The following is a 72,089-nucleotide window of genomic DNA, read 5'->3' as shown; positions in this document are numbered from 1 at the left end:
ACTCTCTGCTCCGACCTCTCATTGAAAACCCAGGTCGGAACAGTGATCTCTTCCTGCTTTTTTCAGCTAAGAAAGATAAAAAAAATCGCCCATTTGCTGTCTCATTCTGCACTCATTCAGGTGATAATCGCCTTGGTCCTTTCATGTCTGGACTTTTCCAACTCTATCTACTTGGGCCTTCCTCTCACCCTCGTTAAACGCATGCAGATTGCTCAAAATCAAGCGGCTAGATTAATATTTAAGAGCAACCGCAGGAAGTCGGCCAAACCCCTACTAGCCTCCCTCCACTGGCTCCCCATAGCCCAACGGATCACCTTTAAGGTAGGCTGCATAACCTTCAAAGCCTTTCACGGCAAAAGCCCCAAGTTCGTTAACCATCTCATAAATAAATACGAACCGACCCGGGATCTTCGCTCTGCCCACCTGTCCCTTCTCTCGCTACCCATGTACAAAAAGAAACGCCTAGGTGGATCTCGCTTCGCCTACCTCGCCCCCAAAATCTGGAACTCCTTTCCCCTGTCTATTCGGAACTGCACTAAGCTAGTAGAATTCAGGAGAGCCTTGAAGACCTGGCTATTCAAACAAGCGCACGGTTAGAGCATTGTCACCTCTGCCTCATCAGTTACCTTCTGTCTCTCAGCGCCATGAAACCTCTGGGTGACCGTGCGCTTAACAAATTCCGAATAAGATAAGATAAGATAAGTATTGCTCAGATATGGCCAATGTTTTAAATACTTGTACTGTCTTTGCGAACCATGTCATATTTCTGTTTTTATTGCCATCTTTAAATGTCCTTTCGAAAAATACAAGAAGATTACTTGAGGTCATAGTGAGGTGCTGGAGTTGGGCAATGGGAACACCTTTAATGGAAAGGGGCGACCACTCGGTCCCCCCGAACGTATGGTGGAGTACCCCGATCCCCCGGGAAGCCATTTTGGGCGGGAGGCGAGCCTCGGCTGGTATGCCCGAAGCGGCGTAGCCGGGGCACGCCTTTTCCCGCCCAAGAGGGGGTTGTCCTAGACACCAACACCGCTAGCCACGCCCTGGAGGCGGATTGGAGGTGGGTCCACGCCCGCCCAAAGAATGATAAAAGGAGCGACAAGCCAAAAAGCATCCTCTTGTTCCTGTGCTCTGAAGCTGCACCTCCCCGTTGCACGTGAGCTCGAGACGGAACGAAGAGCCATTTTTGACCCACCCACCAGCCCCTGATGACAGCGATTTGTTGGAATAAAGTCGAGTGTCGTGATATTGTTTTCTTACAGGTTGTTTTGAGTAAAAGTTGGTAATTTGGTGTGTAATAAAGTTGATAAATTTTCCTTTTCAGCATGTTTTATTCAGCAAAGTAGTTGCACCGGATGCTCGGTAGAGATTATACTTTGAATTTCTTAAGTATAAATTGTTTTTTCTCCACTTTAGTCTTAGATTGTCGTATTTATTTTTGGTCGGGCGGTAAGGTCATGATCGGTGAGCAGGAATTAGAAGATCCCTAGAGGTGGGGAGTCACCCATTATGGATGGGAGCGCCCAGGGGGAGGCGGCCATTGGCCCCTCAAACGGGGAGGCGGTCCCCTCTAAGGATGGGGACGCCGAAAGGGAAGGCGGCCATAGGCCCCTCCCTGGGGAGGAGGGGCTAGGGCCCCTCCTGGGAATTTCCCGGGGCCAGGACATCTGCGACGGCAGATGTGGTAAGTTGTGTGGGGTGGGAGGGGGGTCTACGCTACCTTCTAGACACCTCACACGAGTCCTCGGACGACCATTAAGATGGCGTCGAGTTAACAGGGGGCCCCCGCTAAGACAAGGGAAATTGGAAGTTGGCACAGAGGTACAGTCCTCTGTGCGACCGCCCCTCACAAGTGAGGGGGGAGTTCTGGTATTGGGGATCTGACACCGGTTACGACCTTGCCGTTGGCCCGTAATGTTAGGATGTACAATTTCAATGTTGAGTAATGCATTTGCAGGATGTTTAGTATCGGCTAGGAGAACCTCTGTATTAGAGATGTGTTAAGGTCAGCCAAGAACATCGTAATGTGTAAATGAAATTGTACATGATATGAAACTGTTATTTTAACGTTTTAATTTTGTTTCATATTTTAATAAATACGGCCGGGAGGGTAACTCCCTCCCGCCTTCCAAAAGTTAAGAACCGTTTCCGTCTTCCCATCCTTGGGGATTGTGTTGAGAGGGGGTGGCGGGTATCTCAGCCATATTGGCTTTTACATTCTGATTAGAAATGCATGCAGCTTCCAGTTTGAACACTGAAAGTCACCACCATGACATGTACATTATCAGGACATCGCAGATCAAACTCATTCACAATATGATGCTGGATTTTGAATGTTAACTTTATAATCTAAAATAATTTAGTAATGCAGAGCTTCAGCCTTTGTAAAGCCTCCCTGTCGCTCTTTCTCTGTAGACGTAGTCTTCAGCATAGTAAAAATGCTATTCCATGCCACTGAATACATTCTGAAGTATGTAGAAAATAAATGCAGGCTGTGAGCTAATGCAAATCCTTCCTGGCTCTTAGCTGTCATACAATATCATATTGTGACTCTGCCAGTTATTTCTCTGTATTCTGTCCACAATGCCTTGCACACTCATGAAGCCCCTTTTATCAGTGCTGCTCCTACCCTCTTGTCTATATCATTCATGTGATTGTGTAGGGGTGCATTATACTCGTGAATAATCCGCACTCACATGTATCCTGTTGTTTTTCTGTAATCCATGTGATTAGAATGAAGCTTGTATAAGGACAATAGAATGAAATCTCTAATGCAGTACATGAGAATGATTAGGATTTTGCACATGTTAGAGAAACAATGTAGTCATACATGTGTATCACGAATATTTTGCAATATAGAATGCATCCACTTCTCAATAACTGGTTCATATAAAGACTTGTGTAATATGTGTGTATTAATTAATGTTCTTTAGTTAGCCAACCGTGTAGGCCTACCTTTAATTTCTTTAAGTTTCATTTCTCCTTGTCTGTTCTCAAGTTAAAGCTTTAATTAGAATGTATATGTTTGTAGAGAGTTTTCTTTCTTGTTCCCTCTGCAGGTAGAGGAATCTGACCTTGTTATTAAGATTTAAGAAGAGAAATATGGAGGAAAGGAATGTATTTGAAGAGTCTGAATAGATAGAAGGGAGGTTGCCTTTTGTGCCTCGTGAAACCTGTGAATCAAGGTCGTTGGATGAAGACAGAATTAATTGGAGTTTTGTGTAAAGTTACCTAAAGGAGGTGTACACGGAGCAGGTTACCATGTGACCTTTTAGGGGGTCTAACATTGTCTTTTTGTATTATGACAGGGACAGATTCTGGGGTCTTCTGCTTAACACTGAAGAAAGGGAGCATCTTAGAACGAGCTCCATAGCTTTACACTACTTGACCCATTGAACATGAGTGTGCTTCTTAGGAGGTCTTCACATGCTGACACCTTTTGAGGGAATCAACTGGAACATGAAGAAGGGATATCCCTTCAGAAGTAGAGTAGGGACAGGTTACTGTTCTATTTCTGAAATATAAATGAAGAAGGTGGAGTTCTGGACTTTTTGGTTCCGTCCAGAGGTGTCAGGGAACAACACCCAAAGACCCCGGAGTTCCACCTGCCTTGGTGCACAAATGAACAGAAACACGGGCTTCTCGATGGTGGCGTCAAAGACCAAAGGTTTATTACTGCAGGGACACAGAAGTCACAGAAACTACACATGGGCAGTAACTAGGAGCCTGTTCGAATTGTACAAAGAGGGTTGCTCCTTATATACTAAATTTTGGCCTTTAGGCGAATTCTTCACATGTTAGTACATTCCCAAACCTTTGTGTCATGAACAATAAATATTTGGCGTACACAAGAATCATCGATAATATCTGATGACAAAACATTACGAACGAGGGGTTCCCACTTTTCCATCATAATCCCATGTCAACTTTTCATTCAAGAGCCGGACCGCCTCATCGTAAATTTCGTTACCTCCCCCTAATAAAGGCCCAGAAGGAAAGGAGCAGAGCCAGGTGCAGAAGATAGAAAAGCAGGATAAGGGATGTTTGTGGGTTGTAAATGGGCAAGGCTACCGGCTTCGGCTGCCTAATCGTGATCAGGACAATGGACACGAAGACCAGTTTGGCAGGACTGGCCTCGGGCAGAGGAGACAGCCTTTGTCGAGTCATGCAGCTACAGCGTGATCTGGTTTAAGGTGCACGTGTCATGAAAGAGGTGAATCTCCGGCTAAGGCTACGTGTCCTTAATCAAAATGAAGTGATCAGAGGTTATTGCGTATGTGAGGGCAAGAAACACAAAATGGCGGCCATGATCTAAGATGGATGCCGTGGGTAGATCAGAGATGTGTTTATAAAAGGAGTGCTCTTGCTCGTAGCGTAGCGAAAACACCAGGATATACTAAATGGATCATTTGCGGTTCGCTGATACCAATATTATGTATTTCCGACAATATTGAAAACACGGGTTCAAATCGTCACGGAACCTCAGACCCTCCTTTTGCCCTTACATAGGCAATTACTCAGTCTACGTCAGAGTCTAATTCTATGCTCATCAGGTCAGTGACATGCTGTTGTATCATCATCCTTTCTCGTGCCTTTTCTCCAAACGCAGGTGGTTTCCTAAAACAAGTTGCAGCACAAAGACTACACAGAGCAGGACCACACTGGATAATCAGGCAACATGAGAATAGGAATACTAAGATGACACCAATGACCATTAGAACCTTCCATCCCCACGCTGAGATCAGAGTCCAAAACCACTCCATGAAGGACCAGTTTCCCTTGTCTACATGAATAGAGTCGGAAATCTTGTGTAGCTTAGAGATCGCCTCATAGACTGTTGGAGCATTATTAGGAATAAAGACACAGCAGCTCGATTGGATCATTCTGCATACCCCACCTCGATCTGCAAGTATAACGTCTAGAACCATACGGTTCTGCAACGTCATGAGTCTATCCGCCTGAAGCTCAGCTGTCAAATTGCTAAGGGCACCAGCAGTTTCGGTAATAGTAGATTCAACTACCCGTGTTAGCTGACGTATGTTTCTACTATTGGCCATAGGCCCCCAGAACGGAAGGAAGCCTTTGAAAAAGTCTCCAGCTTCCTGACCAGCAGTATCTTCCTTGCTGAAGACACCTCTCGCTACTCTGGTTCTGTGGTAATCAGATGAAGCAGTGTATGTCGGAGGCAACAATCGAGCAATATAGCATGATCCTGAAAAGTCGGCAGGCAACCATGTATAAGCTCTATCTCGACAGATGAAGTAGGTACCCCTAGCAGTAAGAAAGGCAGGGGAAGAGTTAGCCGGAAACACATAAGTCTCTACGCACTCACTCCTCCCTAGCTGAGCTCTCGGATTTCTCCCATTACCTTGCAAACAGACCTGACCTCGGTGAGGTACGACCCAGATTGGAGTTGAGCTTTTACGCTTGCTCTCTTCTAAACTAAGGCGATACTCTGAAGTATTCCAACTTAAATACACTCGCAATTCGTCTCTAGGGTATGATGGAGTATTATTGACGTCCTTGATCATGTCAATAATTCCCTGGACTAAAGCTTTGTTGGCAGAGTTATATTTAGTGGAACGTGGTGGTCGTGGAGGATAGGTCTCAAGGGCATAAGCAAAGATGGTTTGAAGGGCCTGAAATGATCCATTGTAGCTGAAAGGCAAAACCAGATAGGGAATACCTTTATCCATAGTGTGGGGTATCAAGCCACACACCCAGCAGTCTGTAGTGTTAACTACCAGTTGGTGTTGGTGCAAGAGCTGTACAAAAGTGTTGTTAATGAACTCTGAGCGTCGGGCTTGCTCATGTTCGGGAAACGAATGAAAAGAGTGTATAGAAGAAACAGTAGAAGTAGCAGGATCAAGGGGAGGTACTGTAGTAACTGGCACAAAAATCAAATTTATACTGAAGACGATTCCACCCACCAACGTTATCAAAATAATCAAGAATGTAATGGCACATTGCATCAAAAAGCATTTGCTGTGAAGAATTCTATAAAGTCTGTTTCTGCGAACATAAATCACATTTTCTCGTTGCAGCGCAGGAAGCTCCATCTTCTACAATCCGCTCGCGACCACTGATGATGTGTACGTAGATGAAAATGCCTCTATCAGCCCTGGGAGTTCCCAGAACCAACAGAAAGATCGACCTTGTGTCAGACCCCTGCAGATTCAACTAGGCACACAGCCACGACCCTACGGCTACCCAGACGGCAAGGCAATTTAAAAATAATAAAACAAATAGCAAACTTCCTGGCTGAAGGCAAAAGTTAAAAAATCTTAAAATATCATAATAGGCAGTTGCCTGCTTTATTTGTCCATTTTACGGTTTCGTAAGTTATATCTCTGCTTCGCAGGTACTGTCTGATCAGCAAATAGCGTTTCACTAGTGGCTGTTGCAGTGTTCAAGTTCGCAGATGACAGAGTTCTTTCTGATGCAGGGGACAAATGTTCAGTGTTCGAAAGAGTCTTTTCTGGAGGAGAGTCAGAGCTTGGAGTGTCAGTGATCAATTCGGCATCGCTGAAAGGAATGAATTTTGGCGTGCTTTCAAATTCGGAGGAACCAATTCCCTTCTTCACCCAGTCGTCGTAAGGAAGTGGCAAAGGCACACGCTTTACATGGGATGCATGCACCCAGTGCTTGCGTCCAGCCACACGAACCGCTGTCCTCGTTGCCAGTAGGATTTGGAAGGGGCCGACAAATCTCGGCTGAAGGTTCTTCGTCCTCGCAAAGTTCCTGATGACAACAAACTCGCCTGGTTTCAGCTGATGCCCTGGACTCTCCGGAGGCTTTGGCAAAGCATCGAAAACCTGTTGATGAATAAGACTCAATTTAGCAGTCAAGTCGTAAAGGTAGTCTATCAACATAGGATATTCTAGGGAACAAAACTTTTTAGGCCTTGGCACGCCCCAAATATTTGCCGGGCGGCCAAAAACTATTTCGTAGGGGCTAAGCCCCACTCTAGAATGTACAGTTGCTCTCGTTGATAACAAAGCCAAAGGAAGTGCGTCTGGCCAGGCTAAACCTGTGGATGCTTGTATTTTGGCTAATTTTAGCTTAAGGGTGCCATTATAACCCTCCACTAAACCAGCAGACTGGGGATGGTTCGCACTGTGGAATTTTTGTTTCAGCCCTAGACCAGCACACACACTCTGCATAACTTTCCCTATAAACTCACTTCCGTTATCTGACCATACAATCCGTGGCATTCCGTATCTAGGGAAATATTCTTTGAGAAGAATCTTGGCAGTTGATAGGGCAGTATTGTCCTTTAGTGGATATGCTTCGATCCACCTGGAAAAAGCACAAACTACCACCAGGACATACTTCAAATTATTACAGCGCTCCATGTGAATGAAGTCTAACTGAATCACTTCAAAGGGGCAGGAAGGAGGAGCGAAATGACCAGCTGGAGTTGGAGTTCCCTTGCCAGGATTATGCATCAGGCATACCATACAATTTTTCACCACTCTCTCTGCACACTTACTGATCCCATCATTCTTCCAGACTGGAGCCAACATCTTACAAATTCCTTTAGAACTTATGTGCGCTACTCCATGCGCCATTGTCACCACTGCAAGCACATACGCGTCAGGCAGCATCCAACGCTGCTGTTCTGTCAAATCAATCCAACATCCATTCGAATCCAACCTGCCCATACTTTCTCTCCATACACGTTTTTCTTCCTCAGTTGCTTCTTTCTGAATCTCTTTCACACTTTCCATAGTATCCTCACACATTCCAGAGTCAGCAATCCATCTTGCAGACGTAGCAACATACATTCTGCTCATCGTGTCTCTAGCTGTCTGTTTAGCAATTTCATCAGCAAAAGCATTCCCACGACCAACATCATCCGTGATTGCTTTATGAGCACTGCACTTTACAATCGCAACTTCAGTCGGCAAGGTTAGAGATTCCAACAAGTCGTTAACTAGCTGACCATGTTGAATCTTAGTCCCATGGGACGTAATGAAACCTCTTTCTCTCCACAAGCGGCCAAAACTATGGGCCACGCCAAATGCGTACTGACTATCTGTAAAGACATTCACTCTCTTTCCCTTAGCTAAAACACACGCTCTTGTTAGTGCTATTAATTCTGCAGCTTGGGCAGAATTCTGACTCACTCTTGCAGTCTCCACAATCGTCTTCAAAGTCGTTACTGCGTAAGCAGCAGTCACATCACCATTCTCCAATTTAAAACATGACCCGTCCACATACAGCGTACCATCTGGATCGGATAGCGGAGTATCCTTTAAGTCGATGCATCCTTTTGTCTCTTCCTCCGTTTTAAAACAACAATCATGTGGCTCGGAATCACTCGACTCTTGATCAGTCGGCAACAGCGTTGCTGGATTCAATACATTACATCTTTTGATCTGAATATGACTTGCTAGTAATGTCAGCTCGTAACCAGATAGTCTCGCACTGGTAAGGTGTTGTGTCTTCGTTCGATTCATGAGTGTATCCACTGCATGAGGAACCATGACCACTAGCATGTTGTTCATCACCAAACCAGCAGATTGTCGAATGGAAGCCGCAGCTGCCGCTGTAGCTCTCAAACAACTAGGCAACGCTCTAGCTACCGGATCTAATGTTGATGAAAAATACGCACAAGGGCGTTGTTTGTCACCAAACTTCTGTGTCAAAACACTCAACGCGCATCCTTCTCTCTCGTGAACATAGAGCGTGAATGGCTTGCTGTAATCGGGTGTACCCAATACAGGAGCTGAACACAAGGCTTTCCGTAATTCAGTAAAACTTTCTTGACATTCATCAGACCATGGCACCGGACTCGGAACATTTTTCCCAGTCAAAGCTACCAACGGTTTTGCTAAAAGAGAAAAATTTGGGATCCACTGCCTACAGTAAGAGGTAATACCTAGAAAAGCACGTACTTCTCTCTGTGTGCGAGGAACACTCATCTGCGTAATTGCTTTTATTCTCTCTGGGGTCAACTTCCTTCCCTCCTTTGACAAGAGATGACCTAGGTAGGTCACTTCTTGGCAGCAGTATTGCATTTTCGAAGGTGACACCTTGTGATTCAAATTAGACAAATGATGCAATAACAAAATCGTAGCTGCTTTGCAAGTTTCCTTATCATCAGCAGCCACTAGAAGATCGTCTACATACTGTACTAGAGCAGAACCTGGAGGAAGGACAAAGGAATCTAACTGGCTTTTTAATGCTTGACTATAAATAGATGGGCTCTCACAATAGCCTTGTGGAGCGCGTTTAAATCTGAAACTGCGACCTCCTAGACAAAAGCCGAAAATATCTCTGCTTTCTTCGGCTATCGGAATGCTGAAAAAGGCATTCTTCAAGTCGATGACTGAGAACCAAGTAGCTGTAGCAGGAATCAGTGTTAACAAGGCAGTAATGTCTGGCACTACAGGAAACTGCGGGACCACAATTTTATTAACCTCTCTAAGGTCGATAACAAACCTATAAACTGGAGGCTTTGTAGGATCAGTTCGTTTCAAAATCGGTAGTACAGGACTGTTACAGACATTTCCTCTCGTTTCTTCAACCACACCTTTTTTAATCAAATCTTGCACAATCAATAAAAGTGCACGCTCACCTTCACTAGATATTTTGTATTGAGGAATTCTTGGAAATTTTACATTCGCTTTTAAAGTTACTACATATGGTGGTATTTCTAAAAGGCCTACATCGTTAGGACCAGTTGCCCAAAGAGAATCAGGGAGTGAGCGTAGCTCTGGCGGGAGTGCATCCATTGACAAGTACATCGGAGAAGTGATATTTTTACCCAACGTAAGCTGTACTCCCTCCGGAGAACAGTACAATGTCGCATATAGTCGTTTTAACAAATCTAAACCAAGCAGATTTTCATTACAACCTGTCGTCAAAATCAGAGGTGCTTTCAAGTGACATGGCCCAACAGAAATAGACAAAGGACCAGATATCGGGTTGTAAACAGGGGTGCCTGAAAAACCTACAGAAACATTTGTTGAGCCAGACAAAGGTGCGCCAGGGAGTTTCGCATGAATGATAGAACTTTTTGCGGCACCAGTATCCAACAGAAACGGTTCGACTACACCTGATGTTGCTACTGCGACATAAGGCCCACTCTGATCCACTGGAACTGATACTACTCCCTCTCTCTGTCCATGGCTGTCCTAGTACCCATTTTGCTGAAATCCCTCATCCACTTCACAATAGTCTTCAACAAGATACTGTTGAGATCTATTTTGCTGAGTAGGCTGTCCATTTCGTTGATCAAAGTGATTTGAAGGACGATCATTCGTTTGTGGAGGCATAACACCTCGCCCTCGACCTCTAGAATTTTGCACAAAACCACCACGACCTCTCTGAGCTGCTGCTGCATTATTTTGCGCTAAGATCGGACATTCATTTTTATAGTGACCCTCTTTCTTGCAGTAAGCACATTGGTTCCACTGATATTGAGGTCTCGATGTACTATAGTCTGTTCTTTGATATGAATTCTGTTGCATATTAGTCTGATTCGTGCGAGGCGGATACGCCTGCTGCAAAAGAACTTTAGTTTTTAAATCCTTCGTTTTCTTCTCTGATTTCTCCTTTTCCTCTTTATCCCTGTTTTCGTAGTACTGTGCAGTCGCAAGTATTTGCGCTGTTGTGGACACAGCCCACGCACTCTCTGAATCTTTTAATTTATTGCATAATTCAGGTAACAAATTATGCACAAATTTATCGACAAACAGTCTTTGCCCTCCTTCTGTGCTCATGTCCTGACCACTATGATCTACAAAAGTCTCTTCAAACCTCGTGAAGAAGTCGGAGACACTTTCGTCTTTCTTCTGCCTGCATGCTGATAACTTGTCCCAATTAACACGCAATGCGGGCATCAGAGTGTTCATTAGATCAATTATTCTACCTGGAAGATTAGCAATTAGGGTTTTGCACCACCTACTTGCTGACCATCCGCTGCAGTGATAGCTGCCCAGTCACCACCTAAGGCAACTTGATGATCCTCTCTACGAATTTTAGCCCACACTGGTTGCGGAACGACGTTGCCAAATAACATATCGATGTCTGCTAAGTTCATTATACAAGCCTCAACTGTCTGTGTTAATTCCTTATAGTATCCAGCAGGATTTTTACGCGGATCTGGCAAGGCCTGCTTCACTGCTAACACTTCAGCTCGCTTCCACGGAATGTGTATCCATACCCTTTGGAATTGCGCCGGAGCGGCTGCAATACCACGGACTGCATCAGCTTGCACAGCATCGCGCCAAATTGGAGGAACCTCCCTCATTGGATATTGGCGACTTAGCTTCGTCTTGCTTTTCTCTAAATCTCTTGGTGAACGAAGTGATGGATCATTCCTATAACTTAAAATCAGTTCCATCGCTTCTTCTATATTATCACCCACTATCATTCCAGCAGCAAAGTCTTTCTGAACCTTGATTAAATCTTCTAGATTAGATTCAACATCATCTTCTTCTATTTCTTCACGTAACAACGAGCACATCTCGTCAAAGACATACCGTTGCGTTGGCTCTTTCCACTGCATAAACGTATCTAGCACATCTCTTGTACTATATCTCCTACTCTTCGAAATCCATCTGAGAGCCGTGGAATCTAAAATTCCCCGTTCCTCAGTACTCGGAAGCTGACTACGTCTCTGAACAGAGTCAGAAGTAGGAGTCTTGATTAAAGTTTTATAGAAAGGAGACAGCATATTAGACACAGAATCAGTGATTCTCCGACGAACAGAAAGTGGAGTCAACACACTCGCAGATGCAGAAAACACAGTAGAGGTAGGAACAGATAACGGATTAGTAGAAGTATCAAGGAAGATAGTTTGCGGAACAGTAGGTGTAAGCGAGACAGATACAGGTATAGAAGCTGGCAATCCAGGAGGAGGAGGAGGAGCCGTAGGAACATTTACATTGACCACAGGAGGTACAGGAGCTTGATTCTGAGGGACAGGAGCAGGAACACCAGGTTGTCCAGCAACCGGCAATTGAACATTCGGTAAAGGTGGAGCCGTAGCACCTTGTGCATACGGTGGAGGTGACCGTAACAAATAAGATAGCAGAGGATCGTTTTCGGAATCCTCCAGTATCTTAGCTGTTTTCGATGGCAAGGCAGGATAGCACTTGTCAATCGCTAAATTGTGCTCTCTAATGGCCACCTCTATGGCTTTCTCACACTCGTTAGCCTGCAACTGCTTAGTTGCTTGTTCTAGGGTCAACTCTTCTTGCTCTTTTTGTTCTTTCTTTAACCTTTTCATTTCTCTCTGTTTGGATTCTTTTCGCCAGTAACGGAAAGAATCAAACATTGCCGGCCGGGCTTTCTTCCTAAACAATTTCGCTTCTAAATTGTCGAGAATTTCGGGTTCAAAACTACCATGCAGTGGCCAACTAAGGACACCATCCTTTTTACAGTAACGGACCCACACCTCATTATAAGATATAGGACCCACACCAAATTTACAATACAAGTCATATAGGGGAGTCCCAATCGGAGGAACCAGACATGAGTCCTCCAATCGTGAGTCACTGTTGCAACTAAAACAGGACAACATGCTGTTTTTCCGACTTACCATTTTCAGTCTGGAACACAAAACAAACAAAACACGAAACAGATATGTGCACTCGAACCAAGAACTTAGGCCTACCAAAACGAACTGATGTATCGATACCCAAACTAAACCAAATAGATTATCGTAACTAGAACAACCAGTGATAATCTTACGAAACCAAACCAAACCAAGAACCGATCAAGGATTTTAACAACCCTCACAAAGTAACTAGCTAGCTAACACTAAATACTTAACTGAGGCACTGAAGACGTTACCAAGGAGAAACCCGTCATGTTTCGCTGTACTAAGGACTGCACCTCGGGTCCAAGACAGGGCGACGGTCAAGGCAACGGCCCACTGCAGCCGTCCTGAACGGGAACCCTCGTGGAAGAGAACGTCGGGCCACTTTTGCGATATGCCGGGATCGATGAAGTGGGGCGCCTCCCTCAGGAATCTTCACACGAAGCTTCTCGAACTCTTCAGGCTTTTGGACCGGTACCGAATGACGTCGCCCCACATTGGGCGCCAATTGGAGTTCTGGACTTTTTGGTTCCGTCCAGAGGTGTCAGGGAACAACACCCAAAGACCCCGGAGTTCCACCTGCCTTGGTGCACAAATGAACAGAAACACGGGCTTCTCGATGGTGGCGTCAAAGACCAAAGGTTTATTACTGCAGGGACACAGAAGTCACAGAAACTACACATGGGCAGTAACTAGGAGCCTGTTCGAATTGTACAAAGAGGGTTGCTCCTTATATACTAAATGTTGGCCTTTAGGCGAATTCTTCACATGTTAGTACATTCCCAAACCTTTGTGTCATGAACAATAAATATTTGGCGTACACAAGAATCATCGATAATATCTGATGACAAAACATTACGAACGAGGGGTTCCCACTTTTCCATCATAATCCCATGTCAACTTTTCATTCAAGAGCCGGACCGCCTCATCGTAAATTTCGTTACCTCCCCCTAATAAAGGCCCAGAAGGAAAGGAGCAGAGCCAGGTGCAGAAGATAGAAAAGCAGGATAAGGGATGTTTGTGGGTTGTAAATGGGCAAGGCTACCGGCTTCGGCTGCCTAATCGTGATCAGGACAATGGACACGAAGACCAGTTTGGCAGGACTGGCCTCGGGCAGAGGAGACAGCCTTTGTCGAGTCATGCAGCTACAGCGTGATCTGGTTTAAGGTGCACGTGTCATGAAAGAGGTGAATCTACGGCTAAGGCTACGTGTCCTTAATCGAAGTGAAGTGATCAGAGGTTATTGCGTATGTGAGGGCAAGAAACACAAAATGGCGGCCATGATCTAAGATGGATGCCGTGGGTAGATCAGAGATGTGTTTATAAAAGGAGTGCTCTTGCTCGTAGCGTAGCGAAAACACCAGGATATACTAAATGGATCATTTGCGGTTCGCTGATACCAATATTATGTATTTCCGACAATATTGAAAACACGGGTTCAAATCGTCACGGAACCTCAAAGGATTTGGATTAAGCATGGGCGAATTTTGCGGATCTCGCGTTCGCGAATTTTGCGGATTTGCGAACTCGCAATCCGCAAAATCCGCGAATTCCCGCGAATTTGCGGATTTATTTTTTTTGTGTTCGCCCGTGTTTCTGCCAGTTCGCGAGGGTTTTTACAATTTCGCAATTTGCGAACTTACCTGTCGGGTCGCAAGTTTTGCGAACTTGTTGTTTCTACATGTCCAGCCTGTTTGGGACACTCTTCTTCATCACTGCCACTCTCTGTCACCACTGCCACTCTCTGACTACTCATGCCACCCTCTGGCCCACCCATGCCACCCTCTGTTTCATCACCACACCCTCTGGTTGTCCAGTGTACATTATTTTTGGCAAAGCAAAGCACACCTTCCCTGCCTCAAGTGACCTGAATTAATTTGGGGCTGATTAATGTGTCACAGAATATTTTTTTAGCTGGCACCTGCTTCCTTAGTGCGCCCTGATTAGTGATCTTTTGCACTTGCTAAGTGCTTTCATTGTTGCAAAATTAGTTACAACACCTGCCCTGCCCCAACTGACAATAATGAATTAGGGGCTGATTAATGGATTTTAACTTCCAGCCTGGCTCCTGCTTGTCTCCCTTAGCTGTAATTCAGGACCTTTGTGGCATATGTGTAACTATTCTGAGGTTCAGAGCAGGGTCATATAATAGTTGCAACTGGCAACTGAACTCTGGAGGGGCCCCTCAGGAAGCACTACAGGAAATGGCTACTAATGATGAGCCTGAACTTTTGAACCTGGCAAGTAGTTTCAGTTTTGCTAAGATCTTATTTCTGCAATTTAGCACTTATTCGCGGGGCGCGAAGTTGTACTGGGAAGCCGCGAACTCACGCGAACAGTGCGAGCAGTGCGAGCAAAATCCGCTGCTCGCGGATTTGCGGATTTTGCGGGAGATTCGCGAATCTCGCGGATTGCGAATTTCCCGAAAATCCGCAAAATCCGCGAGCGAAACGGATTTTCCGCCCATACCTAATTTGGATGCAGTGGGGCAGATTTACAAGTCCCTTGTGCCACTTTTGCGTCCCTTTTGACATGGGAAAAGTGACGTAAAAGTGGCGCAAGGGGCTTGTAAATTTGCTCCAGTGTATAAACTCAGTTGTGTCTTTGTTTTGGAATGAATTATTCTGTGCCTATTGTGCTGAATGAATTACATTTGTAGGATTGGTTCTGTATTGGTGTTCTTGTATCTCTATACTCTTATATTGAGTTGTACTTCTGTTCTGCTATTTTTGACTTTATATTAAATTTAGTAAACTTAATCAAGAGTGTGTGCTCCTTTACATGCATGCGCAAGGGGAATGTATAATCTATGGACATTTTTCTCTCCCCTGCACACATTCTCAGCAAGCAATAAAGACCATCGACAAGAGGTTCCTGAGTCAATCTAGAACGTGGAATCTGGCCCCATCAATTGGTGCAGAGTGGAATGGTTCCCTCTAGAAGTGATGGGAGAACATAGGAAAATCTAGAATAGAATTAGAACACTACAGCCCAAAATAGAACCCCACGATCAAGAGCAGAGGATGGCGGGCATTGATGGAGGTTAGCGGAATTTGATGGTGCGGCAAAGACAGCAGTGGTGTGAATATGAATAGTGATGTGTGTGTTAGATTGGGGTGAATTGATTGTGTGATGTCTTGTGGATTTGGGATGATAGTCGAGTGACCGTGAGTTTATCGGTTTACAGGGCTGAACGCGTGCGGTCCAGGAGGACTTTGGAAATCGGACTCAAGAGTAGCCTAAGATCTCTGGATAGGTTCTTGGTGTAAAAAAGGCACAACTAGGCTGTAATTGTCTGATCAATGATGTGGGTGTTGTGGAGCACTATTGACGACTTACTTGGGATAGGGAACTTTGCTGTGAGTGGAATCAATAGAGTTGGGTGTAGAAAACCTTGTGCGCAAAGGGTAGACTACAGCAATTCATGTGACTAACGCAGGTCATGGCTCACAGGGAGTGAATGTTCTTGAGAAAGGGTATACTATCATTCTTTTAGACGGCAGACAATTACTTGTTTTCATGTAACTGTTAGTTACCATGACGACATTATAGGCGGTTACTTGGTTTAGTAACTCTATGTTAAACAGTTACTTGGCTGTATGAATGAGAGAGCGAATGCACATTGTGTGATTGGGAAGGAGGGTGAGCCACTGCAAAGAGGAAAATTGTGTTTTATGGTATTACGAGATTCAGGTGTGATAACTCAGGGAGGGGAAGAAGCCCCGCCAGGCGATATCCCAGCACACTATATGACAACAAACGTAGGACTTCATACTATAGTGTGTCTTCAAAATTGGCATACAACTACCAAAAAGGAGGGAGAATTTGCTTTTCCACGTTATGGGTCATTTCGATTGGATGTGTTGTATCAATGAAGGGGAGTGATATCCTCATTAAAACCTCCACCCAGACCCACACAATTTGAGGCATTAGATGCATGGATGCGAGCAGCACAGGCTAAACGAAGAGAACATTCTCAGGGAAGGATGAGAAGGGCAATGAAATCATATCAAGATGCAAGATGGTATTCTCAGTTGAAGAGATGAAGGGTGGACACTATCGAAGGAGAAAACTGTACCCATTGTTGGTACAAGGAGCTGGTACACGAAGTGAGTATACAGAGGATGACAGTGACACAGAAGATAGTCTGTTAGACAAACTATTAGCAGAGCGTCCCCCAACTTATAATCCTCAGTCTGAGGTGGGGAGGCAAGAACCGGCGGAGAAGGGAAACTCAGAAGGAGCAGGATCGGCTCCGGTAGGTCCTAATGCCAGAGTAGTGGTAAATATCTTGGCGGGACCAGAAGTGGCATGAAGGCCAGTGGTTGGAAATATTGAGATAAGAGTAGTTGACAATGCCGTACAGTTACAAGAAGCCCTTACGGTACCAGTTACCACTAGACCTGTGGTCTCAATATATAATTAGAACATAGGGGAAAAGGGGGGGTTAACTGCAGACAGAAATGGGAGAAGAAACAATATCTGGAGAAAGTATCACAATGGGAGGAACAGGTGTATCCTTGGTGCCTGTGGAAGCTAGTACTCCACTGCCAGTGACAATAGACCCTTCAAGGGTTTGCATCAGGTCTGAAAAGAGACAGTCGGGTACACTGGAAAGCTCTAGGTTAGAAATTAGGATGTGGATCCTCCCCAGTGAGGGGAACTACGGGAAGGACACCAGAGGTGGGAATGAGGCAAGAGGTACTTGGAAAACAACATTGGTTCCAGAGTGTAAAGGTTGGAAGGTCGATGGAAGAGTCAGAGTTATGAGAGGGAAACATGGACCACCATTCCAGCTGAAAGAATGGAGAATTGCTGGAGAAGTCAGAGGTGTGAGAGGGAAGGACAATGCAATGTGACAAATCAGGGAACACAAGGTTTCAATGAAGGCAAAATTGCTTGATTTTTTTAAGTTGAAGGCAGAGGTAGATGAGGTAATTGATGAGAACTTGCCGTTGGAAAGGATAGATCTTTATGATCAAGATGCGCTGTTATTTGTGACAAAGGATGTTACTCAGAAGACAATGAGAGCTCACAAGACATTAGTCCAATTGGCACGGTAGTACGATGGGGATGTGAGGAAAACTAAAATGTTACAAAGAAATCACAGGTTAAAATACACTGATCAGAAATTGGAAGAGAAGAGAATAGTAGAGTTGAAAGTCCACATTCAAAAATTAGTCTAAGGAATGCGGACATTGAAAGAATTAGATAGATGGGAAGAGAGGTGGTTGAAGACAAAAAGTGTCAGGAAACACTCCGCCTCCCGGAGCAGGAATGGAGAGAGTAGGAAATTGCCCATCACGAGAGGTGCCAAACAGAGGGTATGTGCATGTGCCTTGGAGCAAGGGTGATTTGGCCTCTTTTACAATTGGCTTCCCTCGGCTGAGGGAAAAGCCTGCCCAATGGTATAAGCAAGTTGACCATTTTGTGAAAATGTCTAATATATTGTGGGTAGATTTGAACACCTTGTTTGATATTGTGGTCCCTGGTGATCTGTGGACGGCGTGTAACATTTCAATTGAGTGGCCCACTGTAGAACCAGAAAGAGACCCCATAACCTATTGCCCTTCGCCTGAGGTAGTGAAAAAATAAAAGAAGGTGATTACATGACTTTCTAAAGTTGCTCCACGAAGCATTGATTGGCTTAAAATTGATTGAACTACCCAAGAGCCCAAGGAGTCAGTGCATGATTAATATGAGAGACTCCTACTACCCTTCAAACAGTATAGTGGGCTGGATGTGCTGGAACAGAAAGACATGGGACAGTTTGTTTTAACATTTGTGCTGGGATTAACGTCTAAGATTAGTTTCATGATCCAGCAACATTTGTCGGGGACAAAATTCTTTGTTATGCTAAGTACGGCAGTGATGAAGTAGAGTCTAAGCATAAGAAAATGAAGGATACATTTATGATGGTAAAGTTGAGGAATGCAGAAAGAGCAGATCTACCACAGGGAAATGGAGGTACAATGGGTCGGAGATAGGGGAGTTGCCGAGGAGTGAACCAAAATGTGTCAGCTCCTCCAGGACAAGAAAGAGGAAGAGGACTAGATCCTGGGGCAGGAGTGGGGTGGTTTAACCCAAGGAGGAATACTGGCTGTCAATATTGTCACAAGATTGGGCATTGGAAGCTCATTACTCGAAACCCAGCTAATCAGATACAATATGAGGAAAATGTGTAAGTATCTGATTGTTTAAGCATTGAGACTAGACCTAGGTCCATGTATGGGGAAGTCTAGATCAGTTGGTACAGGTACCTCACCTCTGAAATTGCCCCAAGGCATTTGTGTGTACCAACAGATTCCTTTCTTTGAAACTTCAGATGATTTTGATTCAGACCCATTGCAAAGTCAGTGTCCGAGGGACGAGGAAAATTGTACTCTTGGGGTAGCCTTAAATGTAAACCAGAGTGGACCGTTTATGGAGGCAGATGTTAATGGTCATGCCATTACATTCTTAATTGATACTGGTGCTGCCCACTCTACTGTAAGTCAGCAGTGGTTCCCGAACTACCCATCCCGGGCCAATTGATCCAAGTCGTAGGAGTTACTAATCAGAAAATGACCAATCCACTGATAAATTATTTACCAGTGAGAATAGGAAGATTTCAGGATCAATATCTGTTTGTGGTGTGCGACTCAAGTCCAGTTTGGCTACTAGGACGTGACCTTTTGTGCAAGCTAAATTGTACCATCTATTGAAGTCCAAAGGGGGTTGAATTACAGACATATGGCGATGACGCTGCCTTCAAATTGGCAAGGCAGAACTTGTGAGCAGAGGTGTTAATTGCCCTAACCACAGAAGAGTTACCATTTGATTTGAGAGATTCTGTCTCTCCTGTATTGTGGGACTTTACTGGGGAAGATATAGGTCGAATTTGAGGAGTTGAGCCAGTTAAGGTACAGGTTGAGCCAAATGCTGATTTCCAAGGATGCTGCAGTATAATTTGACTTCGGAGACTGTGGCCAGAATAAGACCTGTAATTGAATCCATGATTGCACAAGGCATTCTGAAGGAGATAAGAGACAGCCCCTGTAATTCACTTATTATGGGGTTGCAGAAACCCAGTAGTAAATATAGAATTGTCCAAGACCTACGAAGGGTTGATGAGATTGTGATTCCATATTGTCCTGTGGTACCGAATCCAGCAGTAATTTTCTTCCAAGTACCTTGTGAAGCAGAATGGTTTACGGTCAATGACCTATGCCAGGCATTCTATTCGATACCCCTCTATGAGGAAAGCCAGGTTTTATTTGCTTATCAACTGGAAAACCGTGTGTTAACTTGGTGTTGTATCCCACAAGGGTATACCGAAAGTCCGTCCATCTTCAATCTGATTTTGAAAAAGAATCTTGAGAGTCTGGTACAGACGCAGAATTCAGTTCTCGTCCAGCACATAGATAATCTCCTGGTTGCCTCAGAAATGGAGGATGCTTGCAGAATAGATACTGTGGCTTTGTTGAATCATCTGGCAGAGAATGGACACAAGGTGTCCCTAAACAAGCTTCAATACTGCTTGCCTCTGGTCCAGTATCTGGGTCATCGGATTGAGAAAGGAAAGAGAAAGGTGCCACCAGATCGCATTGAGGCGTTCTTACAAATGGGTGCTCCTAAGTAACCTTGGGCTTAGTGATGTAAATCGGGGTTCCCAAGGCCTACACGCTCCGGAGATAACCCACTTATACTCAAGAACTGTTGGCACGGAAACTGTAAAAGGCAAAGAACAAGTTTATTAAGACCCCATGGGGTGGTGGTACACTCAAACAGCACCCTTCGGTAATGCAAGAGGTATCACACCGAACACCGGTGTGACCCCGTTTATATACAATTTTGGGGCAATAAAAGATAGGCGGCACAAGTTAAGACACATTTAAGGATATATATGGTCATGTTTTGGAATACTGCCAGCTCATTGGAGGGGGCACAACTCCGCTGGTCAGTTTGGTGCACATTCCTGAAGGCTTACGGGTCAGTGGGAACTGCGCATGTGCGGCTTGACCAATACTAAAAATAGCCTGTTGCTGGGCAGGTTGGGGTGGTCAGTGGAACGGACAACGGACTAAAGGGCACGCCGGCCACGAGGCCGCTCATGATCTAAGATGGCCGCCGCAACATTCAAAATGGCGTTTTCGTATATAGCCAAGTTAAGGAGGACAACGTGTAGGTTCAGCTAATCGCTAATGCGGCCGGGCCAATTACGACAGACGACCCTTTTAGCGTTTAGCTGAATCTACCTCATAATGAACATAATCAGGATGTTCGTCCTCGATGTCTATTAACATTATTTGTGTTACCTCTTTGTGAAGCATCATTTTGTCGTGGGCAAGAGCTCGTCTTGATGGTATGCAAGCTGATAAACACATTAAGCATAAAGCTGGGCCACATTGAATACATAGGCATATGAAAAACATGGCTCCCACAAGTATACACAGAATCGTCAACAGTTTCCAGCCCCATGTTGCAAGCATGGACCAGAACCATCCCGAAAGTGTCCAAGTTCCATTGTCCGGGTGTATCTCAGCTGCAATCTTATGAAGCTTGGAGATGGCATCATACACAGATGGAGAATTGTCCGGAATATATACGCAACAGCTGCTTCCGATAATTCTACATGCCCCCCCACAATCAGCCAAAACAACATCCAATACCATCCTATTTTGGAGTGTGACAATCCTGGAAATCTGTAGTTCCTAGGTAATATTCCCCAGGGCAATGGCAGTGTCATTCGCAACAGCCTCGACAACACGTGTCAGTCGTCTGATTTTCCGGCTGTTCAGTGCAGCCCCCACAAAGGAGAATAGTCCCAGATTAAAGTCCACATACTGTTGCAATGCAGTGTCTGTTTGGTCAATGTCTTCCAGAACAACAGTTCGTTTGACCCTATTGAAGACGAAGTCATGGTACAAGGTATAATCATTGTGATACATTGGAGGGGCAATGAATACAGGAGGTAACACAAACGATACGTAGCACGTGCCCAACCACCCCAATGGAAGCTGATGGTAGCCCTTCGTTCCACAGATAAAATATGTATTTCGTGATGCAACAAATGAAATGCCATTCGGGCTATCAAACGTGAGAGTAGTATTACATTCGCTTTTCCCCACTGCAATCGAGCCCTTATTCCTGATACATAAATCGGCTTTTGTAGCAATGACATTTATAACATGGGCACTAGATACATTAATGTTCCGCTGATTGCTGTATACACGTGGGGCAGACACATTATCAGGCCTATACTCTTCCCATTCAAAACGAGTACCCTCAGCCCGGGGAAACCCATCCTTGTCATGGGAACATACTTTATTCAAGCGGAAAAGCACCCCCCCTTTTGTTGGCCATCTCAAAGTAAAGAGGAGGGTGTACCATGCGTTGCATGACCCATTATGCGAAAACGGGAGTGGAATAAGTGGGGTGCCCCCTCTCTTCTGGTGCCCTGGCAACATCCCACACACCCAGAAATTTGAGGTATTGGTCATGTTATGTGTGTGGTGAAGAATCTGAATGAAGCTGTTATTTAAATACGTTTGGCGGTGGCGCTCTTCGTGAAAAGGCAATGTAAAATGAAAATGTTCAGAAGGAGCCGGGGTAGTCGGCAGCAAATGTTCACGTACAGGCACCACAAGTTCGACTACCCAGGCTATAACAGCTATCACCACAATAGTCAGAACAAAAAGAAAGGCACCCAATATTTTCTTATCACGAGATGCCGTTGATGCCATAGTTCAAGAATGTTTGTGCAAAGTCTCAAATAGCACAAATCGTGCACAAAGTCTCAGATACACGTACGTGTATACCTAAAAAAGAAAAATACGGTGCTGAACTCCGAGGTAGCCGTTGTTTTCTTCTCCGGGCCAAGACGGGTGTCGCTACTCTGGCAGAACTGATCCCCCCCCCTTGGAATTCCCGGTTTCCGTTTCACAAACCTGGAGCGGTAACCAACCAGTCATAAAAGGCAAAAAATCTTCTTATCGTGGACGCAAGTTGTAGCGCTCTCGTCCGGCAGCAGCTTGGTCCGGGAAGGCTCCCTCAACTTCGGTAGACGTCACAGCTGGGCTCTTTTCTTTCTCCAAGATCTCCTTGTAATCAGTCAGTACAGCAGGAGTCACCAGATCCGGAGAGACACGGCGACAATGTGTCGAATGCACCCACTGCTTCCTGTTAGTCACTCGTACTGCAGTGCGGGTCGCAAGAAGGACCTGCTCGGGGCCCTTCCACCTGGGCTCCAGACTGCTTGCTCTATCAAACGAGCGAACCATCACGTGGTCACCAGGGCGGAGATCATGGCCCTCTCCAGTGGAGTTGTCAGGGAGCGCTTCTCGAACCTGTTGATGAATAGAGAGCAAATCATTTGTTAATCGTGTCAAATAATCATTCATCATAACACAAGGCACATCATGTATTAATCGCGGCTTGGGCACCCCCCAGATATTCATCGGGCGGCCAAACACCACCTCATAAGGCGTAAGGCCAGTTCGTGAGTGGGGTACTGATCTAAGAGAGAGCAGTGCTAGCGGCAAAGCGTCTGGCCACTTCAACGATGTAGACGCCACAATTTTGGCCAGCTTAAGCTTCAACGTAGCATTGTACCGCTCGACCAAACCTGCTGACTGAGGGTGGAATACAGCGTGGAACTTCTGCTGAATCCCTAACCCCTTTAGTACATATTCCACGATCTTTCCAACAAAATGGGGCCCATTATCGCTCCACAAAAATTTACAAACTCCAAAGCGAGGAAAGAATTCCTTAAGCAACACCTTAGCTGTTGTCAAAGCCGTGTTGTCTTTCGTGGGGTAGGCCTCAACCCATTTGCTAAAAGCACATACCACCACTAGGACGTACTTCAGGTTATTGCAACGCTCGAGTTGGATGTAATCCATTTGAAGCACCTCAAATGGTGCAGAAGGTGGAACGAACCCTCCTTTCGGAGTATGGGTCCCCTTTCCGGGATTGTGTTGCAAACATACCAGGCAGGTCTGCACTACTCTCTTTGCAGTATTAGCAATCTCGGGATGTTCCCAAACTCGTGTTAAAAGCCGAGTGATTGCAAGAGCTCCGACATGAGCCAGTCCATGCGTCATCTGGACCATCGCCTGTAAATAAGCCGCAGGCAATTTCCACTTCTCCATGTCTTTGCTTCTCCAACAACCCTCGTCATCTAGTACCCCATCTGCTGCCCAAGCCGCGAGTTCAGATTCAGTGGCTGAATTTTGAATATCCCGTATTTCTGCTCTAGCATCACTCCATCGCTCAGCCTGTGATTGTACCACGTACATGGGGGAGCTAGTTAGGGACATGGCCGTCTGTCTTGCTATACTGTCTGCAAAGGCATTTCCTTGGCCCACTTTGTCTGTGATCTTTTTATGGGCACTACACTTCACTATCGCTACTTTCTTAGGGCCAAGCAACGCGTTTAGGAGATCACGCACTAGCTCTCCGTGCATAATGTGCTCTCCGTGCGATGTCAGAAACCCACGTTCCCTCCAAAGTAGCCCGAAGTCATGGGCCACTCCAAAGGCATATCGGCTGTCCGTGTATATGTTCACACATAATCCGGCACTCAATTCGCAGGCTCTTGTTAAGGCTATCAGCTCTGCTGCCTGAGCCGACTTTTGTGGTATCCTAGCTGTTTCTACCACTGTCTTAAGCGTCGTGATCGCATATGCTGCGGAAGTCGTACCATCTGGTAGCCTTAAACACGATCCATCAACCCACAGTTCCCCATCCACTTCTGGAAGTGGCACATCCTGTAAGTCGACATGACCCTATGTCTGTTCCTCGGTCAGGAAAACAGTCGTGATGTTTTTCTTCCTGACCCTCCTCGGCCGGATAGGGCAATAAAGTGGCAGGGTTCAAAGTAGCACATCTTTTCAGTGTAATATGTGGCGCCAAGAGTGTCAGCTCGTATCCTGTTAGCCGTGCACTCGTAAGGTATTGGGTCTTTGTTTGGTTTAGCAGAGCATCTACTGCGTGAGGAACTAACACCAGCAGTTTGTGTGATAACACTATTCCCTCACTCTGTCGTATGGCCACCGCTGTTGCTGCTACCGCTCGAAAACACCCAGGCAACCCTCGTGCTACAGGATCCAGAATGGCAGAGAAGTATGCACATGGTCTCTGCTTATCCCCGTGTAATTGCACTAACACTGACAACTGGCACCCATCGTTCTCATGCACGTACAATGTGAAAAGTTTTGTGTAGTCTGGTGTGCCTAACACGGGTGCAGAACAAAGGGCCTGTCTCAACTGTTCAAAGGCCTTCTGACATTCATCTGTCCATTCAAGGGGCATTGGTGTAGCTTTGGACAGTAATGTTAGCAAAGGTTTTATGATGTGTGAAAAACCCATGATCCACTGTCTACAAAAAGACGTCAACCCTATAAAGGCACGTACATCTCTCTGCGTGCGGGGGACTGGTGTGTCTAAAATTGCTTGAATTCGATCAGATGTTAATGCACGCCCCTCCTTAGACAACAGATGACCGAGGTAGGTCACCTGAGGTCTACAGTATTGAAGCTTTTTCTTGGAAACCTTGTGATTGTTTTGCGCCAAAAAGGAAAGCAACGCAAGTGTGCTCCGTTCACATTGTGCATAGGAGTCAGCGGCAAGCAGAAGGTCATCCACGTACTGGATGAGCACGACGCCAGACTGCAATGTAAAAGAATCTAGCTGCCTTTTCAAAGCCTGGCTGTAGATGCTAGGACTTTCAGTATACCCTTGGGGAACACGACAAAATCTATACGATTTATTATTGAGTGTGAAGCCAAACAAATATCTGCTATCAGGATGAACAGGGATGGAAAAGAACGCATTCTTTAAATCAATAACACTAAAGGTGGTGGCTGTCGGTGGAACCAAGGTAAGCAAAGTCGTAATATCAGACACCACCGGGTATTGGGGAATGACAATTTTGTTAATCTCTCGCAAATCAATAATAAATCGATAGATTTTACCGTCAGTGTCTCTCTTAAGAATCGGAAGGATAGGACTGTTACAAACATTATAAGGGACCTCCTCCACAACCCCTGCAGAAATCAAATCCTGAACAATAAGTGTCAATGCAATTTCACCTTCTCTCGAAATCTTATACTGTGGCACTCGTGGCAGAGGGGCCCCCTCCTTAACAGTAATGTGTATTGGTGGAATACGCATCTCTCCCACATCAAACCCTACACACGTAATCATTTCGCCAGACAGGGGAGCCCTCGGAACCAAGTTTTTCGACAAAGCGCTACGAGTAGCTCCTGTGTCGACTAGAAATTGATCAGTAGAATCCAGAATGCCCGCTGTTACATATGGACCTTGCTGATCTACCGGCACTTCAACTGATTCCTTACCCCATCCTACGCAATCCTATGCATGCACATAATCCTGGTGTTCCACATTCTCTCCCTCCGAAATTTGATATTGATTCCGTCTATCAAACGTATTTCGTTCGTCCTGGCCACGGCCCCTCTCCTCAACCTGCCTACGATCACCTCCACCACCTCTCGCTCCAGTATAACCTCCTCTTGACCTTCCACTTCCTCGACCACGCTGACTACGCTGTTCGCGAAGTACCGGACAATCATCGGCCCAATGCGCAAACTCCTTACAATACGCACACTGATCCTCCGCTATGTCCGTACGACCATACGATGCGTTTCCTCCACCTCGTCTACCTCTATCATTCCCTCTACCCTGTGTTCCCCGAACCTGCGCCAACATCACCTTCGTTTTCAATTCCTTCGCCTTTTTCTCTACACTTTCTTTAGCCTCCACTTCCTGCCGCTCATAATACTGAGCCATAGTTAACAAGGACGCAGGGGTCGCCGTGGCCCAGGAACTTTCACTCGACTTCAATCGCTTTGCAATCTCTGGTAGGAGATTAGCTACATACTTATCTACAAACAAATGCCGACCCGTATCATCAGTTAAAGATTGACCACTGTAATCATGAAACGCCTCCTCGAAGCGTGTAAAGAAATCTGAGACCGTTTCATCGGGTTTCTGCTTGCACGACGTTAACATGGTCCAATCAATCTTTTTGGAGGGAACAAGCGTTTTTAATTTATTCAAGATAGCTGCCGGAAGGTCTAGAATTAGCTGACAAGGCTTACATGCTGGTTCTCTATCCAGGTCTGCAGCATTTATTTCTTTCCATGTTCCCCCCAATATCGTTTCATCATTATTTTTACGAATTTGCCTCCACATATCAGGTGGTAAAATGAGCCCAAAAAACAAATCTATATCCACGAGAGTCATCACACAAGACGATATAGCCCCCTCCACCCCCTCATAGAATGCCGCCGGATTCTTCCGAAGATCAGGTAAAGAATTTTTCAATGCCATGACATCTGCTCTATTCCATGGCGTGCATACCCAATTATACACAAAATACCCTTTCGCATCCTTCGACAATTTATCATCATCCGTACCTTCCCCTTTAGGTGGAACATACAAAGGCGCAGCTTCACGCATAGGCATAACATGCAACGCAGAACTCTTATCTGAACCACGGAGAGAACACTCTTTAGCCCGCCCGTTATTCTCCAATTCGGACTCCTTTTGCCTCCTTTTCCGTTCCTCCCGCAATCGGGTTGTCTCATCCCGCAGCTTGATCAATTGCTTGAACAGGTCGTCAACATCTGAAAGATCAAAATCACCTTTAGCCAAATTCTCACGATACACTGACAACACTTTAGGCTCTAACGTATCAGAAAGTTCACGATATGCGTTTACAACTTCATCCGCCAGACTGGACAGAAAATACATTAATTCAAGATCCGACCACCCTTTCTTTTCTGTTAACAACTGCTCCTGAGTAACACAATGCTTATTCACTTCACGAGCCCAACTGCGTAAATGAGCGGACCTCTCCGCAGTAAACCTGAGAGCCGAAACCCCCTTCTGACCCAACTGATCCTGTCCATCATCCTCTGAATCCGCAGCCGGAGCCGTCGGCGAAACGTACGGAGGCGGTGACCGATCTCACAAAGAAAAATCATCAATTTCATTATTAAGGACAGGATAAAGTGGTCGGCGAATAGGAAATTGACCAGTCATTTGCAATTTACGTTCCCGTTCCTCCCTTTCTTTCTTCTCCTGAGCCTCCTTTTCCTCAAGCTGTAAAGCCTTATCCCAAGCAGCCTTGCGCTGCTCTTTGTCCGCCAAGGCAACCTCACGCTTCATTCGTTCACGCGCCGCTTTCTCCCACATTCGCACGCAATCAAACATATTTTGTCTAGACCTACGTTGAAACAGACATTGCTCTACAAATTGTATTTTACTTAAATCAAACGACCCGTGTAGTGGCCATTGCAATTCAGGATCGGCCTTGGTATACTTATGCCATAATTTACTGTACATAATAGGGGGAAGGCCAAGTTTGATATACATTTCCCTATTTGGTGTTCCCTCTGGGGGAGCCGGCTGTGCTTCTGCTAACCTAATTGAGGTACCTTCTCCAAAACAACACATTCCTCGGAGTGTGCTAAAAACAGGCATGTTCGAAAAGTATCACGAAAGCGTGACACCGGACAAAATGGCACTTACAGTTCTTCACACAATTGTGCCGCTCAAAGGAAAAAAAACAAAGTTAGAGAAACATCTCTACATGCCTGCCTATGTGAAGTGCACTACACATATTAGTTCAAAGATCACAAATTCACAATGTTAGCTAACTCAAATCAAAGACGTAGATCATAAGACTTCGGCAAGCGTCCGAGGACTACCTTACCGATCACAAATCACAGAATTCCAGTAAGCGTCCGAAGACTACCTTACCAAACACAAATCATAGGACCTCAGTAAGCGTCCGAAGACTACCTTACCGATCACAAATCTTACCCAAATTCCCAAATGTCCAGATTCCAACTGCCAAGGTTTTGTAAGTCAAATCAGCCAAACGGCACTTTCTCAGCGATGCAGACACTTCGAAAACTCAGTCGGAGACCGGCGCCACCTGGAAGGTCAGATCGGAAGGAAAGGAAAAAACAGCGTGGCAGCCAAGACTCGGGTCACTCGTGGCAGCGCGCGCCCATGGCGGATTTCCGAGCCTTCGTCACGACCTCTCCTTCGGGCATCCGAGTCGCCGATGAGTCCCTTCGTGGTCGCCAATTGATGTAAATCGGGGTTCCCAAGGCCTACACGCTCCGGAGATAACCCACTTATACTCAAGAACTGTTGGCACGGAAACTGTAAAAGGCAAAGAACAAGTTTATTAAGACCCCATGGGGTGGTGGTACACTCAAACAGCACCCTTCGGTAATGCAAGAGGTATCACACCGAACACCGGTGTGACCCCGTTTATATACAATTTTGGGGCAATAAAAGATAGGCGGCACAAGTTAAGACACATTTAAGGACATATATAGTCATGTTTTGGAATACTGCCAGCTCAGTGGAGGGGGCACAACTCCGCTGGTCAGTTTGGTGCACATTCCTGAAGGCTTACGGGTCAGTGGGAACTGCGCATGTGCGGCTTGACCAATACTAAAAATAGCCTGTTGCTGGGCAGGTTGGGGTGGTCAGTGGAACGGACAACGGACTAAAGGGCACGCCGGCCATGAGGCCGCTCATGATCTAAGATGGCCGCCGCAACATTCAAAATGGCGTTTTCGTATATAGCCAAGTTAAGGAGGACAACGTGTAGGTTCAGCTAATCGCTAATGCGGCCGGGCCAATTACGACAGAAGGACTACACTACGCTCGCAGAGCGTGCATAGTTTGCGCTACTACGCGCTACGAGTATTGCACTTAGCACTGTGCAAAAACGCTTAGCATAGTGGACATTTTTTGCTTGCTCGCGGTCCTCAATGTCAAGTTGGCGACCACGAGCAAGCAAAATCAACATCCCGGCGAGACATTTTTTTCTCGTACGTGATCAGCAACATCAAATTGCTGATCGTGAGCTTGGAAAATATACCTCCCGCCATGATTCTCAACGCGGGGAGGTCAGGTTTCTCATTGCAAGTGGTCGCATATGAGAAACTACCAGTCCGCATTGAAAAAGCTGCTGCTAGAGTACAAATCTACTCAAGCGGCAGAAAATGACTGCTTGCACTCTGCAAGATGCCATTTGCAATGATTGCACAGTGCGGACAAGCATCCGGCACTGTGCAATCAGTGCAAACAGCATTTTTCCTACTGCACCACGTAGTTCACGTAGCTACGCATAGCTCGCGTAGTGTGAAGTGCACTTCTTGTAGCTATGCATAGCGCTACTATGTAAACTATGCCCAGGGTTACTCCTAAGATACAAAAGAAAGTCCAAATTTTCTTTGGGAATGGTCAGCTACTGTCAGGGGTGGATTCTCAATTTTTCCCTTAAGGCAAAACCTTTGTTAAAGTTGATACTTAAGGATATAAGTGGCCCGGTACCATGATATAACAACTGTTTGGTTGCCGTCCTGGAACTAAGAGAGACCTTGTGTCATGCCCCAGCTCTAGGAATGCCTGCTTACAATAACGCTTATTTGTTCTTTTGCCATGAGAGGGAGAATGCGCACTAGCAGTACTTACTCAGACGCATGGGGGTGCCCGCAGACCAGTGGTTTATTTTTCAGCTACCATTGACCCGGTAGCTTCTGAGTTGCCCGGATGTCTCAGATCCATTGCTGCAACAGGTGTCAGCATTGAAAGATGTGAAAGCATTGTAATCGGTCACCCTCTTAATGTCTATGTTCTGCACTCAGTAGAGCTCCTGATGATGCGAACCAAAATGCAGCATTTGACAAATAACAGGCTTACTAAGTGTGAGCAAGTTATATTGTCACAGAGGGGGTTTTTACCATCATCAGGATTTCCTATCAAGAATGGAGAATATGTGTGACAACTGTTAGTGGCTTTGCAGAAGCCCAAGGAAGTGGCGGAGGTAAAATGTACAACACATGGAAAGGGCAGGACTTTATAACTAAGGGAAAATGCTATGCAGATGAAGTGGTTCAATTGTGTGCCTTACATCCTTGTGTTTTTAATGGAGAATATATAGGAGAGAGCACAGAAAAGACCAAGCTCAGCCTGACGTTAGCATTGGCTGACACTTGGGATTAACACTGGGCGGGTAACTCCGCTCCGCCAGCAGCATTTACAGATATTTTCCTACTCCGCTCTCCATGGCGACTGTGGAGATAGGCAAAACTCCGCCTCCGTAGTGGAGTGGAGTTAGCCGCTCCCTTAAAATAATAAAAAGATTAAAAAGAAGGCACCTGCCTGTGTTTCAGCCACCTCCCCTGCCTGGTCGCTCTTCTTCCTGCTACTCTTATGACCTTTTTCATTAAAATAAACACTACTTAGTATCCCTTGTGCGTGCGCACGCGCAAGATGTGCAAGGTAGTGCTTTTTTCAATGAAGAAGGATACGAGGAGCAGGAAGAAGAGCGGCCAGGCAGGGAGGTGGCAGAAACACAGGTAAGTGCCATCTTTTTATTATTTTTAAAGCATTTGAGGGGAAGAGTGGGGAGAGAGCGGAACAAAGCTATGCGTAACTCCACAGATTTTTTTCATGCTCCGTGAAGCTATGCATAGAGGCACTACGCCAGCACCGCCCACCGTTACTTGGGATGAGGTCAAACGTCTACAAGAAGATGTTTCCGAGGAAGAGGAGGCTGCATGTATTAGAGCAGGTTGTGAGAGAAGCGGTGATGGCATTCAGGTTTCAACAGATGAAAGGGAGTGTTACCAAACTGGTTGTTGAGTCTTTTGGTGAGACATATTCATGGAGCGGTTCACCTTGGGAGAGATGATATGGTGAGGGTGTTCCCACAGACATGGTTCAATCCAAGGTTTCAAGTGTATACTGAGGAAGTGTGTCATAGGTATATTACCTGTCAACAAATGAATGGGGGAAAAAACTGTTGTTGTTTTGAGTCACATTGGGAGATCGGGAGGTCCTTTTAACAGAACAAAGCTGGGCTTCATCGAAATGCCCATGTGCAATATGATACGGTATGTTTTGGTGGTGGTGTGTGTTGTATCCAACCAGGCGTTGTGACTGTCTTACAGTGGCAAAGCTATTACTTAGAGAGGTTCTTCCACAGTTCAGAGGTACAGAGGATCTCACTTACATAGGGAGATTATGAACCTACTGTGTGCCTCTTTACAAGTTGATCAGAGACTGCACTGTAGCTACAGGCCAGAGGCATCTGGCTTGGTGGAGCAAATTAATGGGACTATCAAGATGAGAGTGGTAAAGGTTTGCTCGTCAACGTCTTTGAATTGCCCAGATGCGCTACCCTTGGTGCTGATGAGATTGCGTAGCATTCCCGATAGGGGAACAGGACATTTGCCCCACAAAATACTAATGGGGAAGTTGATGCCCTTTTCCTGCGGTTCCAGCTACAGCATTGATAAACATCATCAATGATTTGGTTCTCGATTATTGCAAGGGACTGGCTGATGTGGTTAATTCTGTGTCTCACAAGGTCAAAGCTGCAACCGCACCCTCATCGAAGGACCTTTTGTATGACCTAAGCCTGGGTGATTCGGTGCTGGTTTAAAAACTCGTGAGGAAGAACTGCCTTGATGCAAGGTGAAGAGGTCTGTGTCACAAGCACTGCCGTGAAGTGCGGAGGTTCACTGTACTGGATCCACACCTCCCACACCCTCAAAGTTCCAGAACCCTTGGGAAAAGCCGCTCCTCTCACTTCAAGAAATCTATTCACAATCGCAAAGTTGGGAGAGAGGACAAGCCAGCAGATATGGGTATGCAATGATAGCTACCTTCCCCATTTTTAATTTGACAGAACACACCTAGGATTTAAGAATAAAGTTGTGAGAGAGGTGTGCCTGTTGATTTTAATCACTTTTGTCACCAGTGGAGTGAGGCTGTCATTCGCTCTACCGCACGCACACACTCGTTTACGTTTTCAAGTTTGGACACATTCTTTTACTCTTCTTTTGTCGGACAAAATGACTGCCTATGATGAGAAAAGGGGCCCAATCTGGTGAGTACCTGCCAGTTACCCCGAAGGTGGTGCACCCATGAGGGGCCATTTTGTCCTTCAAACATTTTTTCACCCTTTTCATAGACTTTTTGAAAGAAAACAAAGGTTTTTCCCAGTGAAGGTTTCCAGTGTTTAAGATACTCCAATGTTTGTTTATACTCTTGGTTACTTGGTTTGATATCGAGTTGAACGTTGTCACACAGGTCAGTGGTATTTCCTCATCAGTTCTGATCTTTTCTTCAAGGAGTGCCTCTCTGGGCTGGTTCCTGGCCCTCTTTTGGCATTTATTCACTATCTTCTTAGGATAACCACGATTACTTAGTTTTACAGATAGGTCCTCTGCTTGTTTTTTATAGTCAGATAGTTTGCTGCAATTTCTGCGCAGCCTTAATAATTGCCCGTAGGGTAGGTTTTCCCTAAGTGGTCGAGGGTGGAAACTTTCAAACCTTAAGAGGTTGTTTTTTGATGTTGGTTTGTAATGGGTTCTGGTTTCCAGACGATTGCCTTCTTTGCTTATTACTACATCGAGAAAAACAATTTCTCCTTTGTCGTAGCAACTTGTGAACTTGAGGTTTATATCACAGGTGTTTATCCAAGCGATAAATTGTTCAAGAAGTTCAGTTGGTCCTTGCCAAATGGCAAGGACGTCATCAATGTAGCGCCTCCAAAAGGTCAGATGTTCACGATATGGATTTGTGTCGTTCAGAATAAATTTCTTCCCGAATTCATACACGTACATACCAGCTATGCTGGGGGCAAAAACGCTGCCCATTGCACATACCAACTGCAACAGTGAAAATGTAGTATATCTTATCGAATGCACTTGCAAAAAAAGATACATCGGGATGACAACTCGAAAGGTCAAACAGAGAATATGTGAACATCGCAGCACCATACGCTGCAAGAAAAATGCAACTCGATTGACTGATCATTTCCTTGAAAAAGGCCATACTCCAAATGATATGTTCTGGACTGTCATTGAGCAAAAAACCCCGGGACCGAACCTACAAAAACGCCTATATGAGAAGGAGTAGAGATGGGTATATAGACTATCCACCCACAAACATGGGCTAAATGACAATATTCCTTGGGCCTCTGTACTCTCCTAAACTCCACAACTTGCTGGATCATTTATTTAATTACGAGGCCTGTGTCCCTTGGGCCTTATAATACTACCCGTCTAAATATATCTCTAGGAGTATTTTTGAACCCTTAGATATCTTTTTGCTATAAATCCCTCTGTGTCTAAATATCTCTAAGAGTGCATTTCAAGCCTCTGATATTTGTTTGCCAAAAAAATTATTTTTGCCATGACCCCCCTTTGTCTGCCCCTGTTTTGATCTAATGATCTCTTACTACAACATACCCCCCCTTTTTATTCCCAATAACCGGCTCGTTTTGTAACACGGGGCTTTGTTTATCCAGCATTTCCCTGGCAACCGAGCACCCGCGACACGATCACGTGATCGCATGACGTCAGCACACGACGCCGACCACGCTTCCTGGTTTGATCTAATGATCTCTTACTACAACAAACCCCTTTTTTTATTCCCAACAACCGGCTCGTTTTGTAACACGGGGCTTTGTTCATCCAGCATTTCCCTGACAACCGAGCACCCGCGACACGATCACGTGCTCGCATGACGTCAGCACGCGACGCCGACCACGCCCTCCGCGCCCGCAATGGCGGCCGCCTTTAACATCGGCGCTGCCTTCTCTCCCCCACGGGTGCGCGGAGGGGCGGAATAGGTTGAATGTCGCTTTCTGAGCTGATAAACTGTAAGTAGAGGCTGTATTTAAGGAAACACTTCAGTTTCCGGACCATTTTCTTCCCAAGATAAGGAAAACATACGGTATACGATACCGGTTCATGACCATATTTTCTCCCGTTTTTCATTAACTCCACAGAATACGTTTTGAGCTTTGTGGCCTCTCCCCTCAATCCCCGTGCAGCAAACAATTTCCCATTGAGGAGTGAGCATTTTTTAATATTCTGGCAATATGTGTGTAGTGTGTTGTTTGTCTTGTGTTGAATGCAATCTTGGTTCAAGTTGGTATAGTATCACGTCGGTAATCCCTGGCACTAATAATATTGAGTCATGACTTAGGCACGCACAATATGGCTTGTGTAAGACTGGCTATTAAAAAATAGAAATATATATGCGTGTTCACTCTCACACCCATATTGATAGGTGTGCCCTTCTAGGAACAAATAGTTTCCACTTAAAAACAATGCTGATACACCGCACTATGGATAACTCGCATTAATTGAATGTGGAATGACTCACAGATAGAGCGGACTACGTCACTTCACTACGTTACAGGCATGTAAACAGCCTTTATGACTTATGATCCTCTCTTTCTCCACAGTTTTTTTGCAATTTTTATTGTAACCACTCTTGGGTTACAGTTATTTTTACCCACTTAGCAATTTGCTATTTAGGGTCCTGAAAGGGTTGCAGGTATGGCAGGGTGTTAGTGTATCCTGACCACCCAACTCCTTTTACATCATTTTGGTCCTGAAGAAAAACCGGTAACTCCCATTTTGGTTTGAAACATGTAGACCTAACACATACCACAGATACACTAGGTCCTATTAAAGCCTTTACTGTATCAACATACACTATTTTTAATATTGTCCAGTAGTCTTAGAATTAATAATCTTTGGATAAGTCATACCAGGACAATTTTTAACTCACTGACTTTTTTTCTTTTTCACATTCATCACTCACATACCCGCTCCACTGTATCTCAGGTGTCGCAGCACACCTTGACGGCACTCGGCTGTCAAGGTGGCCCCGATGATGAAGCATGTCACCGACCAGGTCGGTGAGTGAGGGGTTCCTTAAAAACAAAGAAGGACTTCTTCTTTTTGAACACTAGTGTCTCATTCCACCAATATTGGTTGTCTAACCTTATCTTTGGTGGTACTCCTTATTTTTTGTTAAAAATAGTCAAGGAAAAAGAAAACCAGACTAACAGGAGCAACCAGTCTTGGCTAGACTCATCTAGCCTAAAAGATAAGCTGACTAAACATCACTCCTTACAGACAGCTGAAGGATTCGCCATTGGACCCCAGGATCTAAATTCACCTAGTGGTAATATAGCTAATACAGTTAAGTGCAATCTCAACCCCATCAGTCAAGCCAGTTCAGTCACAACGCTCCCGTCAGCCAATATAAATGTTTCAAAGCAGGACAAAGGAAGGGCTGTCTTATTTTATCTAGGGACAACAAGAATGGAAGGACATACTGGCAGCATATTCCCCAGACCGCCATACAGGAACTTTCACAGAGAAGATGAAGCACCTGCATCCGCCATTAGGTGACAAAGAGCCCTCGTGGTGAGAGTAGAAAGCAGGGCCAAAGGGGCTGGGGGACCCAAAAGTGCACGATGGGAGCACTTGGGCCTCTCTCCTAAAAACTATCAACTGTCAGTGGAGGCCCTACAATATCAATCGGACAATTGGATATACAGCTCTCTTTATTGAACACTCTGGCAGTGTTTACAGCAGGGATTGATGAAAAACTGGAGGATCTCAATGGACTAATAAGAAGGGCACAGACTGAGACATACCTTCATTGCGGGTGTAGCCAGATTGAGGATAAGCTGTCAACTCTTCCTACTATGCTCTCCACCGTGCTCAATGAGCTGAAGAATAAATCAACCTGCTCCACCAGCACTAGTCCCACTGCTGATGGCTCCACCATAGTCCCGACAGCTGACAGCAACTAAAAGCAGATCTGCAAAGGTATTAAAACCAATACACAGCAAAGAGTGGGTATCTTCGGCAGTACTGGCGATCCTTCAAAGACAGCTTCATTCACACCAGCTGAGTTAAAAAAAAAGCCAAACAATGTCGTCAGCTGAAAAGAAAAGGTCGCAATCATAAACTACTCATTCTCAATCAAGCAGCCACCCATTCAATTTTCAGCAAACAATGTCCTAAATCAATCACCGCACCAAAAGAGGTTGGACAAGCAAGATAAAATCTGGCTCAAACTAACAATCGCCAAGACATAGAAGCATCCTCTGCTCCTATAACATTGGTGGGCCTTCAGCAGGCACAGGGGACAGGAATTTGAAGCAAGTTATGTTGGCTCTTGGGTCTGAAAGTGACAATGTCGCCACTAGTCCAGCTCTCGAACCTCCTCTACAAACATCAATACCCAACTTAAACTGGCCTGCAGGGCTTGTTGAGTATCAATAAATTATGGTCCTAGCAAACAAAAGCAATAAGGAGCCCAGCCCGCATGTAACTGGGCAAGTCTCCACCATCCCTCTAGTTGGCATTGACCAAACAACAACGAGAATGAACTGTACAACCTAGACTGCAGCAATTCAAATGGAAGAGATGCTAGTGAGGATAGCTCCGTACCAACCTTCTCCGGCTTCTGACCCCTGGCAAGAACAGAGTCAATCCAGAACTTCAATCCTAACAACAAATATGGAAAGAGATTTTAACTCTAGCCAAACAGATGCGCTATCAGACCAGAACGAGCCACTCAAACTAACACAACTAAACCCCGCTGCTAAAAGGACGGGGTCATTCGAAATTACTTCTCATTCCCCAAATGATTTGTCATCCACCTTGAGCTACACACTACTCAAACCACAGTATACTTCAAAAGGACGCCACAATATGCTGAATAGGGGCAACGTTGTGAAAATACTTTGGGCCACACCCATTCTAGCAGACCTGAACACAATACACCTACTCGCAATAGAGTTTCTTACACAAGAAAACCTAGCTATGCCAGAAATAACAAGGGCATTGTGGAAAACAGCCGCAATTGCCCAGAGAGTATTAAATCAGCACCTCATCTTTAAAGACTTGGGCATTCAAGTCTCCCCCTATCATCCTCCAGCTTACCCAGCATCGCTTTCAATCTCGAGCCCAAGGTCAGGTCTCAAGGAATGTTTAATGCCCCCAACCTCTGTTTTAAGAGGGGCACTGGGCCACTCTGTGTCACAAAGGACTTTTAATCAAGGCACACAACACGGATTCCCTAGGGCTGAGAGGTCATGCGAACACAGCACTTGGTATGCTGATCCAATTATAAGAAGTATAAACCTTGCGGCAGTAACTCAATGACATCATAGCCACTCCAATTATGGTAACAATAGACAAAATGAACCTGTGATACATCTCTGCTTATGGAACATTAACGGCTTAGCTTAAAAAATTCAGGACCCAGAATTACCGCAATATCTTAAGAACTTTGATATTAGTATGCTACAGGAAACATGGCTTATGGAACCACTATACATAAACGGGTTTCTTTGCTTTGATCGGGTTTCTTTGTTAGAGGCAGTAAAACAGGTCATTCCTCTGGGGAGCTGGCAACCTACATCTCAACAACCTCCATACCAACAGCCTGTGGTTAACCGGTCTAGAAACAGATGTAGCTCTAGCGGTTGAACTTACTTTTTCTCTGGCAGGGGTACAGAATGAAGTAACATTTTTGAACGTTTATATCCACCCAAAACGGACAGTACGCGTCTTGGCGAAGTTAACTGATCAAATAACTACTGACTTAGACAGTGCTGAAATTCCAAACCTTATACTATCTGGGGACTTGAATCAATATTTAATGGTATCATCCAAAGAAAATGAAGTTTGCCTCCAATACTCAAACTACAACATACCAATACAAGGGACCTTTACGCATGGGATGCATAATAGAGACAACAGATTCCTCTTGGAATAATTAGAACATTTAAATCTTAGGGCCCTTAATGGAAGATCAGCCGACGATACTCCTCCAGTGCAAAGCCACTACACTGAACTAACAAGCTTGCTTTTAGATTATACGTTTGTTAGCCTTTCGCTGTTCTCATACGTAACAGGCTTCAGAATGGGGGACAAGGAGGACAGTGATCACTGCCTACAAGCGATTATTTTAGCGGCAACCGATCCATCTGGCATTCACCCTGCCCCACATTTAGGCTCAAGCTACACAATAAATTACAAGAGGATCAAGTATACGGCAGAAAGCATAGAGTCCTTAACAGACACAGCAATCAATCTTTTACTCGCACAACCGTCTGGAAAAGATCAGACACAAACATGGGAATGTTTCACCACTAACCTCAGCTATCTAAAGGCTAGGGAAATAAAATTGAGTTTTCCCGTTCCCGCACAAGAGAAAAAGATAACTAAGGTTCAAAGAGTGCAAATAAAAGCCCTTAAGAGAATGATAAATTGCTCTATGAGATCTCTGCGACACGATCCAGGGAATATATTGCTCCTTTCACCCCTGCGGCAACAAGAACTAAACTAAAGAAGCTGAAATAGAATATTAGCAATAACTACAAACAGGACTTCTGGGCAAAACGTTCGCACAATATAAAGCATAATGCCAGTGATCGCTTCTGGAAATGAGTAAAAACAATAAACCACCTGCACCATGGGGGACTTCCTTCCTATATTTTGGAGGAAACCTGGGCAAGCTACTTAAATTCCCATTTTAATAGTCAAATTAATAGTCTGCCTAAACTAGAGCAGAGTAGAGCAGACTTGGACGAACACTAAACCAACACCGGAAGACGGGAAAGAGGCATCAATAATTTCCTTGACTGTCCTGTTGTTTACCGACCAATGGCAAGAGACATATCCAATTCTCCTGCTTTAACCCACCATCAGGAGGAAGGGCCACAGAGCATCTAACAATCAGGAAACAGATCAGGAAGGGGAGAAAGGAAGGAGCGCCAGGCCCGAATGGAATCCGCCTGCAGTGTTCAAACAAAGGCCGGAAGAATGGGCAAAAATACTCTATCCCTTTATTCTGGAAGTAAAATTACTGGGCATCATTCCAGATTCCTGGAAAGGTTCAACTATTTTTCCGATCCATAAAAGTGGCAGTAAGGCTTTGCCATCCAATTATCGGTTAGTGGCACTGATCAATAATGAGGCCAAATATTTAGCGGGAACACTGCTATATGAATTTACAACTTCAGCAGAAAACAATGAAATAATCCCACTAAATCAGACATGCTTCCGAAAAAATTCTGGCACAATATCCAACATCCTGACACAACAAAAATGAGGAAAACACAGCGGCACATCTGTTTTATCGACTTTAGCGCCGCATTTCATAATGTGGAGATTTCTCAATTGTGGTCCAAGCTAGCCAGATGCGGCATTCCAAACGCACTTTCATCAATGTTAATTCTTTTACATACCGACACCTTGACACAGGTGAAATTAGGATCAGGGTCTCATCTCTCAAGAAAACAACGAAAGGACTCAAACTGGGCTGTGTGTTGGCTCCTCTCCTATTTAACTTATTCATGGCAGACTTACCACAGACACTTAACATCTGTAACTCCCATGCGCCCAGACCTAGGGGTACTACTTTGTCCAACTTACTATACGTGGAAGACGTAGTCCTGCTCAGCCATACGTAAGTTGGTTTGCAACATCTTCTTAACGGACTGCAGGACTATGCAGAAGAAAATAACATTTCAATTAACTTAAACAAAAAGACAAAGGCACCTCTGGCACCAGGGAAGTACACATATTGAATCAGCAGAGACTTATAAGTATCTTGGTGTCTACTAAGATAAAGAAGGATCATTTACCCGCCAACAAGAAGAGATCAAAAGGAAAGGGATGATCCTTGCCTTAACCCCTTCGGTGCTCATGACGAGCTGAACTCGTCATGAAGCACAGTGCTCGTGTGCTCATGACGAGCTCGCCATGACCACACCCATTTATAGTGGTCCTCAGCACAGGAGAAAAATACCTCTAGCAGCGATGGTGTTAACCATGAAAAGTTTATCAGCCAAACTACTGAGACCAACGCTGAGCCCTCTTCTAATGGTAGCACAGGCTACGATTCTACCTACAATCACCCATGGTAGTGAAGCTCTGCAAGGGAGAGATGCCAATCGTTTGGATAAAACACTAGTAAAAGCATCTAGATCTATGTTCAGCCTCCTGAACTATACCTCCCCGGCGCAACTTAAACTGGAGTTTGGCCTGTTAAAGCAAACTTAGGCCAGATATGGGGCATACATCAACTGCTGGAATAAAATTAGAACATCAACCCCTAAACCATTAAACCACCTTCTGTGGCAGGATCTCCAACAGAGGTGAGAATTCGCCCGCAATAATGAATCTTCAGGAGGCACTTGCAAACACAGGCTTATCATCGTTATGGAACACTCAGTGCCACCACTCAACTTTGAAGAAATTAGTCTGGAAGTCGCTGAAAAAACAGTCACTGGTGGAGGATAAAGTAACTTTTTCAGCTAGAGTGCATGCCTGGATGACTCTGAATTCTTATAAGATCTTAGCCCCCCAACAATATTTCAACCTGGGCTATCCAAAAGCACAGGAACTAAAATTCCTAAAGCTACGACTTGGAGTGATACCATGCACGAAGGCATCTTCCACCTTGAAAAAGGGTGTAGACTTTTACAGAATGCAGTTTCTGCAAAAATAACCAGGGCAACATCATCCATACTGTTTGTTCTTGCCCGGAGATGCTTCAGGAAAGGAAGCAACTGCTAATAAACCCCTTCAACCAATGGGGAATTCGGACAAGGAGGCACGCAGTTCTGGCTTGCTTCGATCCAGCATTACCATAAGTGAACTCCAGATTAGCAGATTTCTTGAAGCGGCCACAGTAAAAATGCCAAACTGTCACTAAAACTTTTTTGGGGCAAAGGGGCCATTGGTCAATCTATTTTAATTTTTTTAGTGGGAGCAACAATGGCTGCATTGACTGGGCCACTTATAGTGGTTGATCTTGGTACGTTTAATAGGTATTTTTTTAACTTATTAGTAACGGTAGTGTTTATATAGTGTAATTATGATTAAACGTTATCATTGCGAATTAACCTTTAATATATGGTTTTTAGTTTTTGCTCATATTGCAATTGTTTTAAGTAACTTTGCAAAATAAAATAAACTGAAACTGAAACTGGTGCAGAAAGAATGTCTCTTGAAAATGAAATCACAAAACTAAATTGAGTTCAGAAGTACTTGAGCAACTAGTCTTTTGAAAGATTTTATGGAGTCCGGATTAGAGGAATGAAAGGTTACAGCAACGTTGCTACACTTATATTTTAATCGTGGACCTGTGGTGGTAAGATCTGTGGGTCGTAGGTGAACCCGGAAAAGCTCATTTGTTAGGCAATTTATTTGAACATTACTGTTTCATCTGTAAAACGATCCTTCATATCGTTTCACTGGGGGGAGTGACTCTTCCTGTCAGGATTGGACAGCGGTGATAGATTTTCCTAACAGCATTAGTGAGGTTTTTAATGTTTTTTAAACACATTTTAGAGAGTATTAGTATTCTCTCTGAAAGCTGTTCTATGATGTGTTAGCAGGTGCTGAGGTGTCCTTTTGACCTCTCTGGGCTGCATGCAATTGTGAGGAGAGGCGGATGTTTTAGTTTTTACGTTAAGTGTACATTGGCAGCTGTATGCCCCGAGGGGCTTGCACGTGTCATGGAAGAGGGTCTTTCTAATTGGGGCAAATTTCTGGAAGGGTCAAGAACCTTGGGGCTGTATTGTGTGGGTCTCAGTGGGCTGTTTCCCAGATTTTTGGCGTTGTCACTTCTACCAGGAATACCGGAGGTGGTGGGAAGGTAGTGTGTGTGGACCTGCTGTAGAAAAAATGGCAGGGACTATGTTTGCTTGCTGTGTTTTCTCGAAGTGAGTCAAGAGTCGCTCTTGGACTCTAGGGGGCAGATTTATGTTGGGAATGCACCACGTTTGAATGACGCAACTGCGGCGTAAACGTGGCGCATCCCTATGACCCATTTACAACGTGACGCATCTAGGCAGATGCGTCACGTTGTAAAGCTATGCGCCACTTGTGGGCGTTCCGGGCCCGGCGCAGGGTGGGCGTTCCGGGGCAGGTGCGCCTCGCAAAAGTGGCTGAGTGAAATCTATAAGATTTCACTCAGTCACTTTCAGGCCAATCCTGCGTCAAAACCCTGCGCCTGCTTGAAGCAGGCGTAGGTCTTGACGCAGCATTGTTAAGATGGGGCACCCCGAGCGACGCAACTCCAGCAATGCGCCACCTTGACGGCACAGATGCGTCACGCATCTGTGCCGTTTTTGACCCATGGTGCGCCGCATTGTAAATGCGGCGCACCATGGGTGGCGGAGCAGGGGTGCAAAATAACTGGTGCGTCCCTGGGGATGCGCCAGTTATCATAAATCTGCCCCTAGGTGTCTGGCCTGGTGGAGGTGACATAAATTAACTTGGTTGGACTTTCCAATGGACTGGTCCCTGTGAACTAGATTTTTTTTGTAAGGCTCCCTTCCTCAATGTACGGGAAAGGTTGACTTCCACCACTGGAGCATTTGCCTTCTTTTAGAACTATAGGAGGACCTCAATTCGGAGGATGCCTGAAATTTTCATCGAATGGGGTCTTTTCAATCCAGCGCACGCCCCAGTACCTGAGTGCCAGTTTCATGCACCTCTGGGGGCCCGCTGTGTTCCCCAGTCAGATTGTCCTTCCAAGGGGGGAATGGTCAGCCAACCCTCCCCCAGGGGGGTTAAGCAGAGAGGGGTTGGCCTCCTGTGGGCACCAAGATGATGGACCCTAGCGTGGCTGGTAAGGGAGTACCACTGGGAGTGATATGTGGGGGTGGATTGTCTCGAGGGGATGCAATACCAGAACACATTTGTGTTCTGGTATTGCAATAGGGAATTGCATTCCCAGACAATCACATCACCTTGCCGTAACTGCAGGTCTTGCTGATACTGGACTGAACTCCCTGGTTGTGGCGGCGATCGTCAAGTGTTTGGCTATCCACCTGTTGGGGTGGGTGCAGCCTGATTTCCTTCAATCTTATCGCGTGATGCATGTCATGTGTGTGGAAGCACTGTGGGGGCTGATCCTGTATTATTCCATTTAGATCATGTTAAAGTTACAGGTGCATTGGTTGGCCATGTGGCCCATTCTGTGACAGTAGTGACATTCGATTGGGCTGGTTTAGACCCAACCTCCTCGGCCTCGGCTACTAGGACTGGGCAGACACCCGCTGGGGTCCATGAGCGGAGTTTCCCTTGAGTTGGGGATCATCGGTCATGGCTTCCCCAGGCTTCATGCCCTCTGTCATCAGTCCTCCTATGTCTGGGCAGTCAGGCAACAGCTCCCTTAGGGCAGACCAAATCTGGTGTCTGAATGAACTAAATACATTCCAGTCATGCTCAGTATTGGTGAGTGTAACTGCAGGGATGAGGGCATATGAGAACACTGTGCTCCCCAATGAGGCTGCTGAGCAGACTTTTGACATCGCCTATGGATAAGTTTATACCTGCAGCGTTCTTTTCAACACATGAGATCCATTTTTCTATCCTGTCCATCAATGGGTGCAGCTTATTACTGAGCCCTTCTTGGCCCATCTGTGCCCAAGGCACGTAGATGGTTTCAGCTGCCGCTTTCCGGAAAGGTGGCCAAATCCGGGCTTATGCTGCTTTATTAGTTGGTCCTTAGCGTAGTGCTCCCAGTGTCTTAGACACTCATGAATGTAGTGGTAGTTCCATTTCTAATCTCTTCCTCTTTGCTGGATGCAGTCTTCCACAGTGGCCATATCCTTTGGCCAAAGGCAGTCATACTGGTGACCCTTCCTTTTCGTCAAGTAGGCTAGTTGATGGCAGAAAGGCCATGCAAAGGCCTCGCACTCTTTTCTAGATATTGTCTCACTAGGGGTCCAGCCTGTCTGACCAGTGCATCTGGGGAAGCAGCGGGTGTCCTCGTTATCGCTCATCTCAAGCACTTGTAAAGGGCATTGTTCCTCCTTTTACATCTTAAGTGTATCTTGGTCAGGCTTTTCTGGCTACTTATTTTCTGGTCAGCCCCTCTCCTACATTGAGAGACCAGTGATGGATGGGTCATCATTGTGGGCCTACCTCCCACCTCATCCCTGGTCTGATCATTATATGTGGCCCAAAACCGAGATAGTATTCCACCCTTCCTTGCTGGGCTTCCAAGGCGAGAGCTCTCCCTCTTCCCATCCTTAATTCTTGTCTTTCTTCTACCTCCCACCTGGGTTGCCTCCTTCTTTTGGTGTAGTCTTTCTAAGCAATGTTTTGGCCTTAATCACACTTTCTGATCTTTCCCCTGTGCATGTGGTTGCACAGGGAGAGCGTAGCCTGCAACTTCCCCTTCAGAGTTGGATCTTGCGGGGCTGGTGCTCCTGTTGTGGCTTCTACTGGTGAAATCACACTCACGGGGGGGCCAAAACCTCCCTCCTGCTTTCTGGCACCCTACTGGGTGCTCTGGGGTAAGCGATCCTTGTTCATCCCAGACCAGCTGGGTTGCGGCTATTGTGTGAGGGGGTCAACCCCTAGGGGTTCTGGTACTAGTCTGAGCTGTGGCCGGTGGTAGCCAGGCCGCCGGGACCTGGTAACCTCTGCTCCACCTGTTGGCTTGCTGCCCTGAGGGGGGTCCAGCAGTGTCCTTGACCAGTGGATTTTTGTAACCTGGCGCAGCTGCAACTGGGATGGCTAGCATTAGGGTGAGGACATACCTGTGGGTGTGTGGTGGGGGGGTGCAGCTGCCTTACTCATGGGTTCCAGAGTTTGTTTTGTAGGCTGAGGCCACCTTATAGTTGGCCTCAGCCTACAATTCTATGAGAATCTCCAGTTCCGTCTTCCTCTGTCCTATATATCTTATAGAGCGCATGGTTACACTAAAAACAATATCTGGTTTGCATGTGAGTTTTTGTGTGCTCTATAGTGGTGGTGTCGAATGTGCCCCGCTCAGGCCAGGAAAGGTGTGGATTTTAGTATGAGGGTGCCACTCCATATGTTTCTCTAACTAGTATGAGGGTGCCATTTCAGATGTTTCTCGAACTTCCTAGCCTGAGTGGGGAACCTTGCTTTCACAATGTTCTATCGGAGTCTCCATTAAGGATTATGAAATGTGTCTGTTTTAAAGGTTTCCTAACTTTTGGTTATCTCGAGATTTGCTTTAAAATTAATTACCAATTCTATTCTTGTTTGGGAGAACTGTGTACACATAGGTGGTGCCAAAAACCTGAACTAATGGTTATGAGCTCGTAAAGAAGAGTGGTGATGAAACAATGGGTTAACATAGAAACAGAGACAATAATACAAAGAAGCAATAAAAACCTGTAACAAAAGTACAATTGTTAGTTCATGGCAATGCAGATTGTTTTGCAGCAGAAAACTAGCAATCATGACCTTCTGAGGTACAAAAAAATGTTATTAAAAGCACAGACTTATTAACGAGACATAATGTTTAAACATGTAGCAGGATTTGCAAAGTTTCAACAGCACCAATAACCGTAAAAAAAAAAGGAAAAGAATCTAAAACCTAAAAAGGTTGATGGAAAAAATGTTCCAAAAAACTGAACCCTCTATTAGTGCTTGTAGCCCTAGGAGAGGGGATGCACTGTGCAGTATGTAGAGCTGGGTAAGCCTGATAGCCTGTCACTTCCAGCTCAGCGGGCAAAAATGATCAGCAATTTAAACGGTGTAAACAAGAATAGCCTGATAGCTATTAGCCCTCTGTGACCAGACACAAGCTATGTATACACAATAACCCTTTCATTCAAAAAATGGGGGGGCAGGAGGCTACAGGGTAGGCAGGGTAAGCTGGCCTCCAACCAACATATATCACACAAGAAGAAGATAAACCTGACTCAGTTTAAGATTCCTAGTAAAAGATGAGGCACATTATGCCGATGAATTAGGTGGTGCTGGACATCTCAAAAAATGTATGGACAGGCCTCAGACACCACCAGGTGTCATGCTTCATGATCGGCTGTCCTCGGCCTTTAAAAAAAAAACATTTGATAAAGGGCGGGCCTACACCTGAAGACAGGGAGGCACTTCTACAACTAAGTGGGGGCCTGTGCTGAAATAGGGAGTGAGTGATGTTAAAAACCGATGCGCAGTGCTGCGTGGAGACTTTAATAGTGCAGAGCATGCTCAATGTTAAAAATAATAGTGGAGACTAGGGGATCTAGTACCCCATCTCCATCTTTGTCGCCAACATGTTTCTGCCACTAAGGCCAGGAGGGTCCTTGGCATTCATCAGGGCGTAAGTGAGAAGAAAAGGCTCTAATCTTGTCTTTAAGAGACAAAGATGAATCCACTTATGTAGGTTGGCTATAGTCCAACTCTAGCATGACATGTTCTAAACACCCAGTTAAAGGTGTAGGGATGTCCCATGGGAAGGGAGGGGTAAAGGGACCCCTGTAGTTAAACTTACTCCAAGGTGCGTCCCTCGCGATGCTCCTAAGGTTCTTCTTCTCAGCTTCTTCCCTGCTACCCCGCAAGCTGTAAATCAACACACTTGGGCATCTGATAAGGACACAGATGGCTCTCGACCTCGGGAGAGCTAGTGTGTGCCAGTGTGTATGTGTCCAGATGTCCGGCAGGAGAAGCATGTGATCACTACACGTTATGTTCCCTTTCATGTCCATTTGGTATCTAGATTTTTGGTATTTCTGGGGAATGCAAGCCTTTGGCCAAATAAGCTTTATTGGGTCCAATTATCTCTGACTTGTTTGTGGTGCAACTATATATCTGGGGAATTTATCTGGGTTTTCCTTGGGTGCGTGCTCGTCTTTGGTATATGGGGGACCTCACCTGTGACCTGCTACTTGATAGGCATGGGTATGGGTTGTAGGACCTGCCTGACTCGGGGTTGATGGAGAGGTCACCTTGGATGAATCTGACAGAAATTATGTGAGTTCATCAGAACTCCTACAAGTAATATGGCAGCCACTGGTGTCATGTTTACTGACATTTCATCACTATGCATACAGTTGTCATTTCGTACATTGAAATGGTTTGTACTGGTATTAACAATACCGTTGTAATTTTGTACATTGAAGTTTTTTGCATTGGTATTAACAAGATTATGTTTGCTCTGGTCTGAACACACATTGACATTGTTCTCATTTGCAACAATATTATTATCTTATGAGTATGGAGCACTGAATACATTGGCATTATTATCGCTAATATTGTTGCTGCTGTGTGGGCACAAGGTACGGTATAGATTGACATTGCATTGATGGGCATTGTGTGGGTCAAAATGATGGCATACATTCACATTGCATTTCCTGAAATTGCAGTTGTCGCGGCTGCACAGATCATGACTTTCATTGACATGGTAGTCAACCATCCTGACATGTGATTACAGCGCTATGCAAATATAATTGATTAATTGATTGATTGATGGGTGAGCAGTTCTACCAGGAAGAGCAGGATCATCAAAAGGATCAGTAACATTAGGACCAGAAAGACCATATAGGGCATGACCAGGAATACAAGATATGATGTAAAGGAGGATGACTGGGATTTGAAAAAGGAGAACCTTAAGAAGAAGTATCCACAGGGTCATTAAGACTATGAGGACCAGAAGTGATTCCAAACTACATGCATTAGGATATTAGCCATGCACTTAACAAATGAAGCAATGCCTCTTGTACATTGTTTTTAGTTATGCATCATAGGCCACATCCCCTTTAATCCACTGTCACATTTTTAAATATGCTTATGAAACTGACCTGAAACAGACAAACAGGACTCGGAAGCCTGCCAGAGGGGTAACACCTATATCTGCCAAGAGGCCCAATTTCATGTGTGAAGCTTTCAGGCTATTTTACATGGCAATATTTGGTCTGGATAATGTTGTCATGCATGAGATGGAGCCACTTAGCAGGTGTTTTACCAGCAGAGGAATCTTGAGGGTTAACTCAGGGTAGGTGTTGCTAAGAAAGAAGAGTTTTCACAGGTAATATCTTATTCTGCCTAAGCATTCTCAATCTGACGGAGAGAGCAAGAGGCCTCTGGAATCTCGGAAAGGTGATTTGTGGAGTATGGAACACGATTTAAGTGGGTAAAGATAGAAAAATAGCAGAAAGAGCTTATAGGTTCTCTGAGGGCTGAAGTCAACAGGTGTCGTCAAGGGTGAGCAGAAGAGGTCTAAGGGGCTGTAGAGGCCAACAAAACAGGAGACTTCTGAGAGCAGGTATGATAAAGCGGGATCGGGAAATGGGCTTGATGTGCCATCCAAGGGTTTTTAAATATCAGAGATGGCAGATTTAGTCTAAGCACTGGTAGAGTAATCTGCGAGCTCTTTTGACTGGCTGTTGAGGTTTGCACACTAATTGAGGTAGCCTGAGTTACTGTAAGTCACAAGAGGAGTTTGAAGCAGCTTTCATAGCTGATGGATGGTTTCTAATAACAGGCAAAGAGCATGTAGAAGGGCTCTGAGGACTATAAGGAATAGTGGTAGGGATCAGAGGGTTAGTAGAGAGGTTCAGCAGAATACAGTCAGCTGCATGAGCCAGTGGGGGGCTTTTGAATTCTCTAAGAACTGGTAGAGGAGATAAATGGTCTGTAAGGAATGGCGAGCATCCTCACATTCCTTTGAGAGGCAGCAGGGCTGGGGAAACAGGGACAGTGGTGTCTGTAGGCTGACAGAAGTGCATATTTGAAGCTCAGCAGTGTGGGCGTTCAGATGACTGGTGAGTGTAAGGACCAGCATGTATGAGGGCTTGCAGAATGCTTGGCGTTCATTTGGTCTTGAAGTCAGAGGAGGCGGTCAAGCGCTAGCAAAGAGGGGATTACGGAGCATTGACCATTTGTAAAGGAGCATCTGAAGAGGGTTGACAGTCCTTTAGAGGGCCCAGTTCAAGGACTCAGAAATCCACCAGAGATGGCACTGGGACCTATGATAAAAGGAGAAATCTGAGCAACAGTATAGATGCTTTTGAACTGATAAAAACTGGAGCCTGAAGGCTGGGGCATGTATTAAGGCCACGTAAAGGGAATATTCTTGAGCTTTGATGTTGACAAATATACAGTGAGCTTTCACAGACTTATAGTATATGGACTCCAAGGGGAGACAGAATTAATTTTAAGTACTGAAAATATTCTAATAAGCCCTGGATGCCAGCAAGGGGTTTAAGGCTTAACACAGGTCTAGGTTAATCTGAGACACTGGAGTCTAATGGTTAGCAAAGCCTTTCAGTGACTATGGCTAACTTCATTTGAATACACCTAACTATGATCAATTGAAAACGGAAAATTCACTCATTATGGTGAATAGAAATATAACATTGTACATAAATATGGTTAAAGAAATATTAAACGTATTATGCATGAGCATGTCATCAAACGCAAATTAGAAAATAGTGCTACTGTGTCACCACCAGGCATTATGTTCTGACCTTTTGCAGGATAGAGATAGGTTAGAAAAGAGTGTATAAACATGCAAAAAAGTGTAAGGTTTCCATAATATGGGGGTATTCTTATCCACTTGATGATACTTATCTATGGAGTCAATTTTTTTTATAACATTTCTTTGTAAGTGCATTCATTTTCTAGCACAATACCACTTTTAAGAATTCAAAAAGTTGTTTTAAACTGGTGAAACTTGTAAAAGTACATGTTCAGTAACCTGTGCCGGTTGTGTTGGGATTAGCATTCAGCAGCTAAGAAATATCTTCCCAGACTTCTTCTGTAGAAAGGCAACTATTTCATTAGCATCTCTGTGTTGTTCATGGAGCACGGTGAAGCGCTATTTGCTGGTAAAAAATAATAAAAGCAAGAGCATACCGAAAATTATAAAATAAAACACAGACGTTTATAGGTAAATAATATGTTGTTTATAGTAACAAAATGGTTAGGACTATTAAGCAGGAGAAAATTGTTGATTAGAGCCATGAATCACCCAAATCAACAATATAATTGGTATCAAGTATAGAGTCAAACTACTAGATTACACATTTCACATTTTCTATGGCTTAGTCACAGATTTCTCATATGAGTGTGTTGCCTGAACATGAAATACCTTAGGCAAAAAAGGAACACTTTATTTAATTAAACAGTATGGCCGAGGGGGGTGTGGCTAGCGCCCGAGAAGGATGGCTGCCGGCTCCTGACTCTCCCGAGGTCAAGGAGGGGTTTGTGTTTTTTGTGGACGAAGAATTTCCTGTGTGGTTCCGTAAAGCCTTGGAATTGTTGTCGGAAACGAGGCAGAAGTGCCAGAAATGCCCAGAAGTCCTTGAGCTGAAAAGTAAGCTGAGCCCCAGCAACTTCCGGCCTCCTCCCGGGTCCAGATCACGTGACCTCTAGGGGGGGCCGAGGCAACCGGCAGACACAAAAGCCAGCTGCAGCGTGGGAGAGGGCACTCGAGAACAGAGGCCGCCTGACCTGAGCACTAATATCACGCGCCAGCAATTTAATTGACTTACCGCTCACTGTTGTGTTAAAATTGAGAGAAACTGAAGGAATTGTTTTTAAAATTGTCACCACTCTCTGCTTTTTTAAAAATCACGATCCCTCTGTGCACACTCACCTGAGGCTTGCTCTGATTACTAGAGCACCCCAGCTACTTCCGGCCTCCTCCTGGGTCCAGATCACGTGACCTCTAGGAGGGGCCAAGGCAAACGGCAGACACAAATGCCAGCCGCAGCGCGGGAGCTCAGTGGACGCACGCAGCGGGCGCGCCGAAGACAAGCCCGTCTGCATCCGTCCGTGCCCTGCCGGGCCCAGGGCCCAGGCAGTATGCCCAAATACTCAAATACTCCTCCCAGGAACTGAGAAAAATGCACTCTGAATCATCCGCAGCTGTAGGTACCTCACTAACTAGACTGCAACAAAACAATATCTACCATAAAAGAGCTGCTTTCCCTGAGGTCAAGCCACCTCACAATCTAAGCCAACAACTAAAACAAGTAAGCGCAGAACATGAGGAACTGTCATTATGCTATCTCAATACACGCTCCCTAAAAAAGCACCAATTAGAAATATTTGACCTCCTCGACTATAGACCTGATAGAGATAGACCTGATATTCTTTTTGTTACGGAAACCTGGCTAACCGCAGAATCAACACCGGACAATATAGCTGCATTACCTAATGAATATTACATCTTGCAAACTAACCGCCCTACGGGAAAGCCTGGCGGTGGAGTCGCAGCTATCATTCACAAAAAACAGAACTTGTCTGCCCTTACCACACTCAACCTACCAGCCACAGATAACACGGTGCTCAAACTCGAATCAGAGTCCCCCTATTATCTGTATACTTATTTACAGGCCCCCCAACATATGCCCTTGTTCCCCCACTCCCTGAGAGAACAAGTAGAACCCCTAGCCACTGAACACACAAGTATTCTGTTGACAGGGGATTTTAGCTACTGGTCTTGTGACCCCCTAGGAGGACCACACTCAAGTGAATTGACTGAATCACTCGAATTCCTGAACTTCACCCAACAGATCTCTTTCCACACTCACATGCAAGGTCACATCCTTGACCAACTATGGATCACCAAACTGTCAGTCTCAGCTCTCTCTATACAGCCCTGTGCCTGGTCAGCCCACTATCTCATAAAATTCTGCCTAAAACTCCCAAGCATCAGGAAACTACCACCCTTTATCAATACTCTAAGAAACACCGCATCCAACCTAATCAAGATATTGACCACCATGAGGAGTCCTTTTCCAACTGGCTCTTAGCAGCCAGTAATGCCCATGCCCCACCCAAACAAATCAGACTTGCCCACCGGCAGGAGGCTCAGAGATGGTTTTCACCCGAACTGAAAACTCAAAAACTCACTCTGAGCCAAATAGAGAGGAAATATAGGCAGAACTATTCATCAAAAGGAAAGGACAACTATGTCAGAGCTATGAAGGCATACAAAAAATCCATTATCATTCCAAAGGCAACCTACTACTCATCTCGCATCCCTAACGGCAGTAAACAATCCAAATTTGTTTTCTCAATTGTAGATGAGTTATCAAAGACTATGAGAAGTCAAAGGGCTATCCCTGGAAGAGGTAGTATGATGGAAAACTATCTCACTCACTCACAATATATACTCCAATTACTATTCAAATCACTGGTCACAAACTAGTTTATACCGTTCACAGTCTTTTTATTAAAAAACATATTGGTTAAAATTTCAGTATGAAGTCAATAGGATTATACTGAAAACATGTGAAATAAAAAAAACATTTCATATTGTACAATAAATTAAAAAGAAATTTAAAACATAATCACATTTATACAGTGTACCAAGGAGAAAAAGAGAATTTAAATGAGAATCTCGCAAAACAAGGCGACTTATAAGAGTAGGATGAAGGTTCTGTTATAGGGATAAATGACTGCGCGGAGACGGCAAACAATGTGACTCGTTTTCCCCCCAGATCCATTAGAGTACCCACTATCCACAATCCGTTATCAAGAGGTGATTGGTGGCCAAGTAACAGAAGGAAACCCACGGGGACGGGAATACTCTATATAGCTGAAGGTATGTACATAACGGACTAAACAGCTAGGGCCCATTAAAGCCTGAAATAGTTAACAACATTTTAAGATGTTCGCCGTATTGCTTTTATATAGGGGTTCCATCAATGCAATAGAGCGAGTATAAACCCAGAAGCTTCATAACCGGCATTTAATTAACGACATAAAGGGCGAACGAATGGGGGGGCGGAGCTAGCCGGCGTCGATGGCGGACGCGTAAGAGCGAAGCTCCTCGCAATCACCCAACAAAATCCTTAATTAATCCTAATTAGGACGTGGTCTTCAAGAGAAACTGCAGGGATCTCCACCCCACACCTCGATACCGCCCTGGTGAGACTTTCAGCGAGGAACGCGCCCGGTATCCGAGTCTGGCAGACTCCTACCGCGAGCGCGTGACTGGGCCCGAAAACATCGGACTTTCCTACTTGGTGATCCGCACTGCTTCACCCGACGTGCGACTGGGGAGGGACCCGGCTCTTGGAGCTCGCCGGAACCCAGGACTCGATCACCCCGCTCTCGCCCGCGGACACAGGAGAGGCCAACGGAGGGTCGGTGCAGGAACTGACTGGGGGGAAGACCCCGCGAGGTAGCGGCAGCCTCTCTGGGGCGCCGGGAAGGACACGTGGCGGAGCGGCCATTCCGCCCCAGTCGCACTTTGGTGCCGGAGGCCTCCCCGGGTGATTCCCAAGCGGTACGGAGACCGAAAGCTGTGACAGAAATGAGAGACTGGCTGCAGGGAGTCCCTCCCAGCTCCGGGGCGCAGTCTAGCCCCCGAACAATGCTATAACGCCACGAGGCGCGGACGACATCTTGGCCCACTTAGCCTGGGGACACGCAAGGCCTGCACCATTGGCGACTCGGGCGCTTAGGGAGAGTCGCCCCACTCTGCTGACCACTCGTGGCCCTATCTTGTAGATCGGCGGACTACGCGACCAGTGGAAGACAACTGGGGCAAACAAGACCTGCGCAACTACGGCCCCCACATCAGCAGTCATGGGAAAGGGGGACAGGACACAGACGAAGCTGTCCTTCGATCAGCGGCGGCAGAAAGAGCCGGAGCCGAGAGCAACACTCTCGACGCCCACCAGTGGAGAGCCGGGTACTTCTCTCTGCGCAGAGATTAAGGAAATGCTAACCACGATGGAAAAGGGTCTCCAGGAGGGTATGTCGCCCATTGGTACCAAAATCGACGCGCTGTCCTACCGGATGGACCGCATGACCGAGAGGATGGTCAAGTATGCGGAGAGGCTAGACATGGCGGAGCGCCGTCTGACTGAGGCCGAGGAGGCGCAAACGGAGTGGGACGGTGACCGAAAGCAATTCAGTAGATTACTGCAGGTCATCCAGGACAAGTCCGAGGATTTGGAGGCGCGCTCTCGGCGCTCCAACATCCGCATTACAGGGGAGGCGGAGACGACCCAAACGGGTAAAATGGAGCTGTTTGTCAAAAAACTCCTGGTGACACTTCTAGGAGAGAGCACCTTCTCGCCAATGTTCATCGTTGAACGCGCCCACCGCACTCTTGGTCCGCGTCCCCCCCCCCCGGGCGCCAATCCCAGACCAATCATTGCGAAATTACTTAATTACAGGGACAGAGATGCGGCCCTAAAAACAGCCCGGGAGAAAGGGAAACTACAGTACGAGGGAATGGACATATCGATGTACCCAGATTTCACGGCCAAAGTTCAGGAGGAAAGACAGCGCTTTGCCCCGCACAAACAGCAGCTACGAGAACTTGGCTTGGACTACGCCATGCTGTACCCAGCGAAGCTCCGCATCAACAGGCAAGGGCACTCTCACTTTTTCACTGACCCTAAGGAACTACAAAAGTCCCTGAAGGTGTGGGCTAGAGAACGGCGTGGGAGCCCGGGGTCCCAGTCGGCGAAGACAGGAGGCAACAACGACCTGGAGGAGCAGGATTGAACTGGAGAAGGAGCCTGCAGGCTGAGAAGGTGCACCAGTTACACTATCCACATGGCGGACCCTCGGAGGAGCGGGACACGCTCCTGGCGCTTCATAAGACCCAGTCGGATGGACCCGGTACGCTACCCTGGGGTGAGATTTTTACATGATGGGCTGAACAATTGAGAGGGTGCCCTAGTTTGACATTTGTGATGCATGCGACAACCAGGAGAGAGACGCCTTTATGCTGTGGGAAACCAGCTGGGGGACACTCTTACGGGGCGGGGGGTGGGGGAGACCCCTGACATTTTGCTGATTAAGTGCTTAATGGACACTGTCAACACATATACGGAGGGTGATGGCGACGGGGCAATTCAATGACACTGCCTATTGGAGCCCGCAGGAGGAGGCCAGCAGCGGGACTTCTTAGGCTACCTCTGCCCTAGCGCTGTCAGCGGATATGACCCACAGTGGGCCTAGGTTGGGGATTTCATCGGGATTCCTTATGACGGGGGGGAGGGGGAGGAAACAGGGGACTCGGTCAGACCAGGTTGGGGTTGGTTGGCTGTGGGAGGGGGGGGGGCATGGGAGTTCGGAATCGGGGGGCTTGGGTAGGGGGGGACTCAGATGTGCTCCGAACAATTACTCTGCTGGTGGGTGCTTTGCTGTTGCTACATGTTTTGGGTAACTGGGGTGCTAAAGTGCTGCAAAGGTGCTGCATAGATGGGACACTTGGGTCCAGGGAGGCTCAAATGGCGGTGGGATACACACCTCCCCATGATGTACGGGGTTTGGGATGTGTCGCTCCCTGTGCTGACGATGACCTAGCCACTGTGGAGGCACGGTGGGCGACACTTGGGGCACGCGACAGGAATCAATGCACTGATTATAGCTAATGCACGACCGAGGAACTCGACTGAAGATACTGAGTCCCTCAAAGTACTGACTTGGAACGTTAGGGGGCTTAACGATTACCGTAAACTGTGCAGGGTCCTGCACTACCTACAAAGACACCAAATAGACTTGGCCTTACTGCAGGAAACACATCTCCCTAACACTAGTAGGATGCTCTCCCACAAGGGGCTCCAGGGAAACACTACACACGTGAGCTTCACCACACATGCACGGGGTGTCCTCACATGGGTAAACCCAAGAGCCAGATTGCACCTCACATTACTATGCGCTGACCCGGAGGGAAGTTTCGTGTTGAGCAGATGTGTGGGTAAGGGGCACGATTTTGTGGTCATGAATGTATATGGGTCCAACTACGACTCTCCTGACTTTTATGCTGCGGTGGCCGGACGTTGTGCGGAGTTGAATTCCACCAAGATGCTATCGGAGGAGATTTCAACTTGATTTTCGATACTGATTTGGATAGATCTGCGGGTCCGCCGAGACGTCCGGCTGCTGCAGCATTACAAATGCAGGCAGAGATGATTCGCCTGGGGCTGGTGGACGTCTGGAGGGAGAGACACAGAGACAGGGGGGGTTACACTCACTACTCTGCTTACCACGATATCCACACCAGGATAGACTACTGGATGGCCACACACGCCCTTCTAGAGATGGTGCGAGGCTGTAAGGTGTTGCCCCGCACGCTGTCCGACCACTCCCCACTACTGTTGACACTTAGTTCCCCCAAACTAAGGATCCCGCCATTCACGTGGCGTTTCCCCCCGTACTCATTGCTGGACGAGGTATTCAGGGGTGACCTAGGTGAGGAAATAGACAATTACTTCGAAACGAATATAGGTTCGGTAGACAGTTTTCGTACGGTGTGGGAGGCGTTCAAAGTCTTCATTCGGGGGGTGGCCATGACTAATCACTCCGGCGATCTGAAAACCATTAGACAGCGACTGACACACTTAGAGGGGCAAATCGCCGAAATAGAGAGGCAACAAGTGGCGGGCATAATAACTGAGGGAGCCGGGAACCTGCAGGAGCTTCTGAAGGAATTTCATGATGAGGCAGACAGAGAGGTCCGTCACCTGGGCAAGTATGCAACAGCATGTGTGTACGGGGAGGGGGAGCGACCTGGCTCACTCCTAGCCAAGCTTATGAAAGGAGCCAGGAGACGACAAGTGGTCACAGAGTTACAATCGGGTGTGGGTGATATGCTCACGGAGGAGGGGGAGATTCTCTTTGAGTTCAGGAACTTTTACGCGGACCTGTATACCACCAAAATATCTGGGGTAGAAGACCAAATTGATCACTACTTAAGCTACATCAAAATGTCGTTCCTCGAGGACTGGCAGAGGGATTTCCTTAGATCCCCAATACAACAGGAGGAGATCTTGGACACACTGGAAGGCATGAGGTCTGACAGTGCCCCCAGGGTGGACGGCTTGACCGTTAGTTTTTACAAAGCATTTAAAGATAAGCTCATACTACACCTCTCCTCACTATTCGATGATATCTGCGAGGAAGGCACCATGCTGCCCTCCATGAGAGAGGCCATCATCGTAACAATACTAAAACCGGGTAAGCCACACACTCAAGCAAGTTCTTACCGCCCGCTGTCCCTCCTGAATGTGGATGCCAAGCTGTACGCAAAGGTGTTGGCAGCCCGACTGGCGATGGTCGCCCCTGAACTGGTAGCCCCAGAACAAGCGGGCTTTATTCCGTCACGTAACCTCACATACAACATACGAACGGTGATGGGGGCCATCCAGCATACTCGGCAGGACTCCAAGGCCATTGCGGTATTTCTCGATATGGAGAAAGCGTTTGATTCTGTAGAGTGGCCGTTTCTGAGCAGGGTCCTTAAGAAACTGGGCCTGGGCGACCTCTTTCTACAACTTCTGGGGGCGCTTTATTACAGGCCCACGGTGCGGGTCCGCTTGGGCGACACTGTCTCGGAACAGTTTGAGATAAGCAGGGGCACAAGGCAGGGTTGTCCACTCTCCCCACTATTCTACGCACTGGTGGCTGAACCCTTGGCCTGTGCAATCAGAGAGTACCACTCCTATGAGGCTATTAATTACCCCACTTACAAGATAGGGATATCTACTTACGCCGAGGACACCTTACTTTATGTAAGGGATCAGGCTAACAACCTCTCCTCAGTCCTGAGGGAAGTGGTGCACTTCGGAGCCCTCTCTGGGCTGCGAGTGAACTGGTCCAAATCAGTGGCGTTCCCTCTCACTCCTGTAACTGCCCCCTTTGAAATGGACTACCCGCTCCAATGGTCGACAGACCCGATACGCTACTTAGGAATCATGCTTCATACTGACCCTGATGTCATGATTAGAGAGAATTATGGCGTGGCTTATAGTAAGCTGTCCGATGATGTTGAGGTTTGGTGCAAGCTACCATTATCCCTTATGGGACGAATCGCCATAATGAAAATGGTGGTTCTCCCGCGGTTCCTGTTCCTCTTCAATAACATCCCAGTCGTTTTATCTAAGGCCTTCTTTGCCACGTTAACCAAACTCCTCATTCGCCTAGCCTGGGGTGGCAAGCAACCCAGAGTGAAATGGGAGACTCTTAAGCTACCGTATGAACAGGGGGGACTAGCAGCGCCAGATATGGAACGATATTATAGAGTCGCGCAGGCAGCCCATCTCCACACGTGGATCCACGGTAGTCCGGACATTCCACACGTGATATTGGAAAGGCTGTTCGCGGACCCGGTCCCCCTTCCCACGACCGTCTGTGGCCCAATGGATCGCAGAGTGGGGACGTTAGACTCGCTGCTTACTACCAATCATGCATGGCACTCCCTACTGCAGAGACAAGACAAAGTGCTGTTGTATGCGCCGAACATGCCCATCCACTGGGCGCTATGGCTCCCTACATTGGCGGAAGCGGGGGTCTGCAAGGCTCTACGTGACCTTGGTGCCCACAAAATGGGAGACCTATTTGAACATGGGACAGTCAAGACGTGGGAGCAGCTAACTAGGGGAGGAGCACAACCCTCGCTGCTTCAGCGCTTCCAATTCCATAGAGTGCGGAATGCATTCCAGGAACTACTGGGGCCTGACTTGGAGGAGCCACCGGAAGTCCCGGAGCTGGCATATGTTATTGCTGCGGAGGCACCCCAAAAGCTTATAACAAAACTCTACAAAATAGACATGAACATACCGCGGCACACTACACCAAAGCCCGTTTGGCCTGGCAGGTCGACCTCAACACGCAGATTGACGACAACATGTGGGCTCTCTGCTGTGCGGCCACCAGAAAAATTTCTCTAAACGTACGACATCGCCTGGTCCACTTCAAATACCTGCAACGTGTGTACTACACGCCGGAGAGGCTACATAGGTATGGGCTTCGCGACACCCCAGAATGTGAGAGATGCCACGCTCCCGTGGCTGACTTTCTACATGTGGCCTGGGCGTGCCTGGGAGTGCAGCGCTTCTGGCACAGGGTGTTCGCCGAAATTAGTACAATTGTGGAGCTAGAGCTGACCATGGACCCCGCCCTTGCCCTTCTGGGATACATGAAGGCAGTACCTGTGGCGGTGAGGAAACTGTTGGGCATGGGCATGCTCCTAGCAAAGAGAGTGGTAGCAATGTGTTGGATGAGGAGCCCGCTGCCTACGCTGAAAAGATGGTCCAACGACATGATGTATTGCAACACACAATCAGAACTATATGGCGAACTACTCCCTCCTAGGAGCAGGCCCAAGAACTTCTGGGCCCTGTACCAAACCTACTTAAATGCCCAGGACACTGATGAGGAACCCACAGCATGTGAGGGGGATGGACAACCGGAGCCACTCGAAGGGGACCTACAATTAGAATAGCATTGCAGCGGCGAGGACACGTCACTCCATGAACTCGAACTCGGATGGCGGCAGTAAGGATGCGCCCACCCGTCCCGAGGCTTCGGACGGGAGGGGCGGAGGGCGCAATACACACACTAGCACATATCATTATACACAAGGAGTACTTACGGGGGAGTTGGGGGGGGTGGAGTGGGTGTTCGGGGGGAGGGCGGGGGGGAGAAAAAGTTAAAAATGTATTGTTTTATACAACTATGCACAGAGCGGAGCTACGTCTGCCAGAAGAGGAACCTGTTGAATATATGCCTTGTATGCTTTTTTACTCTTATTACTAGGCGTAGGATAGTTCAGATTACAGTGATGCCGGCCCGTGATGGGTTGTAGGCGGTCAGCTCTGTATGTATTGCATTCTGTGACCAAAAGTAAAAAAAAAAAAAAAAAAAAAAAGGGCGAACGAATATCCAAAGAAATAACTTCTATAAGCCAGAAACAATGGTAATGTAAAACCCCTAAAATCCTTAAATAAAACCTTAAAAGACGTGTATATATATATATATATATATGAAAATCAGGCAATACGAGGCCAAATATCTAGTTATGCATATATCTGTATACTTTATCACTAGATCTAACAGAGCAAGTATCTAACCGACCAAGTCCAGTTTCTGGTTATGTGAGGAAACTGTCAAAAACTAATAGGGGAAATTCAGAACCCTGCATAAAGGTCAGTATACCTGAGTGAATGGTATGACTGTGGTAGTAGATCTGGTCACTAACTATATTATAACGGAGGGATCAGTAAACAAATTTGTATAATAAAACATATGAATCCCAGAAAATAGGAGATGTCTAGTCAAATGAAGAGAAATGTGATGAAATCATTTGAATAAGTAATGTAACATTGTAAGCAAAATGTATATTCGAATGCTCATATGCACCAAATAAAGGGCTATAAATCAGTTTTTAGACTTCCGGTAGATCAAATAAGAGATGATGTCTATATGCAAAAGTTATAATATATTGATTGATACTTCTCTAATACACAGAAAGGATACCTGTTATAACCCCAAACAAATTAGATCTGTCCTGATGATGGTGTGACCACATCCACGGGCCGATACACCAAACGTGTCGACGCTTTTTTTAATAGAATTCAAGCCTAGGAGATTCCTGATGTTTTGCAAATTGTAATACTGGAAATCCGAATGAATTAATGCATAGGCTGTTAAATCTGACAATCTGTAGCAACAAGAGGTGTTTGATTTAGAATAGGGGTTTCTTTGTAGAAAAATGTGTTTTCTTTCTCAAATAATTTTCCTTGTGAACAATGGTAGGACTATGTTGATAATTTAGAAACTGTATTCTCTTTTTCTCCTTGATACACTGTATAAATGTGATTATGTTTTAAATTTCTTTTTAATTTATTGTACAATATGAAATGTTTTTTATTTCACATGTTTTCAGTATAATCTCATTGACTTCATACTGAAATTTTAACCAATATGTTTTTTAATAAAAAGACTGTGAACGGTATAAACTAGTTTGTGACCAGTGATTTGATTAGTAATTGGAGTATATATTGTGAGTGAGTGAGATAGTTTTCCATCATACTACCTCTTCCAGGGATAGCCCTTTGACTTCTCATTGTCTGCAATACCCTGTTCCCTGGAACACATGGGGTCTTCTCAAAGCAAGTATCACCCCACGTTAGTAAATAACAATGGCTCATCCACCATTAGGCACCCCCATACAACTGACCCATTTTCAGGCTCCCTCGGGACCAGTGCCCCCATGTCCTGAGACTGGCCTTCACAGCTCTCCCAGACCCAGCTGTTGCCCTCCTCAACCAATCCCTGGTTCAAGGCTGTGTACCCAATGCTTTTAAGGAAGCCATTGTAGTCCCTCTCCTCAAAAAACCTGGTGCAGACCCACAACTGCCGGTCAACTACCGCCCCAATTCTCTGCTCCCCTGCATGGCCAAGCTACTGGAAGCTCATGTGGCCAGATTCCTATCTAACTTCCTGGAACAAACAGGATTGCTCGACGCCTGTCAAGCCGGCTTTCGCCCAGCACACTCAACCGAAACTGTGATGCTTGCTGTACTTGACCCCTACGTGAAAAAGCAGACACAGGTACACCACAGGCCCTGGTATTGCTTGACCTCTCGGCCGCTTTTGATACGGTCGACCACGGGATCCTGGTTGACAGGGTCGAAGAGGCTGGCATCAGAGGCCAGCTCTCTGCTGGATCAAATCCTTTCTAAACAACCGCTCTCAGGCAGTCCGTTCTGGCCAGTTTACCGCCCCAAGCTGACAACAACTTGTAGGGTCCCACAGGGCTCGTACCTCTCCCCCACCTGCTCAAAATCTACCTTCACCCACTAATAAGTGCCCTCAAGGAGAGAAGTATCACCACGTTCAATTATGCCGACGATCTCCAACTACTATTCCAGATCAACAACTCCCCCCAGTTAATCTCTGACTTCAAAGACACAATGACCTTCATCCGCTCATGGATTGATCACAATCATTTAAAATTGAACCCCAGTAAAACTGAACTTATTCTGATAGGAGCGGCACAAACTCACTGGGGCCCACACTACTGGCCAAACAACCTAGGTCCTTCCCCCATTCCTGCCACCTCAGTAAAAAGTCTTGGGGTCACCAAAAGCAACCATCTGTCCCTAAAAGCGCACATAGGCACCGTGATTTCCACCTGCTTCCTGCAATTACGCAAGATCAGGAAAATAAGCAGGGTTCTATCCCAAACTGTACTGATCTAGGTCGTGATCACCCTGGTCTTATCCCGGCTTAAATATGCAAACAATACCTTCCTGAGACCTCCAATTGGACTTACCAAACGACTACAACTAGTGCAAAATTAAGTGGCTAGACTTATTTATCAACAACCCAGACGGCAATACTCCTCCCCCTCCTAAAAAAACTGCATTGATTACCGATCCCCCTGCGTTGTGCCTTAAAAATCGCCTCCTTGGTGTTCAAATCTTTATACAATCATAGCCCCAAATTCATCACTGATCGCATCTCCTGTTACACACCCTTACGCTACCTCCGCTCAGCCCACCTCCACATCCTCACAGTACCCACCTTCAAACTGAAGCGGCATGGTGGCTGCAGGTTTGCAACCCTGGCCCCTCAACTATGGAATTCCATCCCACTGGAAATCAGACTAAGCAATAACCTTATCAAATTCAGAAAGTCCCTCAGAACATGGCTTTTCTCATGCGCATATAATTAATCTGCTCGGTATGGCAATCCCTCTGCCTCATTAGCACCAAGAAACCAACCGGTGAACGAGCATTCTACAAGACCCTTATAACATAACATAACATTTACTTTAAACGTTAGCAGAGCGCTCCTCACGCGAACTCTACCGCCATTTTGTCGGTCCCACTGCGAGATGCCCTCAATGTGCATTTAATTGTAACTGCAGCACGAACATTGCAAATATCACCAAAACACCTGATGTGTATTTGAAACGCTGCAGAGGAAACAAGGCAATGCTGTGAGGCCATTTTTGTTTTTGCTCTTAGTTTTTTCATGGTCTTTTCTGGAGTAGGTATGCCTCCCTCATAAAATTGGACGCCATTTTGCACCTTGGTGTTTGTAAAGCATTCAATACAATGCCTAAACCAAACTGGTTCATGGTGCTAACTGTTTGGAAGCCTCTTATTCTTTGAAGGAATAATATGCATTATTCTTTCCTTTTCTTTGTACCAGCATCCTCGAGGCGCTTCCTCGTGTTCCTTTATGAAGTGAATTGTTGATGCTTCACCTCATTTTTCTCACTCGTAGGACATGAACAATTGCGTTTAAATATTGCTGATTCCCTAACCCGTTTTTCATTTATTTGTTGTTGAGGCTCTCAGAGAAAATTATTAACAGATTGCTGAAGATAGTGATATAACTATTATAAGTCTGAGGAACTATTGATGCCAACTTCTTCTCTGGATACAGCTGCTTAAGCAAATAACTCAAAGTAGTCCTTACCATCTCTAGTACGATTTCCTTCAATTCACTCTAAAACTTGTCTGCATTACGCCGCCATGGATAACCCTTCAAATACTTCACCTAAGAGTGTCACAGCTCCCAGTAGTGCTGCGTCATCTGGCACGAATAAAACACCAAGCAAACGACTAAAGAAGGACCCTCCTTCCCCTCTCAAACAAATTTCTTTGGTTTCTTTGGACTTATTACTCGAAGAAATTAGAGATCTTTGCCCATTTGTTGAGGAGACTAACTCTCAAATACAGAACCTAACTGAAAGATGGTCAAGCTTGGAAGACAGAGTCACTACTGTGGAACAGATTCTTGAATCCCTGAGTTCGGTCACCAGCAATATTGATATCCTTCACTCCCAGGTGCTATCTCTCCAAAAACAAGTTGAAAATTTGCAAAATAGAAAAAGACAGAACAACCTCCGCATTTATGGACTATCAGAAGGATTGGAAGGCTATGACCCTATAATCCTTTTAAAGTAATTTTTACCAAAAGTTCCCAACTTGCCACAAGACACTCAATTAAATATCCTACGTGCTTATCGTTTAGGTCCGGCTTAAGCATCATCCTCTATGAGTATAAGGAAACCGAGAGGGATCATCATATATTTCCTAGAATATACTGATTTACCCAAGATTTTATCAGCAGCCAGATCAGCAAAACATATTACTTGGGCTGGTAATACTTTGTTTTTCTCTCAAGATTGCCTCTTCAAAGTTACTTTCAATAACAAAACCACTACTTATGAGGATCCTTTAAAATTGAAGAGCTTTCTGCAGTGTTTCCATACAGATTCCATGGACACTTCTACATCGTCCTCATTGATCAAAAAATAGTTATCGCATATATGTTTTAACTCAGTTGCTGTTATTATTTTTATCTGTTCCTATTTGTTTCTGCTTGACCGTAATTGGTGTTCCTTCTCTTTGGTTTATGTTGGTATGTTATCATTTTCTTTTTCTTCTTCTTTGCAGGGTCTGCTTTTATGATGTAGTTCCTCATATGTTGTATTGTCCGCCATCTCCCTCACCCTCCCGTCCTCACTTGCGGTCTGAAGTTGTCACTCTTCCATGTGGTTCCACCTACCCCACCTTATATATGTTTCGGATTTTTTATAAGTATGTTCATCATGTCTTCTTTACTGTATTATGTATTCTTTCTCTCCCTTTATCCTCTTTTCTCGCTCCTTTTCATCCCTCTTTTCCTTCATCACACTCCTTATCTTGACTCGCTGCTTTCTTTGCTGTTATGTTCACAGTTCATTTGCTGGATGTCTTCACACAGCCTATTTCAGTCGTTCCTTCCCTTTTTCTTCCTCCTTCATCTCCTCTCTTTCTTCTCTTTTTCCAATTTTTCAAGTTTCAAATAGTACATGCATTCTTATGTTTTTGATATGTCTTTTATTGGCAGTTATATTATGACAAATTCAATGTATTTTATATTCATTGTTCTTGAGTTATGGTTTTAAAGATTTGTACATGGAATGTTAAAGGTTTAAATTCCAAATTAAGAGACACAGGGTCTTATCGTATCTATCTAAATTGGATGTTAAAATTGCTCTATTGCAGGAAACTCATCTTAATGATTCTGAATCTTTAAAGCTGAGGAGAAACTGGGTTGGTGAACTTTTTTACTCACCTGGAGATGATAAAGGTAATGGTATTGTCACTCTAATCCATAAATTTATGAAGGCCTCCCTTGTTTCCCAATTGAAAGACGAAGAAGGTAGATGGATATGTACCAAGTTAGAGATTGATGGTATCCCTCTCTCTCTTTTTAATGTTTATGCCCCTACTTCTGGAGATTCTCCTTTTTGGTCTCATATGAATCAATTGATATCTCAGAATTTTGATCCTAATGTGATTTTAAATGGAGATTGCAACCATGTTTTTGACCCTTTTTTAGATAGGAAATCCACGTCCCCTTTCATTCCTTCAAAGCCACATAAAACTTTTACGCAAACCATCAAACACTTATACTTATCTGACGCCTGGAGACTCTGTAATCTGACCCTACAGGAATACACAATTTTTTCTTCACCACATCAGACTCAATCAAGAATAGATTATTTTTTACATCACATAATCTCTCATCTCTGCAGATATTGGTCCCATACTTATTTCTGATCATGCCCCAGTTTCCATTCTGTTGGATCTTTTACCTCAGACAGATCATCTTCGTAGATGGCACTTCAGTAACTCTCTCCTTCTTGATTCAACTTTTAACACCTCCTTTACCTCTTTTTTTAATGAATACTTTCTTCTAAGTGATGCAAACAACATGCCCTTCCATATAATATGGGACTCCTTTAAAGCTTCTGCCAGAGACTTTATTATTAGATATACGTCTCATAAATCCAAATCATTTAAGATTATAAATAAAGAACTCCTTTCAAGAATACAATCTTTAGAACACACCTACTACACTTCTAAATCTAAAGATTGTTTAACTGATCTTATCAATGCTAAGGTTCAATATAACTAGGATACAACAGATGGGGCCTCCTTGTTCCTCTTAAAGACTAGCGCTAAATTCTAAGGCAGCCAGAACCAATCTGGTAGATTGTTAGCCAATTATTTGAAATAAAGCAAAATAAACTTCACATTGATTCTATTTTATCAGACACCAATAGTTCTAAACACAAAGACGCTGACATCTCACAAGAATTCGTTCATTCCTACAAGAAACTGTATACTCCTGAGTCATATCCTACTGAGGATAATATTTCCCTCTATCTCTCTTTGATCTATAAACTCCCACCCCTCTCTTCACATCTTGATCCTCTTGAACTTGATTTGACTCAGATGATTTACTTAATGCTTTTAAATCACTTAAAAAAATACAAAGCTCCAGGACCTGATGGTTTCACCATTTAATTATTTTTACATTTTGCCCAACTTATTTTTCCTAAATGACATACTTTAAAAATGTATTTTCTTTATTCTGGATACTCCTCTGGCACCTTTATGGATGATTTAATCTGTCTCATTCCAAAAGAGGGGAAAGATTTACGTTACTGCAAAAATGATCGACCCATCTCCCTAGTCAATATAGACAATACAATCTTTCCGAAGTCATTAGCTTTTCGGTTGGAGTCTGTTTTGCCACATCTTTTATGGAAATCTGGCTTTATTAAAGGTAGATCTATAAACGATAACACCAGCTTATTCTTTGATATTATTTCCAAATCCTCTAGCCTTTCTGGTCCCCTTGCTGCCATTGCCCTAGATGCAGAGAACATGTTTGATAGGGTGTCCTGGCCTTTTATTTTTCAGACTCTTAAATGGTTTGGCTTTGGCACAAAAATCATTTACCTGATTTCTTTGCTTTATTCAAACCCTAAGGCTGCTATCTTCACCAATGGTCTTACTTCCTCCTTTTTTTCTCCTCCCAGAGGTGTAAGACAAGGACGTCCCTTATCTCCTTTTCTCTTTAATTTAGCATTAGAACACTTTTTGTCTCAGATAGGACAAAAAACATCCATTATGGGATACACGTCTAAATCTTTACAAATCAAATTGGCTGCATATGCTGATGGTGTTCTTTTATTTCTCTCTAATCCCCAAGATTCCTTACCAGCTTCCTTAAAGGCTGTTGATTCATTTTTCTTTATTCTCTGGTTTTACAAATTAAATAATGATAATTGCGCAAATGTACCTTTGTCGAAATATACTTTCAAAGCTGATTTTTCCATCGCTAATTTCACATGGAACCCTGCTCATATACAATATCTAGGTATATGGTTTACCACCTCCATCAAATCATCAATTGAGCTAAAATGTAATAAATGTATTGAGATACTCACCTCCCACACGGCCAAATGGCACCCTCCATATCTTTCTTGGTGTTGCCGGCTTGATACTATTAAAATGATGCTAACACCCATTATCCTTTATCTTTTATCTAACATTCAAATTTCCATTCCCATGAAATGGTTTCACAAAATCATTTCCATTCTCACTTCTTTTCTTTGGCTAAACAAAAAACATCGAATGTCCTCAGTGAAGTTGTCACGTCCGAAATCTGAAGGAGGGGTTCATTTTACCGATTTCCCTAAATATCATACAGCCTTTCTATTAAAACATTTTTCAAAATGGCTTTCAACTCGCTCTCCAGACCTCTCTCTACAGATTGATTTAGAAAAGTCCTTCCTTTCCCCATTCTCTTTTCAAGAATATTTATCTTTTACGAGGAAACCGCAGACCTTGCACAGCCAAATTATCAAATATTTGTGCAATAGCTTAAATAAACTCCTTCTTATTGAACCGCATGATTTTAATACATTCCTTAACTCCACTATTTGGCACAATAATTTTATTTGTGTTAAAGGTAAACTGGTCTATTGGAAAACCTGGAGGGACAAAGGCATTCTTTGGGTACAGAAACTATTTGAAGATTACTCCTTTTTTACTTTTTGCATAGCTAGCCCCCTCTTTCATCTACCTTCATCATTTTCTAATAGATTTTCAACTTTACGTTCTGTTATTCTCGTATTCTCGATTCTTACTCATATTTTCAATCTTTACCTAACTCTCCTTCACCATTGGATTCCTCTGGGTCAACCATTCTACACAAATCACTTAGGGCCTCTATCATATACACTTGTTTATTATCTCCACTTTCACCAAGAGCTAAAACTAAGATTGAGATTGCCTGGGAGAAAGATTTAGACACAATTTGGCCCATACATTTCTGGGATTAAATTTGGTCAAAAAATAGGAAGTTTTCCAGAGCTGCTAACACCACACAAACTCTCCTCTTTATTTATAACAGAATACTTTTGACACCAGTCTCTTTACATAAAATGCATTCTGATACTCCTGAAACCTGTTGGTCTTTTTCGTCTCCGCATGCGGATATCAGTCATTTTCTTTTTTCATGCCCCCATGTTTTTCAATTTTGGGAATCAGTTTGGTCCCAAATTAATACTATTTTTGAGACCTCCATCCCTCTTATATTTATCAATATTTTCCTAGGCAGTCTTTTCACATGCTTGAACAAACCAAAAGGTCACATTCAAATTGTTGACTTATTGTTAGCTACTGCTTTCCAGCAGATCACAAAACACTGGAAGGATGCCTCTAAACTCTGATACTTAGCATGCTGGTATTCCTTTTGTCATGACCGTACGCTCGACACAACTTTAGTATTTCTCATATCTCTGAAGTATATGAAGAATACTTTTATGGTCTCCTGTTTACCCCTGGGCAAAGCACTATGCTACGCTCGCGTAGGTTGCGCTACTTTGCACTACGCGAAGAGCACGTAGCTCAGTGCAAACACACGTAGCGTAGCGTAGTGCAGCGGTCATTTTTTGCTTTGTCGCGGTCCTCAACATCAAATTGGCGACCACAAGCAAGGAAAATGACAAACCGACGAGACTTTTTCCTTGTTCACAATCAGCACCATCAAGTTGCCGATCACAAGCATGGAAAATAAACATCCCAGTGAGATTCTCAATGCTGGGAGGTCAGGTTTATCATTGCGAGTGGTCGCGTATGCTCGCGACTGCTCGTGGTGAGAATCTACCAGTCTGCGTTGAGAAAGCTGCCGCTCGAGTACAAATCTACTCGAGCGGCAGTAAAAGACAGCTCGCACTGTGCAAGATGCCGTTTTCAATGATTGCACAGTGCGGACAAGCATCCTGCACTGTGCAATTATCCCGAACAGCGCACTACGCAGTTCGTGTAGTGCTACGCGTAGTTCGCGTAGTGCGAAGTGCGCGCACTACGCCCAGGCTTACTCCTGTTACTGACTTTCTAGATGACAATGCTAAAAAATCCTTTGCTCCAACACTGTTTACTCAAGAGTTTGCTTAACCCCTTGTTTCTTTAGCTTTTGTTGTTAGCCATTTATATTTTTTGTATTACACTATTACAACAATTGCTTTGTTTCATAACTGTTTTCAATTTTTCTTTTTTCCTCTACCCTTCTCTCGATTCCTCTCCTCTCCTCTCGACAATTCCATCGCTAGAGCAGTTGGTGTGCTAGCCCCAGCATCTCTCCGCTACTCAGCAAAGGCTAAACCCTCTGCCCCCTGGTTCACAGAGTCTCTTAGGCTCCTGAGGCAGAGTTGTAGGAGGCAGGAGAGAAAATGGCGGAAAACCTGGGAGCCCACTGAAAGAGATTCTCACAAGCGGCTGCTGGGAGAGTATAAGGCTAGGATCATTAGGGAAAAACAGGAATTCTTTTCCAAGCATACGACGTCCCTTACTTCATCTAAGGAACTTTTTAAGATTGTCGACTCTTTGTGCTCCTCACAAGAACCGGTGTATAGAGAAAGAGAGAAGGCACCCTGCCTGATATTTATAGAGGTCCTAGCTAGAGGATCCAAACGTGATAAGAGAAGGGGGGGTGGTTAGCCCAGAGGCTGAAGCTGCACAGGACAAAAACCAGGTCAATCAGAACAGACTCAACAACATATATTGAAAAAATACATATTTTTTATTTTTCTCTTTTTGAATATATTATTTGTAATTTTCAAAAGACAGACATGTATAGATTAAATAGTCAAAATGATATTTTACGAAACACATAGCAAAGATTCTTTTCTGGATTAAGATCTGCCCAGTACTGACCACACTTCAAACAAACTACCACACTCATTCACACAGGGGTTGTCTCTAACTATTGTTTGAACATTCAACTTTCATTCATCCATTCATATAGTATGAATGGATGAATGAAAGTTGAATGTTCAAACAATAGTTAGAGACAACCCCTGTGTGAATGAGTGTGGTAGTTTGTTTGAATATCAGGCAGGGTGCCTTCTCTCTTTCTCTATACAGTTGTTCTTCCCCCCATATAGTATGAATGGATGAATGAAAGTTGAATGTTCAAACAATAGTTAGAGACAACCCTGTGTGAATGAGTGTGGTAGTTTGTTTGAAGTGTGGTCAGTACTGGGCAGATCTTAATCCAGAAAAGAATCTTTGCTATGTGTTTCGTAAAATATCATTTTGACTATTTAATCTATACATGTCTGTCTTTTGAAAATTACAAATAATATATTCAAAAAGAGAAAAATAAAAAATATGTATTTTTTCAATATATGTTGTTGAGTCTGTTCTGATTGACCTGGTTTTTGTCCTGTGCAGCTTCAGCCTCTGGGCTAACCACCCCCCCCTTCTCTTATCACGTTTGGATCCTCTAGCTAGGACCTCTATAAATATCAGGCAGGGTGCCTTCTCTCTTTCTCTATACAGTTGTTCTTCCCCCCTTGGCCTGCCTATATCACTAAGAAACCCTACGGGAAGCCCCCTTCTTTTGTCTTGTCTCCTTACAAGAACCGGACCCGGTCGAAGGCTCGCAAGAGCTTTGCGACAGGATTTCAGAGTTTTTTCACACTAAAATTGCGGATATCTATCTTACGCTAGAAGCACAAAGAAGGACTCTAGATGTCAATCCCAGTCTGATCCACGCCAGCCTAGAGCCCTGGACCAGAGATTCATCTAAGACCCTTACTGTCTTTCCGCCTCTGAAGACCTTGATTCTCTGCTGAATAAAACTAAATCAGGCTCTCCGTTGGACCCCTGTCCTTTGAAAGTTTTGAAGGAATGCAGGGATACCCTGTTACCGCCACTATTGGAGGTGATGAATGGCGCTATACTACAGGGTACATTTCCGGCAGCCTGGAAAAAGGCGATAGTCAAGCCCCTACTCAAAAAGCCCACCCTGGACCCAAAAACTCTCAAACATTTTAGACCTATCTCTTTGCTGCCAGCCCCTGCCAAAATGCTAGAATCTCACCTTAACTTACATCTCACTGCCTTCCTTGACTCCTCTGGGTTCTTGGACCAGTCCCAACATGGGTTCAGGAAATCCCACAGTACGGAATCAGCACTTACTATGGTGATGAATAATATTAGAACTAAGGTTGACCAAGGACAGTCCACCCTGCTAGTCTTACTTGATCTGACGGCAGCCTTTGATACCCTGTCTCCCTCGACTTTAACAGCTCGTCTGAGGGAGATAGGGTTGCAGGGCCCAGCGCTTAGCCTTCTGTCCTCCTTCTTAGAACTAAGAGAGCACAGGGTCAAGCTTGGAGAGTTCCTCTCCCCTGCCAAACCGTTGCAATGTGGGGTTCCGCAAGGGTCGGCGTCGAGTCCGACCCTGTTTAACATCTATGTGGCCCCACTTGCTAGGTTAGTAAAATCGCAGGGGATGGAGGTGGTGTCATACGCAGATGATACACAGATCATGGTGTCCCTGGCCCATTCAGTCAGTACCGCCGCGTTCAGCTTCAGGAACTGCATGCAAGCAGTTTCTGAATGGATGATTCAAAATTCCTAGAAGCTGAATGGTTATAAAACTGAGGTGCTGGTCTTTGGTAAGGACCAGGATATCTGGTCCAGTGAGTGGTGGCCCCCTTCGTTGGGAGCCTGTCCTATTCCATCGCACTAAGCCAGGAATCTTGGAGTTATTTTTGACACCTCGCTGACTATGCACCTCCAGGTAAACAGAACTGTGGCTACCTGCTGGGGAGTTATTAGGATTCTTAGGAGAATCGTTCATTATTTCTCCCCTCAGGCCCGTAAGCAGACCGTGGTCGCGCTGGTGTCCTCCCAGCTGGATTACTGCAATGCTCTGTATGCAGATATCAATAAGGGCCTATTTCAACGCCTTCAGAGTGTGCAGAATGCGGCGGCTAGATTTGTTCTGGCTGTCCCCAATTCCTTCTCTGCCACACTAGCCAG

This window comes from Lissotriton vulgaris, chromosome 10 (assembly GCF_964263255.1).
Source record: "Lissotriton vulgaris chromosome 10, aLisVul1.2, whole genome shotgun sequence".
NCBI lineage: Eukaryota > Metazoa > Chordata > Amphibia > Caudata > Salamandridae > Lissotriton > Lissotriton vulgaris.
The sequence above is the reverse complement of the archived record's forward strand: the minus strand, read 5'-3'. Positions refer to the sequence as shown.